Source organism: Ahaetulla prasina, chromosome 7 (genome assembly GCF_028640845.1).
Source record: "Ahaetulla prasina isolate Xishuangbanna chromosome 7, ASM2864084v1, whole genome shotgun sequence".
Classification (NCBI taxonomy): domain Eukaryota; kingdom Metazoa; phylum Chordata; class Lepidosauria; order Squamata; family Colubridae; genus Ahaetulla; species Ahaetulla prasina.
This window is the reverse complement of record NC_080545.1, coordinates 51,390,779-51,462,867: the sequence shown is the minus strand read 5'-3', so window position 1 is coordinate 51,462,867 and position 72,089 is coordinate 51,390,779.

The following is a 72,089-nucleotide window of genomic DNA, read 5'->3' as shown; positions in this document are numbered from 1 at the left end:
TAGACCCTTCATCCTAACGATCCCTGGGTGACCCTCGTGGAGGTCCAACACCCTTTTCCTCAATTTTCTGGGATCACCACTCTATCCCCCATAGCAGGCACCCCTTGAGCCGAAAGTTCCCCGTTTTTACAAATTCTTTAAAACGCTCGCCCGGCGCAGCGGCCACCCTCTTGTACCCAACCAGTACAGTTCTCAAAGTAATGTCGGTATGATGCCGAGCCACCTCCTTAGATGTGACTGGGCCAGAGTCCAGAGAGTCAATTAACAGTATGGGCGTCCCCGGAGTGGGGTCTTCGATCACCCCTGGTAGTGGGCATCTGCTTAATGCGTCCGCATGCCCCAACTCTTTTCCCGGCCGATGCTGCAGTTTGTAGGAATAGGCGGCTAAGAAGATAGTCCATCGGGTCAATCGTGGCGAAAGTGCCACAGGCGTTGGGCGGTCGCCAGCCAGTATCCCTAACAGCGGTCTATGGTCTGTCACAATTTCAAAGTCTCTACCAAAAACATATTCGTGAAACTTTTTTACCCCTGACACAATAGCTAGCGCTTCCTTATCCAACTGGCTATAGTTCCTCTCTGTCGAGGACATCGTTCTGGAGTAGAAGGCTATTGGGGCTTCTGTGCCATTTGGAAACCTGTGGCTGAGCACAGCCCCCACCCGTAAGGGAAGCATCGCAGACTAATACCAATGGCAATGAGCTATGATACTGAATCAGTAAGCTATCGCTCGAGAGTAGGTTTTTTACTGCTTCGAAAGCCCTAGCTTCCGACTTTCCCCAAGACCAAGCAGTATTCTTTCCCAGTAACTTATGTAGCGGCTCGGCAACGGTTGCCTTATTTTTTAAAAAGACCGCGTAAAAATTCACTAGACCCAGGAATGCCTGTAGCTCTGTTTTGTTTTTGGGCGCTGGAGCCTTTCGTATTGCCTTGACCTTGCTTTCAGTGGGGTGAATTCCCTCCTTGTCTATTCTGTAGCCCAAGAACTCTACGGATTCTACCCCTATCTGGCATTTGTTCACTTTAACCTTTAGACCGGCTGACCGGAAAATGCCCAGAACTTTTCTCAAACGCTCCCCCAATTCTTCTAAATTTTCGGCTGATATCAATACATCATCGAAATAGGGGACTACCCCCGGGAGCCCTTGCAGAAGTCGCTCCATTAAATTTTGGAATAGACCAGGTGCCACACTCACCCCAAACTGTAACCGGGTACACTTGAAAGCACCTCTGTGAGTCACAATCGTCTGGGCTTCGGCTGTGTTGGCGTCTACGGGCAGTTGTTGATAGGCTTGAGCCAAATCTAACTTGGCAAAAACGTGTCCTTGCCCCAGCGAGTGCAGCAAGTGTTGCACCACGGGGACCGGGTAAGCGCTTTTCTGCAAGGCTTTGTTTAACGTCGCCTTGTAGTCAGCGCAGATTCTAACTGACCCATCTGGTTTCACTGGGGTGACGATTGGCGTCTCCCACTTTGCGTGATCGACTGGCACCAGAATCCCCTGACTGATGAGCTTGTCTATCTCCTTGTCAATCTTGGGTTTAAGGGCAAAAGGGACTCTCCTTGCCTTTAACCTAATGGGGGCTACCTGGGGGTCTAAATTGAAGGAAATAGGGGTCCCCTTGTACTTGCCCAGGCAGTCCTTGAAGACATCTTCGAACTCGTTCATGAGTGTGTCTTTTAGGTTAAAGTCACTTCTGTAGATGCCAGTCACTCCCATGCCCAATGCACGGAACCAGTCTAGTCCCAACAGACTTGGCAGGGTCCCTTCGACTATCGTGATGGGCAGGGTCTTCTTGTGTGGTCCGTACTCGACGCGGACGGAGGTGGTCCCTCGAACAGGGATGCGATTCCCTTGGTAGTCGTGCACTCGTAGCCGTTGTGTTTGCAGTTTGCGTTTGGCGATTCTCGGCAAAGCTTTTGCAAAAGTGTCCCAGGACATGATTGTGATCGCTGACCCTGTGTCCACTTCTAGTCGGCACGGCACTCCTTCGATTTTCGGTTTAGTGAAGATTTTCTTCTCGACGCGGGTTGCTGCACGGCCTATGATCACGGTCGTTCGATTTGAGTTCGCGCCCTTTTTGTTTTGACCAATCGCGGGTCGCCTTGCCGATCCTGCGCTCTGATTGGTTGGTTTGAATTTTCGGCGGGAAGGTTGGGGTGCTCGACAGACTTGAGCCAGGTGCCCCTTCTTCTCGCACCGCCGACATGTAGCGTCCTTGAACTTGCATCGTTGACGCTGGTGTTGCCCTCCGCAACTTCCGCATTCATCGGTCTTCTTTGCCCCTTCTCTCGGTGAGGCAAACTCCTTCCTCATCCTCGCCGTCTGATTCGGTCTGGATTTCTTCATTGTGGACGGGGTTGATTTCGCTCGCCGTTGGCGTGAGTGGCTTTGTAGGGTTTCCGCCGCTTGGGTGGACATCTCATGAGCTCTGGCCGTCCAGAGCGTTTGCCAGCGTTAGATTGCTTTTGATAGCAGCCGCCTCCATAAGCGAATGTCTCTGACCCCACGGATGAGTTGCTCTAACAGCTCCTCATCCAAGTCTCGGTACCCACAGTCCTTGGAGGCTTTTCGCAGGGCGGCCATGTAATCGCTGATGGATTCGCCTCTTGCTGTCTCGCTCCCCAAATTCAAAACGCCGTACGTATTTGGACGGTGTTGGCGCGAAATGGTTCTTCAATAGATTTTGCAGAGTTTGCCACGATACCGATTGTACCGGCGTTGGCTCTGCCAGGGCTTCCGCAATGTCGATGACCTCAGGACTGCAGTGGCTCAGGAAATATGCCCTTTTGCGGTTGTCTGGAACTCCTTGCAGTTCGTTTGCTTCTAGGAAGCTTTCGAAACGGGTCATGTACGTTCCCCATTTCTCCCTGGCTGGGTCAAACGGCGCGGGCGGAGTGTAGCTGCCATCTCCGCGTTTCTGCCCTGAGTTTGCTGGGTTCGGTTCCTCCGTGCTTCAGCTCGTTCCTGGTGCTCGTTAGCCTCGATATCCCACCTTCGTCGCCAGTGTTAAGTTCGGGAAGTAACGAGGCTGGAGACCAGGGTAGTGACAACAGCTCTTTAATATATGGTGAACCCAGCGACCAGGCTGGGGAAAAACCTCTCCTTATATACAGTTCAACCGGCGGCTTTAACCAATCAGCAACGTGCTTGTTTCCCGCCGAAACCATTTAAAGATACATTACAGTTTAAGATCAGATCTTAAGTTCATCATATTAGAAATATGGTCTACACAGTAGAGAAGATTTTTTTAAAGCTATATAGTCAACAGTAAGACTACTCATTTGTTTAAAATGGCTGCCAAAAACTCGCTCTGTAGATTTATCCCACAGATATAATTCTAATAATAAAACAGCCAATGTATTACATGGCCACTTACAGTATATTAATGATGAATGAGTAAATCCTAATGACCCAAGAAGTAATTAAACATTTAAATCACACTAAATATGAAAAGCACTGGTATAAAATGGATCTTTTCTTTTTAGCAGCTTACTTTAACACCAATAAAATTGGATGTAATGCAGCAAGAACACCCCCATCTGTCTTTTTACAGTCTCTCTCTCTCTCTCAAGAATACACACTAACATTTCCACAGCCACTAGTAAAAGTAATATAAAGCAATATTTCAGGGAGCTTTCCACAAGGAACATGGCAGCAGATTTCAGATATTATCAACTCTAGTTTTCTGGATATAGATGATCATTGAGCATTCAATTTAGGAACCTTCAAATTTGGGGTGCCCTTTATTACTGCTACTACTATTTCTTCTGATGGAATTGAAATGTGAAGAGGTTGTAGAGTGGCTTCAACCCATTTTGGCCCATCATTTTATATATTATCTACCAAATTTTGATCAGTGTGCTGTAAGGCTAAAGGCAGTCTGCCATCTTAGGGTTATTGATAGCTCAACAGAACAAGCCGAGTGCCAATGACTGTGATAAATTTATATATCTATAAAAATACTTTTTTTTCTCTTCTTTTTTACATCTATTCATGATAGAAACAAATGATTCTAAATGTGTTCCTGAGTAGGGACTCGATGGTTGTACAGTCTTCCCCAATTGAGTACCCTTTGATTTGCTGTAATTTTTCCATGTCATAGCAATGTCACCTAAGCATTTATTTTATACTATTTTCTTAACAAATTTTCTTGGCATCTAAAACAGATGCCTCATTTTATGGTTTATGGCTACAATTGTACCTTCTCTGTAATTGCAGCTTTTTTTCACACTCTGCTCATGCATTTAATTTCTTTTTCCATTTTGTGTTCCTCTACGATGTACTCATGCACAATTTACTTTAATTTTTCGTTGCTGTTACTTGTGTACCATCCCTTCATCTTTCATTTATTGGAAAGTATCCACTCCCCCTGCTCTTAGTTTCCAAATATAGTACACTCGGGAATAGCCTCAGATTCTCTATGGTTACCTCCTCTTGCCCACGAGGACAATTAGATAGCTTCATTGTCATGAATATTTGTGGAGTTTGAAACTTCTAAATGCTAAATTCTAAAAACTTCTACTTGTTATTTCTAATGACTAAAGTTGACTGAGATAGGCCAGAGGCAACTGTCTAAAATATCTTGGTGCATTCCAGTGGATCTGAAATATTCCATAATATTGTAAAGTCTTAAGAATAAATGATTTTATTACAAAAATCTACAGTTCTTTAGGCATAATCTAATAAGGATGCGGTGGCTCAGTGGCTAGGATGCTGAGCTTGTCGATCGAAAGGTTGGCAGTTCAGCAGTTCGAATCCCTAGTGCTGCGTAACTGAGTGAGCTCTCATTACTTGTCCCAGCTTCTGCCAACCTAGCAGTTCGAAAGCATGTAAAAAATGCAAGTAGGAAAATAGGGACCACCTTTGGTGGGAAGGTAACAGCATTCCATGCACCTTTGGCATTTAGTGATGCCGGCCACATGACCACGGAGATGTTTTTGGAGTGCTGGCTCTTCGGCTTTGAAATGGAGATGAGCACCGCCCCCTAGAGTCGGGAACGACTAGCACATACGTGCAAGGGGAACCTTTACCTTTACCTTTAGGCATAACCTGTAGTCTAAATCAGAGGTCCCCAACCCCTAGTCTGCAGCCTAGTACCAGGAACCAGGCCACACAAGTGACAGGGGAGCACATGAGCGCATGAAGCTCCATTTGCACAGGCAGTAGGTGTGCCTGCAAAGCCATTCCCTTTCCCTGCTTGCTGCCACCCCCACTGTTGCTGGTCTTTGAGAACCAGAAAGGTTGGGGACTGCTGATTTAAATAACTATTATAATAACTAATTAGATTTCTTGAACTGAGTACATTGTTCAAGCAAGGTGGACCTAAAGAACACAAAGTAGAAAAGGAAATGAACAAAAAAAGTATTGAAAAATGTGCATTTTGGCTAAATATTTATTCCTCTTTTATATGACTAGAGTTCCATGACCAAGATTGATTGATTATGTGCCATTAAGTCATTGTCAACTTTTAGCGTCATTGTAATTTTTTACCATTATAGGACAATACACAAGTAATTAATAATACAGAGTGTAAAGTAATGAGCCACAAGAAGCATATCACATAATACATGATGTTAAAATTAATAACAAGAGGTTGATAACCTGATGGTGCATTGCTGCATGTTTATCTGACAACGTTGCATGATCATGTGCTCTTACATGGCTCAGTGATCCAGAAAAAAAGAACAAGGAAAGAAAAAACATGAATTCTTAAATTTAAAGGAACATCTGATTGATAATACTATATCTCCAGTTTTCTAAGAACTTTTAATGTTACTTATACCCCCACATATGTTTTCCCTGTTTAATTTGCATCCACAACTTCACAAATGGGGCAAATAAAATAGGAACAAAGACACTGATGTAGCATTACTTGGAACTCGGCATCAGAGGTGTTCCATATGGCAATACATTAGCAGAACATGTGTGTATCAGCCAGTGATATCTCCAGACTGTTTTCAAAGGTAGCCTCCATAAAACACATTGCAGTAATTTAATAAGACATTTCTCAGCATGTGAATTACACTTGAGAGATATCTTTGCCAAGGTAGGTTAATTGGTTTATCAGCCTGAACTGATAAAACTCTCCATTTGTAATCATGGGTTTGCCTTGACTTTTTATTTACTATCACTGTTACCACTGCAGAATGCTTTAGCCATACATTTTACTAGTTATTTCTTCTCAGTTTTAAAAATGTTATTTCTGAAATTACTTATTATATATTTCTTTAATAACTCCAACTAGCTTGCAAAACCAACTGCAGTATAAACTATCATAAAATATTATAAAGACTAACAATAGTCAAACACTGAAAATTAAAGCAATAGGCACTGTTATAACCTCAAAAGACATAAATGAATAAATGAAATGAATGAAAATAAAAGCTTAGGTGAATTAGTATATTTTTATCTCTAAATATCTTTGGAAAATTATCTTTTGTTTTAAAGGTGGTTTCTATTGTTTTCTTCCTATGCAAGAGCTTTATAGCTTTCAGTAGCTGGAGATAAAACGTAACATTATTTTAGAGGAGTGTCAAACTCACGGCAGTTAGATCTGGCCTGCAGGGCCGGCCTGGAAATAACAAAGGACCAGCCCGTGGTGCATCTGCCAGCCAAAATGGGCCACAGGGGGGCTGGGTGTGGCCCTCCCGTGACCTGTTTTCAGCTGGCAGAGTGTTGCAGGAGGCCATGGAGGCTGAAAACAGGCAGCAGGAAGGTCATGCATAGCCCTCCTGAGCCCTGTTTTGGCCAGCAGGTGCTGCAGGAGGAGTCCATCCCATCTCCTCCTGCCCCCCTGGTCAGCCCGTGGAGGAGAACTACAGTGCTGATCTGGCCCTCAAAAAAATCCAGTTTGACAACCCTGTTTTAGAGGGCAAGGTCACAAACAGTCAGACTGATGTGGTGGTTAAACCATCAGACTAGAAACCAAAAGGCTGTGAGTTCTAGTCTGCTTTATGCACAAAAAGATCTGGGTGACCTTGGGCCAGTCATTCTCTCTCTCTCTCTCTCTCTCTCTCTCAGTCCTAGGAAGTAGACAATGGTAAATCACTTCTGAAACCTTGCCAGGAAAACTCACCAGGAGTCAACAATGACTTGAAGCCACTCTCCCCCCCCCCCTCACAGCCAGCAATGAGGACAAGTGGCCATGCCATGTAATAGACATGGCTGGAGGAGGGTGGTATCTTTCATTTTCAGACTATGTATATATACCATCTAAAATAATCCTTTGGATTTACATACTTCACCACTATGGTTGTAACGAAGAGTTTTTTAAATATTATTCATTATTTTACCATAAAGAGTAAAATACAAAACACAAAAACAAAGAAACAAAACGAAACAAAAGAATAGAAGAAGAATAGAATTCTTTATTGGCCAAGTGTGATTGGACATACAAGCAATTTGTCTTTGGTGTGTATGCTCTCAGTGTACATAAAAGGAAAAAAAGAAAAAAAATACATTCATCAAAAATCATAAGATACAATACTTAGTTGATAGTCATAGGTTACTAATAACCAATCAAATCTTACTAGGAAACAAACAGAACAATATAAATCGTAAAGATACAAGCAACATGATTATAGTCATAAGTAGGAGGAATAGGTAATAGGAAGGATGAGAAGAATAATATTAATATAGTTTTAGTAAATAGTTTGACAGTCTTGTGGGAAATAGTTATTCAGCAGAGTGATGGCATTCAGGGAAAAACTGTCCTTCTGTCTAGTTATTCTGGTGTGAATCATACATTCTAGCCTAACAACAACAACAAAAATAAAAAAATAGAATAAAAAAAAAGGAAAAAAAGGTGATAAAGACTTTTAATAAAGTTTTGTAAGTCAAAAACTGGCCAACTGGAGGAGGTGGCGCTGATGATAGTGGTGTGTATGTGGGTATGTAGGAATGTGTTTGTTTTGTGTTACAACACATCAACTGAATGTGTCTGAAAAGTGAATTTTAAATAAAAACTGCTTTCATGTTCAAAATATAAAAGACATTGATGTTCCATTTGTGGATCTTTTTTTAAAACCCCATTCCATAATAACATACTTTTTAAAAAAAACAACACACCAAGTAATGCCACAAGGTGGCAGCAGAAAATTATTTTTGCAACAATTTCCAAATGAACTATAAGTAATGTCTCAGCTTTTGCACTTCAGGAACCTTCTGAATCTCCTCTATGCTATTAAACAGAGTAAGAGCAGCAGCCTGCCCACCCCTCAACTCATATTATACTTTTTTCCAAGGCCCTGTAAGTTTGAAGAATGATTTCATCGTTCATTGTTAAATCACTTAGGAATCTGTGGCCAGCTGTATGAAAATGGGATGAGAGAAATCAAGCTTAATTTTGGGACATGCATTCAAGCACTATCCTGGCCACTCCTTGTTTGTTTTCTAAATGCCTTTTTTAAAAAAAATAAGATTGGCCTTTGAGAATATGTAAGAGGTAAGCACTGGATCAAAGGCAGTACTGCATACCCAGGAGCTGTTCAGCAATGGCTACCAAAGCAACAGAGCCAGTGTTACATGCATAGAGCAAATCTCTTCATCCCAAAGACTGAACCTGAATGAAGGTAAAGGCTGCAGCAACACAGGCAAAATCTGTTATTGTGAAAGGAGCACATCTTCCTTAAAATGGTTGTGTTCTGCAATCAAAATTGGAAGGAATTACGTTTTTTAAAAAAACAAACAAAACAAATGCTGTTTCTACTTTTGAGTTTTCTAATGGTGTGTGTGTATATATATATATATATATATATATATATTCATATTCTAAATTTTAAAAAATGCATAGTTTGAGGGCTTTTGGCAATCTTAGAAAAGTCAACTAAATATAAATATATTGCTCTGACTATTTAAAATGTAGCACTTCAAAATGCTTTTAAAACGCCTTAGCATATGTAGGATATTTTGAAAAACACAGTCATTGTCTATTGTAAGCCCTGTTATTTATAAAAAGCTATAAAGAAAATCACAGTTTACATTTACAGAACCTTCTCCTTTTCTTAAAAGTTTATTTTCCAAATGCAACAAAGACAACGCCAAAAAGTTAGCGGTATGGCAGGATCAGTCCTAAAAAGATTGAGCAGCATTAAGAAATATGGGTAGGATGTCCTTCAGCTCTAGCCATCAATGATAGCCTGTAAAATTAAAACGTACCTGTCTGACTGTTATTCACCTTACTTTTACACTGAATGAATTGCTGTCTGCAGCTGCCACATCAAAAAGTATGAGAAAACTTTACCCAAGACTTATGATGGGACAGGGTGGTTTAGTAGAATAGAACAATAGAAATTGGGGTTGAAAGAAAAGGTTTGGTACAATAGAGAATCAAATTTAAATGAAATTTGAAGAACATGAAGGTAATGAGACTTGGTTTCAGATGCAGCAAGAACCATGTCTCATCCCTTGATTTCCAGGCAGTAATGCTGATTGGGTCCAGAGGGATAATTGAAAGGACCATGATGGTGACAGTGAAGAGGAATGATTCAAGTCAGGGGTGAAATCTAAAAATTTTCCCTACTGGTTCTGTGGGCATGGCTTAATTGGTGGGCGTGGCTTGGTGGTCAGATGACTGGGTGGGTGTGGCCAATAACAATAAATAATAAAAATAATAAACAAAGTATACAAAACAATAAGAGGTACCAAAGCCCCGCTTTCATACTTTACACACACACAGCAAAACACAAATGACTCACACACAATGTAAAAGCAGCTGCACTTCACTCAAAATGGCCTCTGCAACAAGCAGGAACCTCACACAGCCATAAAAAGCTCAAAAACCAACTTTCACACTTTACACACACACACAACACAACACAGCTGACTCACACACACACACACACACACACAATGCCACATACAGCTTTGTGAGATTTTGTGTGTTTGTGTAGCTGGAGTGAAACACTACAGAAACACACTGAATCTCAGAAAGCTGCACAAATATTTTATTTTGTTATTTTATTTTATTTATATTTTTTTGATCAGGGGTCTCCAACCTTAGTAACTTTAAGGTTTGTGGACTTCAATTCCCAGAGTTCCTCAGTCAGCAAACCAGGCAGATTGAGTTGCTCTCTGAGGAGATGGATTGCAGGCAGGCAGATTCAGTTGCTAGCTGACGCAACTTATGTAAAGCATGGTTTTGCCAGCCCGAAAGGAGCAGTAATTAGGTAAGTGGGGACGGGGCATTGGGTGGGCATGGGTGGGGGCTATTGTAAGAGACTTTTAAAAATGATTTTAAAAGCCTGTGATGATCAGGCAACTCATCTGGGATTGCCAGAGGAAAAAAAGATTTTAAAAGGCTCCTCTGACGATCCCAGCTGAAGTTCCCTTATTGCAGCCCAGAACCTCCTAAAATAATTGTTTTAACAAGCTCTTCGGCTGAAGAGCTTGTAGAAAACATGTTTTTTAAGGTTCTGGTGATGAGGAACTCAACTGGGATCGCCAGAGGAGCCTTTTAAAACGTTTTTTTAAAAAAACCTCTTCAGGTGAAGAGATTGCTAAAAAAAAGAGTTTAAAGGGTTCTGACGATCCCAGCTGAGCTGTGGGATCATCAAAGGCTTTTTTTTAACTTTGAAAGGCATGTTTTCAGCTGAAGAAAAACTGCTTTTAAAAGTAAAAAAACCCAAACCTCTGATGATGGTGCGGCTCAGCAGGGGCAGGGGCCAGGGATTTTTGCTACTGGTTCTTCGAACCACCAGCCGCCATTGCTACCGGATCAGGCGAGCTGGTCCGAACCGGGAGCATTTCACCCTTGATTCAATCCAAGGAAAGGGACCACTCAATCCATCTTCTTCAAAAGCAGACACCATTACTATTTTTTACGTGTACTGAATGTGTTAATATTAGAGCTCCCATTCTAAAAAAATTGGTGGGGCAAGGAATCAAGCAGGCATCCTGGCATCCTAAGAGTCACATTGGACATTAATTTTTCTTGTGTAAATGCCTGTCACTGAATACTTAACACTGGATTATACAATATTTCTAAAAAAGCATTCACATACTGTATATCTGGGGAGGTTTCCCAAAATCTGGTTTAATCTGATCTATCCCCATTGGCTTTTTTTATTGCTGTTTTGAACAGTTTCATGTTAAAGAATGAACTCTGCAAGTAGCAGGAATGCTTTTACATACATTTCCATGTAACTTAGGCCTGTGATATATTCAGACTTAAAGTAACAAAGAGAAGGAAGAACAGAAAAGGGGTTTATCTAGAAAACTTTCTCAGCTGATACTAATGCAGTTTTAAACCATGATGCTCAAATGGTTTCTTTTTGCTTTCTTTCTTTCTGCTAAACTGCTAAACTTTCTGCTAAATAATCCATTAGGTTCAAAGTATTGCCAGGCTGTGTACATAATAGAGGGCTCACAATGCTTTGGACTACAGTTTCAAATAAACCAAGCAAAGCATCAGAGACATTTATTATTTTTAAAAAATATTTAAAATATTTTAGATTTAGCCCCACATTCTATTTAGGATATACTCAACACTCTGCAATTGTTGTTAATCGCTGACCTCCATTCACAATTAAGTTAACTAAATTAAAGGGAATTTCACAGAGATATGACAGTATCTTGACTTGTATATCTGATTGAAAGCATCCAGTCCTACCAGTAAACCAATATGAGAAATCTTTAAATTGGCTGATCCAGAGCTTTGCCTGGGAAGAAAAGGACAATCATAAACTTGTAGAACTTATCCTAACAGAGTAAAAAGAACATTTTATTTTTATGCTTCTATCCTATGTTAAACATTTCAGCAATTTAAAATATGAAATAAAATAAATAAAAACATTTCAGCAATTTTAAATTTCCTGAACATACTTGTTGCCTTGCCTAGACTTTTTTCACATTGAACTGAATCAGGATTATCAGACAAAGCTAAATTTATTTGGTTTTACTATATAGTTTACTATATATTTGCTATATATTTGCTATATATTTACTATATATTTGGTTTGCTGTAGGATAACTTTCCCATCCAGTGCATTAAAAATCCAACCAGAAATTTTGGTCAATTGATTCTTAGGATAGGAAAGCACTTAGACTAATAGGTTTACTTCCACAGAAGGTGGGGGGAACGTTTGGTATCCCAGTGATAAAAACAGCCACGCAGTTCTTTGAGGGCAGAGTAATATTGCTTTCTCCAAAACTGTTTTGCTGCACAGTCAAGAACATTTTTCAGGTGACTGTTGTTTTGGAAAGTGCCACCTGAATGCCATGAACCTAGGAGAGTATTTGAATTCTAACTCAAAATACCATGTGTTTCATTTTGTACCTTATTTGTAGTCATACATTTTTATTAGCTAGATTAGGGAATTAGCACTTGCTAGCAAACTGTAAATTAGGGATTTCAAAATGAGATCAGTGTAGGCAATTAATTCAGTGCAACTCTCTAGAATAATTCTGTTTACACTCTGAAGTACTCAGGTGCAAACCCCTAAAGTCAGCAATGCACATTTTGTTTGTATCATACGATTTCTAAAACGTTATTTACCGAAAAAGGTCGTGATGTGATTTATGCCCAGTGAATTAAAATGCATGCACCTACAGATGAACAACATTAACTGCTATGGAATTTGAGTCTCTGCAATCTCTTAATGATTGTATGAACTATCAAACCTCACTCTACATCAGCCCTTTTGTCGCTGCTAATGAAACTTAAAAAAATCCTACATTATTAAACGATCACAGTAATTAAACAAAACTCTAAACTGTTTGAATATTTATATTTAATATGATTATGTGCCTTTTTAAAAGTTTATTCTTAGAAATAATTGACTGCTTATGCAACATTAGAATAATAATATCATGAGAGTGAAGAAGATCTTAAGGTCCAAACTCAGTGGAGGAAATACCATTCAGGCATCAATACCTAGGTAATTGCAGTCATTGGGCACAATGGCTCAGTGGTTAAAGACACTGAACTTAGCTAGAAAGCTGACAGCCCAGGTTTGAGACACTAGCACCATGTGATGTGGGGAATGCCGGTTACTTGCTGCAGCTTCTGTCAACCTAGCAGTTTGAAAGCATAAAAATGTGAGTAGATGAATAGATACTTCTTTGGTGGAGAGGTAACAGCAGTCCATGTGTCTTGGCATATAGTCATGCTAGCCACATGACCATGGAAGTGTCTTCAAACAATGCTACCTTCCTTGACTAAGAAATGGAAATCAGCACCACCCCCTAGAGCTGGACATGACTGGACAAAAGAAACTTTATCTTTTTAATTCCAGTTATTAAGATACACATCTGGAAGGGGACTAGTTCCAAGCAGAACTAAAAGCCCTGGATAAGAAGACCATAAAAATAATGACAATGAATCATGCCCTTCATCTACCTAATGATGTTGGAAAGACTGTATTTACCAAGCAGCATAGCTAGGTGTGGAATGTTGCCAGTACACCAGGCAGTTGGAAGGAAAAAGGGGCATTGGAAAAATATCTGAAGAATAGTGAAGAAATGTACTGAAACTAGTACACTATGATATGTTTGCTGCTTTGGATTATTTGTACAAATAATAAAGATGGCATACAAATAAATAAATAAAAATAAAGAATAAAAATACTGCAAAGAAAAATTGAAATCACCACAAAATAGACAAAATAATAGAAAATGAAGAAGCTAAAGTGCTATGGAAGATAAGCATCTGCCATATATAACACTCAGATTTAACAACTGCCAGTAGGAAAGACAAGACAGTCTATATACAGTAGTTGATATTTCAGTACTTGGAATAGAGAAAGAAATTACAAAATATAAAAACTTGCAAATAAAAATAGAAAGACTAGAAAGAATAGAAAGGTGCTGCATCATCTGCAAAGTAATGGAATAAATCATCAACCAATCCATTACCCTCCACTAGAAACAAACAACCTACTCTCTAATAAACAATTTGGTTTCAGAAAAAAATTATCCTGTAATCTACAACTTCTACACTGGAAAACATATGGGCTACAAATCTAGATCAGGGCAAAGCAATATATACAATTTACATAGACTTCTGTAAAGCCTTTGATTCAGTAGTACATGACAAACTACTTCTAAAACTAAAATCCTGCGGCATCTCCGGACCCCTCCATAATTGGATAACTGTGTTTCTGTCAAACAGGCAACAAGTGGTCAAAATAGACAGCACCCTATCAAATCCTGCACCTGTTAATAGCGGTGTCCCCCAAGACAGAGTTCTAGGACCAACAGTTCTAGGGCGTGCATAAGAGCACAAACGTGCCTACCGTTCCTGTCCTATTGTTTCTTCCCCTATATATATGTGTGTTTATAGTACCTTGTTTCTCCTCATATATATGTTTATATATTATATAATCCTCTATGTTATACTTGTATATATTGTTACGACGAATAAATAAATAAATAAATAAATAAAAACACTCTTCATATTATACATAAATGACCTTTGTGATCATATTATAAGTAACTGCGTTCTCTTCGCCGACAATGTTAAACTATTTAACACTACCAACAATGCTGCTACCCTTCAAAAAGACATTGACTTTGTGTCAGAATGGTCAAAAAATTGGCAACTCCAAATCTCAACCAACAAATGCTCTGTCTTACACATTGGCAAAAAGAATCAGAACACAAAATACATGCTGAAGGAAATGACCTTGTAGATGACCCTCACTCTGTCAAGGACCTTGGAGTACTCATATCAAATGATCTAAGTGCCAAAACCCACTGTAACAACATCACCAAAAAGGCATTAAAAGTTGTAAACCTACTCTTGCGTAGTTTCTTCTCCGGTAAGATTACACTACTAACCAGAGCATACAAAACATTTGCTAGACCAATTCTCGAATACAGCTCGCCTGTCTGGAACCCACACCTCATTTCAGACATTAATACAATTGAGCGTGTCCAGAAATATTTTACAAGAAGGGTCCTCCACTCCTCTGCTCACAACAAAATACCTTATGCCACCAGACTTGAAATTCTGCGTTTAGAAAATTTAGAATTATGCCACCTTCGGTGTCGTGTCCCACTCCTCCGCTGACGGCCGGCTCAGGGAAATCTGAATCAGGCTTGCCTCTGCAGCTCTGCCCAAAGTCCTAGCAAAGTCCTCAGAGCAGGCAGGAGACCAGAAAGTGACTTCAGCAAGATAAGTTCGACTTTGCCTGACTCAGAGACTGCCAGAAAGCAGATCCTTTATATAGGCCATGGGGTGTGGCTCCATGACTCAGCACTCATTAAGGCCTGCCCCTCCCTTCCTTCTGTTGCCTCCGCCTATCCAGTCTTCTGATGCGAGGGTCACTCCAATCAGCAGCTGTTGGAAATAAACTTTCCTCAGGCTCACATGCTGTGGAGGAGGGGGAGGGGTCTAGCTGCTCCGTTTGCCTGGGCAGGGAGCCAGGGCTGGGGCCGGGGGGTGCTCCCTCCTCTGCAGCCTGCTTGGACATGGAGCCAGGGCTGGGACTGGGAGGTGCCCCCTCCTCTTCAGCTTGTCTGGGCATGGAGCCAGGACTGGGAACGGGAGGATACATTCCTCCGTGTTCGGGAGCAGATAAGAAGGCCCCGGCTGCTGTGAGAGCGGGCAAGACACAACATTTGGTATGACCTGAGCATAGTACACAAAATTATCTGCTATAACATCCTACCTGTCAATGAATACTTCAGCTTCAACCGCAATAATACACAAGCACACAATAGTTACAAACCTAAGGTAAACGGCTCCAATCTCGATTTTTTATTTTATTTTATTTGCATTTATATCCCGCCCTTCTCCGAAGACTCAAGGCGGCTTACACTAAGTTAAGCAATAGTCTTCATCCATTTGTATATTATATACAAAGTCAATTTATTTCCCCCAACAATCTGGGTCCTCATTTTACCTACCTTATAAAGGATGGAAGGCTAAGTCAACCTTGGGCCTGGTGGGACTTGAACCTGCAGTAATTGCAAGCAGCTGTGTTAATAACAGACTGTCTTAGCAGTCTGAGCCACCAGAGGCCCTTGTAGAATTGCAGAAGATATGACTTCAGTAACAGAGTTGTTAATGCCTGGAATGCACTACCAGACTCTGTGGTCTCATCCCAAAATCCCCAAAACTTTAACCTAAAACTGGCTACTGTTGACCTCACCTCCTTCCTAAGAGGTCTGTAAGTGGCGCGCATAAGAGCACCAGCATGCCTACCGTCCCTGTCCTAATGTTCCCTTTAATTGTATTCATTTTATGTATTCAATTCATGCTTATACTTATTTATATTATTTAATATGTATTTGACTAAATAAATAAATAAATAAATAAATAAATAAATAAATAAATAAATAAAAAAAATAAAAAAAATAAAATAAAGACTGTAGCAAAACAAATCAAAGATAGTACCAATAGTAATATATGAATAGCTGAAAGATTGAAAACATTCCTGAATGAATTTATATATTTAGACCATTTATTCCTGCCAAATAGACAAATTAAAAAGAACATGAGAATAATTTTGAATACATTGAAATATTATGAAGCACATTTGGAAAAACAAATGGCGCTAATGTTTCTTGACATGCAGAAAGCATTTGACAATGTAAAGTGGTGATTCATGATATCGCAGCTAAAATATATGGAGTTTGGGGAAAATTTATCAATATGATCAAGGCAACATACACTAAACAGACTGCAAAAGTGTTTGTGAATGGAGACATAACAGAGAATATTAATATTAAAAGAAACATAGGACAAGGATGCCCATTGTCCTCATTATTTATTTTAACTCTGGAAGTTAAATAGAAACTTCCATCAAGATATATAAATAAAAGACATGGAGATAAAAAAAGAAAAATACAAACTACAAACTTTTGCAGATAATTTGGTTTTCATTATAGAGGAACTGCAAGAAATGGGATCCAAACTAATAAAGAAAATAGAAGACTATGGTGATGTTGCCAGATTGAAAGTAAACAAAGAGAAAACTAAAATCCCAGTTAAGAATCTTACAAAGGAACAGAAAAAAGGTTTAATGAAAAAGATAGACATTCAGATAGTAAAAAAAGTAAAATATTTGGGAATCCACCTATCAGCGGGATGCATAACCATAAAAGAAGACAATTACTTAAAATTAACACAGCAAATCAACCTGGATCTGGAAAAGTAAAAAAATATGCAATTATTACTGTAAGGAAGAATAGCCACTATTAAAATGAATATCTTACCGAGACTGTTATACCTCTTCTAAACAATCCCAATAAAGCTAGAAAGGAAATATTTCTAGGAACTAAATAGAATGGTAACCAAATATATATGGCAAGGTAGAAAGGCAAGAATTAGGCTGAAATTAATGCAAGACTCTACCAATAGAGGAGGTTTTGGACTGCCAAATTGGGAATTATATTATCAAGCAGCTGCCCTTACTTGGATAAGGGAATGAATAACTCTGAGACATAGATGATTATTTGTAGTGGAGGGACACGATTTAAACTGTGGTGGCCTGCCTTTCTATGGTACGAGAAATACAAAACATAACAATACTTTCAGGGACATTACATTAGAAATGCTCTGCTCTCAGTATGGGCAAAAATCAAAGAAAAACACTATTTGAAAATACTAGTCTGGCTCTCCATGATGGAGGCCCTAACATACCCAAATGTGATGGGGAATTGAAAAACAAACAGGAATTGAATAGCCAAGGGATAAATTTAGCATGGTGGCCGCGTGTACAGATACAACTTAGATATTATAAAGATGTTAAAATATATAGTTTTTATAAGGAACCAACAGAATTGGATCAAATCTTAATAGGACCAGAGGAGAAACTGATTAAAAAATTCTATAATTATTTATTGACTATTAGAATGGAAGAGGAACCATGGGCTAAAAAATTTGGGTATTCTATAGAACTGGGCAAATGGCAAAAGTTGTGGGACAGAAACTGTAAATTGACACTGTCCACTGCATATAAAGAAAACCTGTACAAAATATTTTATAGATGGCACTTCCCTCCAGCAACATTAGCTAGAATGTTTAAGAATATGTCTGCTAAGTGTTGGAAGTGCAACTGGGCTCGTATTACCACATGTGGTGGACATATCCGAAAGCAAGAAAATACTGGACTAAAAATAAACACCTGGCTAGAAAAAATGAGAAAGGAACATATAGATTTAAAACCAGAAATATTTCTGTTGGGCATCACACCAGACAAATACAGTAAAAGAAATGCAGAGTTAATAATTCATGTGTTAACAGTGGCCAGAATTATATTCGGACAACATTGGAAGGGTGAGGAGATCCCCACAGAAAAAAAGATAATAATAAAAATTTTAGAACGTGCAGAAATGAATAAGCTAACATTTGAAATTAAAGAAAAGGAAGGCACTGAATATTTTGAGGTATGGGATCTGTTTTATCAATGGTTAAATAAGGGAAACAGAAATTAGAACTTCTAAAATTACAAGATATAGAATTTTATTATTAGAGTTTATTTATTTATTTATTTATTTATTTATTATTTAGATTTTTATACCGCCCTTCTCCCGAAGGACTCAAGGCGGTGTACAGCCAAATTCAAACAGAACAATATACAAATTAAAACCATAGTTAAAATAACGTATTCTATAAATGGCCGAAAATTAAAACCGTCAAATTTGACCCATAAATAAAATACACCAGTTAAAATTATTAAAATTTAAAAAATTTAAAAATTTAGAATATTAAAAATTAAGCCAATTAAGAGTTGATTACTGTAACTTATTAATTTTGAGTAATTTTGATTAGTATTAACAATTAATATGTATTAATATTATGAGGAAAAAACATGTAGTTCTGAGATTACTATTAGAGAATACTATTATTATTACTATGATGAATATTACGCAAAAGAATTGTAACCGGGCAACACACTGACTATATGGATTTTGAACATGCTGCTCTTTCTATTTATATTAATAAAAAAAAGTAATATATGACTTGGGTGCAATCGCAAAATATCTGGAGTATCACTTGAATACTATCGGCATTAAAAAATCACCATTGGTCAACTGCGAAAGGCAGCTTTATTTAGAATATCTTACATCCTGAAATGATACCTTTAACACCATCAAACATCATCTGCCTATCCTTGGGAAGGGCTCCATCTGACTGACTGTGAGACCAACCCTAATAATAATACATTTTTATAGGGTGATCTGATAAATATCTTTATATCATCTTACTTTCATTAATTTCAATTATACATACTTATTTGAATAGAGCATAATCTGGCAGCAGTTGTGAACTATATGGAATGGTAGAAACTAAGAATATTGAAAGGATATTGAAAATAATTTCTTCAAACTGGGTTAATAAAAAACTGAAAATATAGGCAGCATAATTCAGTGTATGCTATTTTAAAAAACAGCTTTAGAAATATGCTAATTGTGTCTTTTGAACTTTGGGAATTAATGGAATAAAGTCTTGAGGTATTTATGAACAGTTTAATGAAACTTTGAATATGAAAAACAAACAATTAAAATCAAAACAGACAAATCCCATGAAAAGGTTTATTACTTAAGGGGTTGCAATATAGCTTCTTTCAAAATTCTTCTGTGGCTTGAATGTACAATAACAATACAGTGTGGCCAAGGTTGATGATATTGGTATATACTATTTTTTTTCAATCCAGCTTGTATGGCTGGGTACGTTTCCTGATTTCCAAAAGCCATATAGAAAGATTTCTCCCTTGAAAATTCACTTGAAAACCTCTTAAGCTTTAGCTGAACTGTGGGGAGCCAGGCAGGGTACAAACCAGGGAAAGATTTTTCTGAAAAGAAAAATAGTACAGTCACATACAGCTCTTGATCATTTCATAATTAAGAGAAATATCTCTCTCTCTCTCTCTCTCTCTCTCTCTCTCTCTCTCTCTCTCTCTCTCTCATCTATATCTAAAATATTCCCTTCTCACTTTTATGTGTTATAAGGGTCTTCCTCAGTCTTAGGTCCAGTCAGAGGCCTGGGAGTTTGAGGATTCTGCACAGAATCTTAGCTTAGGAGTCATTGCTCCAAGTGCTCCTACTAGAAAGATGGTGATTGGGATCACTTTGGCCTTTACCCTCCATGTCCTTTCTAGTTTGTCCTTCAGGCCCTAGTATTTCTCCAGCTTCTCACAATCTTTCTCCCTGATGTTGCTGTCACTTGGCACTGCTACATCTACCACCTTGAATCTTGGGTGACTGCTCTATCTATGAGCAACTGGTATTTTGATTCTCTGGTATTGTTCCCTTCTAAGCCTGGCTCATATACTCGGCCCATACGGTTCTATAGTTTGGCAGCGATGATACCTCATAGGACTTTCCATGTTGTGGGATAAGTTATGGGCCAGTACTTGGATGGTTTTGTTTCCATTGTGGATTTTTTTTTTTAGGTTTAGCACTGTGCTTGAGTTAGTCAGTCTGGGTGAGGGCCTGTAAGAAGCAGCAAGTTCATCTGTGCTGCTAAGAATTCGTGCACTGCTGTTAGTTTCTTTAGTAAGTGTGAATAATATCTGGGCCAGGTGCTATCCAGCTCTATTGGATGTCTACTACTGTGATGGTGATTGGTTCCTGGTCTGGGAGATGGTGGTGGGCCTGCATCCACTTTGCTCTGGTGTTATGTATCTAATCTTTCTCCCATGTGTTCTTCCAGTACTGCTGCTATTGACTCTGCTGTTACTGTGTTATTGCACTATACTTCATAACATAACATAACATAACATAACATAACATAACATAACATAACATAACATAACATAACATAACATAACATAACATAACATAACATAACATAACATAACATAACATAACATAACATAACATAACATAACATAACATAACATAACATAACATAACAATAGATTTGGAAGGGACCTTGGAGGTCTTCTAGTTTAACCCCCTGCCCAGGCAGGAAATCCTACACCATTTCAGACAAATGGCTATCCAATGTTTTCTTAAAAATTTCCAGTGTTGGAGCATTCACAACTTCTGCAGGCAAGTTGTTCCACTTATTGATTGCTCTAACTGTCAGGAAATTTCTCCTTTGTTCTAAGTTGCTTCTCTCCTTGATTAGTTTCCACCCATTGCTTCTTGTCCTGCCTTCAGGTGCTTTGGAGAATAGCTTGACTCCCTCTTCTTTGTGGCAGCCTCTGAGATATTGGAACACTGCTATCATGTCTCCCCTAGTCCTTCCTTTCATTAAACTAGACATACCTAGTTCCTGCAACCGTTCTTCATACGTTTTAGCCTCCAGTCCCCTAATCATCTTTGTTGCTCTGCTCTGCACTCTTTCTAGAGTCTCCACATCTTTTTTACATCGTGGTGACCAAAACTGGATGCAATATTCCAAGTGTGGCCTTACCAAGGCATTATAAAGTGGCACTAACACTTCACGTGAACTTGATTCTATCCCTCTGTTTATGCAGCCCAGAACTGTGTTGGCTTTTTTGGCAGCTGCTGCACACTGCTAGCTCATATCTAAATGATTGTCCACTAGGACTCCAAGATCCCTCTCACAGTTACTACTATCGAGCAAGGTACCACATATACGGTACCTGTGCATTTTGGGGTTTTTGCCTAAATGTAGAACCTTACTTTTTTCACTGTTGAATTTCATTTTGTTAGATAGCGCCCAATGTTCTTGTACTTGTACTTGGGAGTACAAGTTGGATGGTTCTTTGGAGAATAGGGTATTTATCTTCCTGGCCTCTTCTTCTATAATATATCTCCTTAGTCTGGTAACCAGTGCTGTAGCCCTTTGTTTAGCAATCTCTAGGGCTTCAGATGGAGTCAGGTCCTGATATTTTTTAGTAGCCTAGTCTTATCCTTAATCTTTACATCCTTCTGTAATTCTACCAGCTGATTAACCTTTTTCTAATTGTCTTGACCTTTACTGAGCCTTGGTAACTGAATTTGGGGATGACTCTAGCTGGTTTATTCAAGATCTTATACTTCATATCAGGTGCTGCGCTCTGTAATTGAGGATGTGACAGTAACATTACAGCTTCAGGTGTTGTGCGCATATCTAATTGTTCTTCAGTTCTTCTTGAGTCTAGGGTGAAATGTATAGGTAGTCGGCTTCAAGTTGTAAAAGCAGCTTTCTCTACATTGAAGTGTTGGGTAACTAGCTGTTTCTTAATGTGGATTTACATTTTCTGTCCATCCATTAGTTCCCTCATATGTTTCATATATCCTCTCTCATTAGGTATAGTGTTGTAGTAGCATTCCATCAATTCTAGGTTATCTTGTCTTGTCCCTCTATGGTTTTTCCAGTAGTTCATTTATCATCAGATTGTCCTGGTTCCCCAACATCTGACATGGACTTTGTTAATGTGGGCAGTTTCTGATCTGGTATGATTGTTGTGCTGTAGTGGTAGAGAAGGGAGACTTTGGACATATAAAACAATTCTGGAATATTGCACACACATATAATAATTTTGGAGATACTGTCATTAATATCCAATCCAAACCTTGAATGAAGTACTGATGAACTTCATTCTTGACATTTGTTGAGAAAATAGTAAAACTTGTACTGGCCAAGGGCAATATCAGAAAAGATAACACATGCTTACTTAAATATTAACCCATAAAGGTATGTAGGGTATTTTCTGCTTTTGCATTTCCCACTATCAACATAAGCATGGTTGAAAACTGCAGCTTACTTATTAAAAGAAAGAAACCATCAATCTAGCTATGTAGCTTCTCTTTTTTGATTCAGAAATATGCAGCTACAACAGAATCTTTTTGTGGAATTTCACTATCTTTTCTCATTCAAGAAGAAATTTCTAGTCTCTGTATTGTAGAATGTTCACAATAGGTATATACAATTTTGTGAACAGTTAAAACCACACTAGGTGTATGAAGATCACATTAGAGAAGAGAAAGAAATTTGCATTTATAATTGTTCTGATCTAATTCAAGTTGCTACAAAAGAAAGTAATTTTCATTAATTTCTTCATCACCTGAACCTCTCATGTTTTCCCCAAAGAGTAGATGAATATTTTCCTCCTGAAGGAGGAAAAATAGATTCACAAATCTTTTTTCATGCCAATCTATTGCTGGAAGCTTATATTGCATCTTCCATACGTCTGTGTCTGATGCCATTGGCCTCCTGAATATGAAATTTAAATGCACTTAAACTATAAGCTTATTTACATTACCTTGGAGTGAGTTTAGTTGAGCATACAGAATTTATTTCCACATATGAGGTTGCTATTTGTCACTTTGCCAAAACAGATTATCACTCTAATAAAAGCACGGCATATCTTGAATAGCTCAAATATTGCTGCAATGTTTGGTTCAGTTGCACTTGTCAACAGAATCAAACAACCACCACCCAGTTCAATTTAACTTAATGTTTGCTGGTATGACACACAATAAAAGTACTCTCAAAGATGCATAAAAAGGAAATAACTCTCAAAAAAATATAATGGAGATCAGTTAACTTTGTTCAGTGTAGAAGTTAAATCTAAATCTGTGTCCAATTGTACTTATTTTCCAATGTATGGTACACAGCAGAGGTCACCAACCTTTCGGACCTCAGGGACCACTAAATTAGTAATTTTAAATCCCGTGGACCACTAATATGATTTAAAAAAAGATAAATAGTATTTAGTGCAATATAAAAAATGCAAATAATTTTTCTGTGGACCACCAAAATTTTCTTGTAGACCACCAGAGGTCTGCAGACCACTGGCTGGTGACCACTGGTACACAGGACCACCACTGTAGGTAAAAGCTTAGCTTTTAATCCCTCATTCCCCATGAAGTTAATTTACATGTATTTGGAGTTTTTGTTCTTAGGGCAAATAACAGAGCAGGGCAATAAAAGCAAAAGTCATGCAGTTGACCAACTTCATCCTTATGTTATTATGTGGTGAAAATAACTCTTTATCCAATTAAGGTTTTTTAAAAAACCTAAAATAAATAGTTCTACTTTTTTTAAAATGAGTATCTTCCAAATAAGCTACTAAATAGGTTACATTTTTGATAGTAAAAAAATATATGCAAAAATGATTAGGCAATCCAGACAGTAATTGATGGGGTGCAGCTTGAGAAATAAATTCACATGAAGGGATGGGCTCCTGAAGAACAAAACTGATAATGTGCCAGGAAACCTCTGGTTCTTCCAAATACATGCTCAATGTACCATGTCTGAAAGCAAAGATTTGACAGCAGGCAATCTGAACTAGCAGATGTGCTTACAATTTGGAATCAGCTTTCACATTCAGTATTTGTGTACAAGAAACTTTTAAAAATGAGGATGGTGAAGGAAACACATGTTATTTGGTCAATTGAAAAAAATATAAGGGATAGATAAGAAAATACAGAAATGGTATGCTTAAAAAAAAATGCAGCTGCTTCAAGATCTTACAGACAACTGTTTTTTTTCAGTGAGACCGGTCTATCAGGAAAACCTGATCTACCCAAATGTGGGATGGAGGATACTACTTCGCTTGTTACAGATGTCTACAACATTAGCATTTATGTGTTCTGAAACATTTTTTGTATGTTGTATTGAAATATGTCAAGAGTCTAGTTTTTACCAATAGGCCTATGGCAAATAAGGTTTACTTGGACAAGGAGATTTAAACCATTTGAAGCAATCTGACTGATTTTGCTGGCCATCTACTTACCTTCAGCACCAGATGGTAAAAGACTGTCTGGTTGGGTTTGGGAATGAAGTCACCTAACCTGGCTCCATCTGCTGCCCTGAGCTCCTGGCTAACATGTCCTGGGGAAGATATGCTGGCCAAGGACTGAGATCAATAGCTATCAAAGCATCACAAATCTCTATTTAGTAATAGGGCTCTATATTTGTAGCAACTTTTTCCCAGACCTAAATTTTATTTTGTTTTAGGTCCTGTGCAGGTGTAATGTGCCACTGGTGGCATCTTGATATTTTATCACTCAATGAATGTTTTCCTTATTTTATTTAATACTGGCTAATAATTACACTTTAAATAGAGGCAATGTGAAGAGTAAGGAAAAAAAATGGTACCTCTAACCAAACTGAATAAAGGTGTATCTCATGGATAAAACAAAACAAAAACACTTAGTGTGGTACTTTGTATTCAACAGATTATTCAACAGAAGCCCAATTATTAGAATTATATATGCATTGTTAGCAGGGCAAATATACATCCCAGATGTGCTGAAGAAATATGTTGCTACTGAAGTCTTAGCCCTAGTAAAGATCTGTTGGGAAAGTGGATGAAATGATGAGATGGAGACTGTATTTTTTTGGTCCCATGCTGTGTTCCATTCACCTAAGATTCATGAGGATGACTTTTGGTAATAGAAAATGGATTATGTGCATTTGAGGCTAGATCAATCCTATCCATGTGCCTTTTGACCCCTTTGAACAAAACTTAAAAGGTTATTGATGAGTGGCTTACCTTCAGAGAAATAATGTTTTCAACAAACTTATATGTGTGTATGTGAGTTCTTATTTGGTTCTTATAATTTGTTGGGGTTTTTTGTTGTTGTTTCTGCTGGTTTTTAATCCTACATTTGCCATTCAGAATTCCAATTATGACATGGCTGACTATATAGATTACTATAATAATGGTATATTATATGTATAATTGATAGAATTAATGAAGAACACTTTTCAACCTTTAGACACTACGTACATTTTGTACGTATTTAATAGCTCATTTTTTAAAAAACAACAACTAAAGTCTCTTTTAAACTTTAATTTTTATTTATACTTTTATACTAGGGTACATTTTAAAATCGCAAACCACCCAGAGTCACGTAACTGAGATATGCAGTGTAGAAATGTGCTAAATAAATAAATACATACATACATACATACATACATACATACATACATACATTTCAACAATTTTAATTTGGAGATTAAATTAATAATGCATAAATGCAAATTAAATTAAACCCTTGTCACAACTATCTATCTTACTTTTTCAAATGCCACTCACAGCCAGGTGAATTTCAGGATGTTTATGCTATATTTTCCATACTGATTTTTCATAGTGATTTGCTAGCATCTCTGTAATTGTCTGAACTTTAAAACACCTTTTCTTTTTATCCAATAGTTCTTTAGATGTTTTCTTGAGAGAAATGATTTTTCTGAAATGTGATTTTATATATGCTTGCATTCTTATTTTGACAATGTTTGTCCTGCTTTGTTGTTCTTAATTAGTCAAGACACTTGCTTTATAAATGAAGCTTTCTTGCCTTTAATAGCAGATTGAATAAGCTGAAATATGTGGCATTTTATATTGCAGCCAGATTGCCTATGTTTGCAATTTGACCACATGCATGGCAGTTTATGTGAGAAAAGTGTTGTCCTTATGTCATAGGGTATAATACATATATGCATTTAAACTTTGAAATGCTGTACAGGAAACCCTCATTTCATGATTACAATTGACAATGGTCAATGGCAAGTCATTAAGCAGAACAATCAGTAAGTGAAATTGTGAGTTTCCTTTGCTGACCTGACTTGTGAAGATCGTAAATGTGAGGATTGGTCACAAAGTTATTTTTTGATCACCAGTGTAACTGCTAATGGTTGATAAATGAGGCAGTTGCTATTGGAGGCCTGTCTGTATTTCAGTTTAACAAAAGAAGTTTTGGTATATAATTCTTAGGGATTCCTAGAGCTTTACTATTTTTCTTTTGTCTGATAAGCTTTTCTCCTGTCTTTTGGGGAAGAAAGGGAGAATGTTTCTCTACTTATGTGCAAGGTGTTGATTTTTGCTTTGAAGGGAGAAAAAAAACACCCCTAAATATGATAATAGCTGGAAGCTTGTAGAAAAGTTGTATACCTTCACTTCCTTGCAATAGGAAGAACATTTGAAGACAAGCTAATTGGATGTATAATTGCCTGCAGGTGTTTTCTTACATGACAATATTGTTTTTGAAAATTAAGACACTTGTCTTATCACATATTAAAAGTGTCTACTATAAATATAAATATAAATGTTACGGGTCTAATACCTGTAAAGAAGAAAAGTTGAGCATGGTGATTCTGTTAATTAAAGCCAAGTATACTGTGGAGCTTTAAGTGATGTTCATTTAAAGAAAAACAACCTATTGTCCTTAATTAAGATAGATGATTATGTATGCATAAACTGATTCATACCTGTAACTGCATGTGAGAGAGAGAGAAATATATTTTTCAGATCATTTGCTGATTGTTACAAATTGTTTTGGAAGTCATGAGAAGATGTTCCTGGAAAGCAGAGTATAATGTAAGATACGGTGTAGCATTTTTTCTCCTAGCCATAATTATCATCATTCTTAAGAAAATTCCATTGCATCCCAGAATTTCCTCTCAGTGAAAGCAATAATGTCTAGGAAATAATTTGTAGGTTACTTTCTTTACTTCAGTACCTACCTTTGCTGTTTGTGCCTGGAGCACTAGAGGTATGGATAAGCCATTTCATGGTTATATTATTTGTTTACTACAGTTTTTTCCTGGGTGCTATTTGTGTTAGAATTTTTTTATATTGTTTTTATTCTGTTTTTAAGCATTGTTGGCTGCTCATTCATATAACTGAGATGCCCAATTGAATACACATTCAATTAATCAATTAAATAAATAAACATATTGAGTACATAGATTTTTATTCTGCTGTTTTTTCCAGCTCATCAACACTTCATATGAAGCATTCCTATCCTCATTTTTTTTCTACAAAAAGCAAACTTGTGAGATAGGTTAGGCTGAACAATAATACTTGATCCAAAGTCACCCATTGATTTTGCCCAGTTTCTACCAGGTGGGCTTATATCTCTGTCTCCTTAGTTCTAGTTCATCATCTTGACTAATGTAACAGACGGGTTCTAGAAATACTATTAAGGTTGGTGGGACAATAAGTTGCTGGTTAGACTTGCCTATAAAAAAAGATCTCCATTGGCAAAATTGAATGACTATGCAGACATGAGAATTGGGCAGAGCAGGTTGATTGTAAGAGTCTTGCATTTCCAAACAGTGCAATTGAGTTGTTTTTTTGTGGCTTGTCCCTGAGTTGCTATTTTCAGACTTTTCCAGGCAAGTCAATGTGTCTTTGTGGTTGCATAGTTGCCACTCTTCATGGGTAATAAGTGTTTTATTTTAAATATTTGCTATAAAGTCAAAGTCAGTGAAGGATAGAGGCACTTGGAATTCATGCCTTGCAGGTGTCTTCTTCCTTTTCCTTGCTATCTTCCTTTTCTGCTTCCTGTCAAAGATTGTGTGAACATCAGCATGTAACTCTCTTGAAACAATGCATTTTTGCAAATTATATGGACCATTTCTTCAGCCAGGATTTGCATTATTTTCCAGTATTACGTTTCTCTCAAATCTTTTCTTATATAATCGATTTTAATATGAATTAACAATGTCCACAGATTTCTACTTCATCAGCTAAAATGCAATAAACAATGTGAAAGACAGAAAGACTGACAATTTTATCAATCAGAGGATTTTGAATGCCTTAAATCATAGCTTTGATTTTGTTAGTAACTTAGAGTTGCCAATAATAGTTAAGAGCTTAAAAATAACTGTGTACATGCAAAATGTTCATTTTTAAAAAAACCAAGAATAGCTATAGTTGCTGAATTTAGCCTACTCTTTTAATTTAGATGTTCCTTCAGTTCATTTTTTTAAAAAAAAGAATGTACTAAATCATAAATGAGTTGGAAAGAACTTGCAATTTAAAACACATACATGCACACAGAAGAAGGAAACCAAAGCTGCCCGATTAATCTATCTCCCACAGTGATGCATTTAAGCGCATCATTGGGCTCCTATGAGGTGACTGTAATGATATGGATGATGCTTCATCAAGATTTTGTCCCATATAATCCCAAGATGATTGTAAACTCACGGCTATCTGGCTCATGATGAATACATGAGTCCTTTCCTTTTGGGAGAAAACAGTATTGTTGTGCAGCTGGTTTACCCATATGTCTCTGGCTTTTAATGATAACCAGAAAGCCAGTCTGAAGTACTTCTTAATTCTAAAGATAAGGTGTGATATTTTTTGTCGTCCTGACCTACCCATACTGGGTTTACTGTGGTTCCACCATTAACACATAGATTCTGGTTGTTTGAACAGTTTAATAGTTTCACAGCTATGCTGAAGAAGTGCCTAAAGGTTTGCTTATTTTTTAATGTGAAATGGGAAACAGCAACAACATTGGATGGGCAAGACTATCCTCTTTGCAACATCTGAACCTCATCTTGCCCTCAGTCTTACGCAGATTCTTTGCTTCTTCTGAATCATGCACAGCATGTTGTCATATTCTAATTATCAGAATGCTTATCCTTTTAATGGCTGTTTAACAAACATTGAATTGTTTGAAACAAATCATTTTAAAAAATGAGGCATTTTTCTACTTAGCAGGGTGAATGTTATATTTGGATTGCAAAGCTGATTTGTGTATTACCAGCACTGGTGTAATCCTTAGGAATAAGTATTAAATACCTACTTTGTCTCTTTAAAATATATATTACTTTTAGATTGTAATCTGAAAATCCTTTGATATCCCAAATCTCATAATGACCTGGTGGATTAGTCTCAATTCAGTTCAACTCTCTTATCTTTCAATAATCTTTAATTTGTTTTATAATTAGGGATAAGTAGTGGTATTATGATGCTACTTACAAATGGTGCTAACAATGCTTATTTTATTTTCCATATTATCTATTAAAAATTCAGATTATTTTGTGAGCTAATAAATCATTTCACAACTTTTTATTTATTTTTTTTATTTTAAGAAAATCATTCAGATTCAGGCTGACATAACACAGAATCCCATGAATCTCCTTTCCAGGCTTGTTCTGAATTGATGACCCGCAAACCATTGCAGCATCTGTCTTGCCAGTTTGTGCAGCATACGTTGTGACCAATGTGCATTGGAACAGAAAATGAGAAGTGCAGGGTCAGGCTGGGGTGAGGGAGAAGGAATATTTTCAGATTAGATCCCAAGTCATTAATTAACATTGCATCCTTGTACAAATCTACGCAGAAAAAATGTGAGCAGAACTTACACTCAAGTAGGTTACTATTGTTTTGCATTCTTGTTGCATCATAAAGACAAGGAAATCAAGACAGCGGAATGTGAGACTAACATTCTCACATATCCCTAGGAACACTATGGATAGTTATCTTCATTTTGATCAGAACTAAATTCCTTTAGAGATGATATCTATTATTGCTTCTTTTGTAGTCAAGGGGGTGACTAAGAGAAGAACAGAAAGTAAGAACTTGTTCATTTATTCAATTTTATAATGGAACTTCTTCCACTTAAATTCCATCTATAGCTGCAAAAAGAGCAAAGTTGTAAAATCTATAACATGTCTTAGTCATAAGCCCAAGGAAGATGCTATGAAAATGCAAAGACATTCTCTTTACAATCTGTCCAAAGAATTTACATAGGTGGTTATAGTCTCTAGAAAACTTTACTGCAACTTGATCTTTGCACTGTTTGGGCCATTTAGATATTTATTTATTTATTTATTTTTATTTGTCACAACAGTATATATAAGCATAAGCATGAAATGACTATACGATATATAAGCATATATATAAGCATAAATATGTAATAACTATATTAATTGGATATAATGAAAGGAAACATTAGGACAGGAATGGTAGGCACGCTTGTGTTCTTATGCACGCCCCTTACAGACCTCTTAAGAATGAGGTGAGGTCAATAGTAGACAGTTTTTGGTTAAAGCTTTGGGGATTTTGGGAAGAGACCATAGTCTGGTAGTGTATTCCAAGTATTAACAACTCTGTTACTGAAGTCATATTTTCTGCAATCAAGATTGGAGCGGTTCACATTAAACTTAAATCTATTGTGTGCTCGTGTATTGTTGTGATTGAAGCTGAAGTAGTCTTTAACAGGAAGGACATTGTAACAGATGATTCTATGAGTTAAACTCAGGTCATGTCGAAGGCAGCGTAGTTCTAAATTTTCTAAATCCAGGATTTCAAGTCTGGTGGCATAAGGTATTTTGTTGTATTCAGAGGAGTGGAGAACTCTTCTTGTAAAATATTTCTGGACACGCTCAGTTGTATTGATGTCCGAAATAAGGTGTGGGTTCCAGACAGGTGAGCTGTATTCAAGAATTGGTCTAGCAAATGTTTTATATGCTCTGGTTAGTAGTGTAGTGTTTTTGGAGAAGAAGCTACGCAAGATTAGGTTTACAACTCTTAAGGCCTTTTTTGCGATGTAGATATTAATTCATTAATAAGATGTATATAATATAAGATAAGATGTAGATATTAATAACATGTAGATAAGATGTAGATATTAATTCATTAAAGAAATGTCTTGGGAGAAGAGAGGTTAATGCGATCTGATACTTATATCAAAATGACCAAAAATGTATGGTGATCTCATGCCATAAGTTTTACCCCTTTCGTATATGTGTGCATCATAATGATGTAGGTACAAAAGGAATTGATTTTGTATAGCACTGGAACAACGTTGAGACCATCATTTGCCCTCCTGCAGACGTGTTTGTCAGGAAATAGTGTAACCCTGAGTTGGGAGCAATGAGCTTTGTGAATTGTATATAGGATTATATGTATACAGGTGTACACATACAAAAGCCTCTTTCCTCCAGGCTTTTGCAGTTATACACAGACACTGTGTGACAAAATAATGGTAGAGGGAAAACAGAAAGTATGAATTTTTATTTGAGAAATGAAAGGTGCTTGCCACCAGGTTTTAACTTCAGAAAATTTAACTACATTGTAACAACCTACATGCAACCCTGTTCTCATTTATCTGGGAAATCCAAATCAAATTCAGAAGGCATACTATCATTTTTTCCACAATATGTAAAACACTGGTTTTCATTGGTAACTCTTTAGTTAGCAAACCATTTTTTTTTAAATTAAAGGCTCCACAACAACCTGAAATAGAAAAATCTAAGATGATTATAGCAATGATGTCACATCAAGGACAATCAGGGATTCAAAAAAGTAAAGAAATTACCGTCAGTCTAAGGGAGAGGCGACAAATGTAGCCAAAAGGCAGCTAAGGTTTAGATGACTAAGTAACTTGGTTCCAATTTGGCTTTGAACATAGTGACGTTCTCTGAAGAGTGTATCAGTGGTGGGTTGCTACCAGTTTGCCCCAGATTGGGTGAACCCATAGCAGCAGCAGGAGGCTCTGCCCACTCGCATGGACGTCTTTATGCATGCAAGGGAACTGGTAGTGGCCGAAATTGAAATCCACTACTGGAGTGCATTCTCACATCCCCATAAGTATGATGCAGACATATACCAGGAACAGGAAGGAGAGCGCCATTAGCACTATCTAGCAAGTTTCACATATGAGGTGATGGTTCATGCTGTGTCTTGCACCTGGGGTTTACTCAACCCCAGATGGCCAATTCAGGTTGCTGCCTTTGTGCCAGTTGCTAACACTGCCCTCAGTGACAATTTTGACTTGGAGTGCAGGAAAGCCTGGACACTGGGCTTCCACAGAGATGTCTGAATGCAATAGCCGAGTGATTCTTCCGAAAGTACTTTATTAACATAGGCTCCTACATGTGGGACTATTTTCAAGGAGCAGTAGATCCACAAAACCCAGTGCAAGGGCTCCTGAGAGAGGATTAACCTTTGCTTCTATGCTGGCTGGAAAATTCTGGGAGCTGAAGTCCATAAGTCTTTAAGTTGCCAAATTTGGAGACCCCGGACTAATCCAATAGCCCAACTGACAGATCACAGGTGCAGTACTCTTCTATGGCTGCAACCTGTTAGCCAGGCAGTTTAACAGGTATCAAAGCCACCTGTTCTAAGCACCCACTTATACATACCAGCATTCCCATTTTAAAGAAAGTGACAGATGACTGTTGGTATGTGATACAGTACATGGTATGTGGGAAAATGAAGCTAGTGGAATCCATTCATTTTCTTCTTACATTAAAACACAAAGGACATTGCCAGTTACAGGTCTTAACTGAAACAGAATTGGGATCATCATTGGGGACAGTGCAATTTATGCTGCATACATTACCGCCAACTCTCATATTGAAGAAAGGCACTTTAATACAACTCTCTGGCTCTATCTTAAAAGACTCTTACATGAAGGTGACATATTGAAGGGCAGCACTTTTGTAATCTTCAGCTTTCTTCTTGTCTTAGTTGCCTTATCTGTCTGTCTGTCTGTCTGTCTGTCTGTCTGTCTGTCTGTCTGTCTGTCTGTCTGTCTGTCTGTCTGTCTGTCTATCTATCTATCTATCTATCTATCTATCTATCTATCTATCTATCTATCTATCTATCTATCTATCTATCTCCCATCTCACTATCAGAGAACTATGCTACTTTGTACTCATAGATCTGGGGATTGTAATTTCAGAATGTGTAGGGAATAAAGAGCTTGGATATTCTTCTTGTCAGAGAAAAAGAGAAAATAGACCTGTCATCCCTTAAAGCTTCCTCTGAGGTATGGAGTTCTTGGTGCTCTCTTAGCTTGATCGTTTGCTTGCAGATTTTCTTTATCTGGCTAGGTAACATCCTCATTGCTAGTGAATGTGGGGTTTGCTCCAGTGGTGAAATGCAATTTTTTTTGCTACAGTTTCTGTGGGCGTGGCTTGGTGGGCATGGCTTGGTAGGGGATCATGTGACTAGGTGGGCCTGGCCAACCTTTTTTTTTATTTTTTAAAGCATTTTTACTACCTATTCGCCCAAACCTGAAGAAAAAAATTGCTTTAAAAAAAATTGCTTTAAAAAAGTAAAAAAAAAGGTTCCAATGACCACAGCTGTGCCATGCAATTCTCAGAACCTTTTTTTTTTTTACTTTTTTAAAGCATTTTTTTATTACCGGTTCACCCAAATCGGTAGTTTTTATCACTACCGGTTCACCCAAACTGGAGCAAGCTGTAGCATTTCACCCCTGGTTTGCTCCTTGTTTATATACAGTAGCCTGCTGCAAGCTAGATTCTAATGTTGGTGGGGTGTATGGTTTTTTTTAAAATCAGTTTCCTGATTAAGTTATTGTTTTTGCTTCAATAAGAACAGCCAAGCTCCAAAAGTACCAAGGACTCATTGGTTCAACCCTGAACTACATTTATTCTCTACTATTGAAATTCTTCTGAGGAAAATTAGGCTTGACTAATCATGTTATTCCTGGTCAAAATAAAACATCTGTTAACATATGATTTTGGTCTATATGCTTGAGATGTCAGGTATAGGGCAACAAGCTTAGGCTCTGCAATTGGAAAGTGTCTTTAGTCTATAATTGGTTTACACTTTCCTTGCCATGAGATAGGATAGTAATTCCTGTTTTACAGAGATGGGTGGGAGAAAGCTAACTAGGGACCTGGTTTTAAAGATTGTTTTATTACCAATTTTAAGCTGCTTTATAAATCCATAGTAGAAAAGGGTCAATTCATCTAATTAGATAAATAATACAATGAGTTCGTTTTTAAAAAAAAATACAAAGGAGTTAAGTGTACACTGAATCTGCATGTGTGCAAAACAGACATGTTATATAGTCGTACGAATTCAGCATTTTATTTTCACAGATCAATACATCTTACTGGTTTGACAACAGATACCTTTACATCTGATGAATTGATTTTAAGAGAATAAAATTAGATATCAGGATTTATGGGTATCCTGAGGACTACTTTGCATATCTCTGAATTTATGCACTGCAGTAAAGCAATACAAAGAACAGTTTCCTTCTATAGGTTATCAAGCGTTTTCTACAGGGAATCGGGGAATCAGGGAAGATTCCTCTGGGTCAAAAGAAAAAGCCGTAAATCTGAAGTTTTATGAGAAAAGCATGAAGGTGGTTGAACAGATATATGGAATATCTTATGATATCAGGATACCTTGTGGCACTTCTGTCTACGTTTTGTTCTACAAATTCATAGCTCATTATTTAACAAAATGACCAATGGTTGGTTGTTTCACAGGTTGGGGTGAGGGTTTTTTGACAAATTTATCTTCAGCCCATCGTTTCTGCCCCACGCTATTCAATCTGGTTTAAGCAGGTGATTTAAAGTTCTATTTATCACTCCTGTGACCAATTTGTCAGCTCTTCCCTTGGCTGCATCTGAGTCATTCTTTTCTTTGGAGACAATTTCTACATATGTCAAATTAAAAACAAACAGTAATGAAAGACTTTTGCAAGTATTACAGAGTCACTCAATTCATGAACATGGCAATAATTTAGCCCTGCGAAGTTGCAAGTGATATTTACATATGGAAAGCTTATAATATATTCATTGTGTAACATGGGAGCAAGCAAATTGTGGGCCTAGGAGAACTTAGAGTCTTGCACCTAATTTCTTGCAGCTTCATTCTAAATTCAAAAGCAGTTAATCAGCTCAGACTTTTGACAAAAATAATTTGTCTCTTAACAGACAGCCACAAGTAAAAGGAGAGACAGAGAAAATGAGATTGCATTAGAATGGGTGAATAAATGAAAGTTTCAGCAACATTCCATCACCAGCATGCTTCCAAATAACCAGTTTCAGGTAACAATGGTGGAAAAGAGCTGTGTCCGTCTCCTGCTTGAGAGCAACGGAGAGGCGTCTTTTAGGTTACTGTATGAAAGAAATGTTTGGCCCTATCCTGATCCAGCAAACTATTTTTACCGTCCGTATTTCTTCATTGTAATGCAGCCTCCTAGCTTGCCTGGCACTAAGTGGTCAACTCTGGGCAAACTCTAAAAAGGTTATGCAGACTTGGCAATAATCTTGGAGAAAGAAATCACGAGGAAGTGTGTCTATTGTTGGCGGCCTGAGCATTTTTTGTTTAAAAAGTGAACTGCTTTATCATGTTGCAAAATGACTGAAATCTGATAAAATCTAACATTCATCCAATACTTCAATATTATTAGAATAGCTTGGGGAATCAAAGAACAATGCATTCTGAGAATAATGAATAATTTATAAGTACAATAACTGTAAAATACTTATCTATAAATACATTGATACAAGCTCCAGTGACAACATAATTAATGAGGCGCATGGCACTTTGGCTGAGGATGTCACCATTGCACCAGTGAATAATTATAACGTGCTCCATTTTCCTGTTACATTTCTTGGCCTTACATAACATATTCATTGTATGAATAACTTTAAAAAAAAACAACTTGTGTCCTCTTTTCTTGAATCTTCCACCAGTCCTGATTCAATCTGTTTTGCCTCAGGGTGCGCTTCCCCCCCCTTACCTCAGAAATTAGCAACTTGCCTGTCTGACTAATTTAATCTACTTCCACGTGTACTTTCCGCTAAACAGATTTGTTGGCTATTCCCCCTGCCATTTCTTTATGAGTCAGCTTCCAATCTGAATTAAAAATGGAAGTTAAAAAATAATGTTTGGAAGCAATAAGAAACAACAGGGTTAATCAAATCAGGATGAGCTGTAAAATAATAAAAATAAATAAAGCTGGGACCGCAGCCAGCATTCCCTAAATAACAATTGGAGAGCCCCAAAGGGTCTTAGAACAGGAACTGATTTAGCCAACTGCCTGAAGATATAAAGGGAGGGTGTGCAGCATAAACTGAATTGTTTTATTTTTTCCTCCTATAAGCTATTTTTTTACAACAGTGGCAAAGACTTAAATTAAGCAGTCCTCTGTTGTACAAGAATTGTCCAGTGAAAATACAGTTTTCTGCTAAAAGACATATTGGTTGTTTCTTGTTTACCAACTGCCTTCATTGTGAAAACAAAGGAAAAATTGCTTTAAAAAACTTTCCTCCAAGTCTTGCTCTGTTGTATATTTCAAGTTCACTAGTGTTCTAGTCACATACATGCTTCGTATTTTTGCACACTCTTTCTTTAGTAGCAATTTCTCACTTCACTGCTAGCAGGAGACAATGCTAATGTACTTGTATCTCTTTGTAATTATTCCTGATTGATATTGGTTATTATAAAAATGTATTCTTTTTCTTGTTTCAGATGAAAGCCACAATCAAATACAAAGGATAGAATTGGTTTTCTTCATGACTGACAGGATATTGCAGTTCTCAAACTTTAATTTTCCCAGGACCTATTTCATCCCTCAGTGAGTGAGGAGTCACTTCCTTTTCTTCTATTTTAATTGAGAATCACAGTACTTTCCATTTGGAATCACCTGAGACTTCCTTAATTAGCAAAATTTGTGTAGCTAGGAATGGTACAATCAGCCTAATTCCAACTGAGAATGTTTGATTTGCCTATTATCAAAAAATGTTCAGTTTTAAAAGCCCATTAAATGAAAAAGTACCAAAAATAAAAACGGTAAAAATCCCATCACCTAACCAAACAAGTTTTCTAAAAATGGTAACCATATAGATGATTTTGGATAATTTCCAGTTTAAGTAACTAGACTAACTTTTAGTTGTTGCTGCTATCTATACTTAAAACCTTGCTCTAATACCTACATAACATTTTCAGGAGTGAAATTAAAAAGCCAAAAGGAGTTACCTCTCATTTGGTCCAGATATATATATATCTCAGTGGTGGGTTCCACTTACCTTCACTACTGGTTCTCACGCCCACGTGCACAGCACTTCTGCACATGCACAGTGTTAAGGGTAATCTGGGTTCACAACCAAGATTGTGGACTGTTGAGCAGAGTACCCTACACATGAAAACGACTGAGATTGGTTGTATACAATAACAGTCACTTGCAGACAAACTGGGGTTTGACATTCCTTTACTTTTAGGGAAAAGGCAAAGTCATAGTCCAAAAACAATTTCAGGTCACACACATATAAAGTCAGTCAGTCAGTCTTCTTACCAATGTAGACTTGTACAACAAACAAGCAAGGTCTTCTTTCAGTTCAGCAAAACACAGTTCAATACACAACAGTCAGTATCTTGAGGAATCAGTAACTAGCCATGATCAAGCAACGATCATAAAGTTCACATATCCAGTTGCAGCATGTCATTAGGTTACAATGCTGTAGCGTCTCTGTAGATTCCGCAACAAGCTATAATTTAATAGTCCTTTTATACATTGGCTACAGAGCTCAACCAATCAGGATGATTGCATGATGCAGTGCAGCCGTAAAGCCTTTCTATAAACATACATAGTTAGTTTATATATTGCCTGGCCAACTAGTTAGGCAAATAATAATTTCCTGACACACAGACCATCCGTTTGCGGGAACCAGGGCGAACCGGTAGAAACCCACCATATACACATAGTATGATATGGTATGGTATGGTATGGTATGGTATGGTATGGTATGGTATGGTTTGGCATGGCATGGCATGGCATGGCATGGCATGGCAATGCCAATGCCAATGCCAATGCCAATGCCATGCCAATGCCAATGCCAATGCCAATGCCAATGCCAATGCCATGCCATGCCAATGCCATGCCATGCCATGGCATATTATATTATATTATATTTCAAATGTAACTATAACCTATTTTAGCAAGTAACTTTAGGAGACCAACAGCACTTCATTACATTTTAAAGAATCAGTTATATGTTAAAAGTAGTTTAATGTAGCTGTTATCATTGTAGCTCAACAGCAGTAGGACAGGAAAGATATATTTATTTATTTATTTATTTTGTCACAACAATATACATAAGCATCACACAAAATGGTTATATAGTATATAAACATATATATGAGGAAATATGAGGAAGTATAAGCATATATATATAAGAATAATTATAAAAAAATAGGACAGGAATGGTAGGCAGGTTTGTGCTCTTATGCATGCCCCTTATAGTCCTCTTAGGAATGGGGTGAGGTCAATAGTAGAAAGTTTTTTATATACACCATATATATATACACCATATATATACACCATAATAGAATTTATAAGGGGCCTTAAAACAGAATATATTTATTGTCCTTTTTAAAATAAATTAACCTATGATTCAGATTCAGTATTGGGCAGGTTGATGGATTCAGTATTGGATAGGTTCTGGGACTTCTGAAGGTTCAAAGGTCAAACTCACAGTCTTTTGCATATTTAAGAGCCTTGACGTGCAGGCCCATTTTATGATATGTTTGGGAATTGCACAAACACTGATACTTCTTAGAAATAAGTCCTTGTGTACTCAGTTAAGCTTATTTTCAGTAGAATATATGACATTGCAGACAAACATTATAACCCTATAGAGACTGGAATAAATTTCATCAGATGCTTAGGTTGAAAGAAAAAAAAATCTGGAAACTAGAATGTTAGGGTCATTCTAATTTCAAGGTATGATTCTTCTTGGAGAATCATAGGATCTTACATTAAAAAGGAACTATTTAAGTCAGCAATTCCAACATACTCTTTGCAGATAGCTAATTAAAGCATATACAATATAGTAGTAACCAGCTGTATTGTTCAGAAGCTTTCTTAGCACCTTCATCTAGGATTTGGCATCTTTCAATTTAAATCCATTATTCTGTTTCTTATCGTTAAGAAGAATAACATGCAGATTTTGGCCTCCTCTGCATTAGTATATAGTACTTCAACAATGAAAAAAATGATAGAATATGTATCACAAAAGGAAAACCAGGTTTTCATAATTATGATCCAATGTCATTTGGAAGTGCATGTTGTAGCTTTTGTGTCATTGAGTCACAATACTTACCATTAAGTCTTCCGAATGACATCCTTTCATTATTTTGAATAGTGCTTCATATCCCTCTTTAGTCTCTTCATTTCAAGGCTACAATTCTAAGTTTCTGTAATATTATTTTCTGTTCTTTGTTTCCTATGTCCTTCTCTAAAGTTGATCCTATTTGTATGAAAGCTTCTTAAAGAGTAATGCCCGAAACATAAATCAGTACTGTAAGTGGGGTCTAATTAACACAAAATAAATGAAATGGTTACTTTTATATTTTAGGAATTATACTTCTATTAGGTCTCCTATTAAACTGAGATTCCTGAGTTTCTTAACCAGTTTATGCAAGCATTCTGTTGGATTTTTTCCAATCTCTATGCAATTTTTGTCTAAATAACACCCATGTTAATATGATGCCTAAGGGTTTAAATGATTCAGTTTCCAACTCTTCCCTTAGAAATCTAATTAAAAAATAATAACATGATCAACATGATTGTAAATAGAATTACAATATACTACTAGCATTTTTCAAACAGGTCTTCATAAAACAAATGGTTAAAACAAATCAAAACTTTAGCATGATTTCCAGAATGACAATAACTCTTATTCACTGACTGCAATTTTTTCTCAGTACAGAGGTCACTGCCAGATGAACACACACTCTTTGGGACTAAGTAAGTACTACAGCAAATTAGACCTTACTCTTTTGCCATTCACTGATAAATTCCTTGCTCTTCACCTTCACTTAATATTAAGCTTGTGAGATAGATCAGATTGGAAACAAGGTCAGATGAGCAAATTCTACTTTTTCATATAAAATTACATGAAGACTCAAAGTACATTTATTTTTTATTTATTTATTTATTTTACATAAATTTCTCCCCATCTGCTTTGCAGCTCATGAAACTAATGACATTCTGAGCCATTTGCCCTGCCTACATTCCTGCTGCAAAGGAATATGCCTTTTATCTGACCATCCCTTAATTAGGTCTCTTTGCTCTGCCAAAAAGGCCAATCCCACATACCATTACAACTGAAAGGGATGGGAAAAACACTTTTCAGGGTCAGCCATTCCTCTTTTGTCCTTCTATTCTCTTTGATCCTCTTGTCTTTTTTGCTTTTTGATGTTTTTATGTCTCTTCTGCTTTATCTGTTTTTTTTCTCATCTTGTCTCTTTCCTTTCATGATTCCTTTGGCCTCCATGATCTCATCTTCCACTCCCCTTAACACCCTGATCTCCTCTTCTCCCAAAGTCTATCATCAAATCTCCTGTTTGCCCTCACCATCCTCTGATCTTCTCTGCAGCTGTCTTAGACCAGTGGTTCTCAACCTTTATAGTGCTGCGACCCCTTTAATACAATTCCCCACGATGTGGCGACCCCTGCAGCTGCAGAAGGGGGGGGGGAAAAGTGGCAAACTGTTGTTTTGAATTTATCGCTCCTGAAGCCGTATTGGCTAGTGATCTAAACTGCTTGCGATTGCCTTGAAGACGGAGGCATTAGTTTTAGTTTTTTAGTTTTAGTTTTATTTAGATTTTTATACCGCCCTTCTCCTGAAGGACTCAGGGCGGTGTACAGCCAAGTAATAAAACCATACAATATACACATTAAAACAAAAAACTTAAAACCAAACATAATTATATAAATGGCCGAAATTTAAAACAGTCAATTTTAAAACCCTAAAATTCATACATAGCCCCAATAAAATTTAATAAAACTTTTAAGCCAGTCCCGCTTGAATAAATAAATGTGTTTTCAGCTCACGGCGAAAGGTCTGAAGATCAGGCAATTGGCGTAAACCAGGGGGAAGTTCGTTCCAAAGAGTAGGAGCTCCAACAGAGAAGGCCCTACCCCTGGGGGCTGCCAGCCGACTCCTCCCCTATTAAGTTTATCGCACCTGAAGCCAGATTAGGCTAGTGATTGGGAGTGATTGCAGCTGGCTTGAGAGGGAGACATCAGAGCAAAGATTTCTCTCTTTTTTAATTCATTGCGCCTGAAGCCGAATTCAGATAGCGATTTGAAGAGCCTGCAGCTGGCTTGTGGAGTCAACCATTGGAGCACGATTCTTCAACTCGCAAGTATACTTTCCATATTTCCGATGGTCTTAGGTGACCCCTGGCAAATCGTCATTCGACCCCCAATGGGGTTGCGACCCACAGGTTGAGAACCGCTGTCTTAGACCCTTCTCTTCCCAGCATTCTGGTAATGGTCTGCTGCTGGGTGGGGGAGGGAGCCATCCTTTGCCTTTGATTGCCTATCCTCTTTTCCTAATTAGCTAAGTAACACACTTCCGTGTTTCCTAAAACACCTGAAAGGGACTTCAGTGGATGCTGCATAAAATTGGATGCACCTTTGTTGTAGTCATATCTTACTATTGACTCATATTCCATTTGCAATTAACTATTTTTCCATTTTTTTGTGTTAAATTTATATTTACCAACAAAGAAATAAAGTGAGAATAGTACAGATCTATTTCAAGCTATTTTGCTCTCATCAGCCAGCCATACCCTTCTGGGATCAAACCTAAGCTACTTTCATATTAGGTATATGTATTAACCTCTCCTGGCTTTGTCAGGGCTCTTAATCACGGCAACCTGGTCTACCCAAATATGGGACGGAAGCTCCTGGATTGGGGCTGAAAGGCAAAAATAAAAGTGGAAGCAGTATGCTCTGTCCCATATTTGGGAAGACGAGGTTGCAAATTCGAGTGCATTGATCTGGCCCACGGGTCCTCTCTGGAAACAGCAAAGGAACAGCCTGCGGTGTCTCTGCCAGGGAAAATGGAGCTTAGGAGGACCGTGTGGCCATCCTGTGTGGCCATCACGACGGTCTCCTGAAGCCCTCTGACAGTGAAAATGGAGCTCAGGGGGACACTCATGCCCCCCCATTTCATTTTCACTGCAGAGGGCTGCAGGAGGCTGTTGTGGCTGAAAATGGGGCCACTGGAGGCTGCACGCACCCCCTGGGCTCTGCTTTTACTGGCAGAGAGCTAGCAAAACTAACTTGAAAACAAAACAAAAGGATGTTCAGCATTGATATTGCATTTCAGCATGCAAGATGGGACAGGAAAGGAGAAAGGGAAAGAAGAAAGAAAAAGATGGGAAGATGGGAAGAAAGCAAGGAAGGAAAAATAAGGAAATAAGGAAAATAAAGAAAAAATAAGGAAAGAGGAGAAGGAAGAAGAAAGGAGAATGAACATACAGTACATTGCATAATCTGCCTAACATTATTCTTCATCTGTCTCCCTTTTATAAATCCAGATTGATCATTATGAATTCTTCGCTGCAGAATCAACATTAATCTATTAACTATTATTTTAACAAAAATCTTATAATCATTATTTAAAAGTGAAATTGGTCTATAATTCCCAGGTTTAGAACAATCCTGTTCTTCTTTTGGTATCAATGAAATAAAAGAGGTTCCCCTCCTAGTTGTATCTGATTAAATAATTCCTTAAGTGGACCTAACATCTCATCCTGTAAATTCCTATAATAACTAACTGTGAGCCCATCCGTACCAGGAGTTTTCCCCATTTTTAATTGTTTAATTACCAAAATAATTTCTTCAGAGGTTATAGGCCGATTCAGTTCTTCCGTTTGTTCTAAAGTTTATTTATTTTATTTATTTTATTCAATTTCTATACCGCCCTTCTCCCGAAGGACTCAGGGCGGTGTACAGCCAAGTAAAAAATCACAATATCAATATTAAAAGAAATTAAAACAAGCATATTATAAAATGGCCAAATTTAAAACGAATTAAAATATTAAAATATAAATAACCCAATAAAATTTTAACCCAATAAAATTTTAAGCCAGTCCCGCTTGAATAAATAAGTGCGTTTTCAGCTCACGGCGAAAGGTCCGAAGATCAGGTACTTGACGTAAACCAGGGGGAAGCTCATTCCAGAGCGTGGGAGCTCCCACAGAGAAGGCCCTACTCCTGGGGGCCAGCCGACATTGTTTGGCGGACGGCACCCTGAGAAGGCCCTCTCTGTGAGAGCGTACGGGTCGGTGGGAGGCAAACGGTAACAGCAGGCGGTCCCGTAAGTACCCGGGTCCTAAGCCATGGAGCGCTTTAAAGGTGGTGACCAAAATCTTAAAGCGCACCCGGAAGACCACAGGAAGCCAGTGCAGACTGCGCAGGAGTGGTGTTACATGGGAGCAACGAGTTGCTCCCACTATTACCCGCGCAGCTGCATTCTGGACTAACTGCAGCCTCCGGGTGCACTTCAAGGGCAGCCCCATGTAGAGAGCATTGCAATAATCCAGGCGGAAGTTACGAGGGCATGAGTGACCGTGCATAAGGCATCCCGGTCAAGGAAGGCGCAACTGGCGCACTGCGAACTTGGTGGAAGGCCCTCTTGGAGACGGCCGCCAAATGATCGCCAAATGACAGCCGCCCATCCAAGAGGACTCCCAAGTTGCGCACCCTCTCCGTTGGGGCCAATAACTGCTTCACAGCCAGCTGCAGCTGCAGCTGACTGAACCGGGTGCCGCATCCACAGCCACTCCGTCTTGGAGGATTGAGCTTGAGTCTGTTTCTCCCCATCCAGACCCGCACGGCTTCCAAACACGGGACAGCACTTGACAACCGTTGGGGTGGTCCGGGGTGGAAAAGTACAGCTGCATATCGTCAGCGTACAGATGATAACTCACCCCAAAACCACTGATGACCTCGCCCAGCGGCTTCATATAGATGTTGAACAGGAGGGGCGATAGAATCGACCCCTGAGGCACCCCACAAGTGAGGCGCCTCGCGGTCGACCTCTGCCCCCCTGTCAACACCGTCTGCGACCGGTCGGAGAGATAGGAGGAGAACCACCGATAAACGGTGCCTCCCACTCCCAATCCCTCCAACCGGCGCAGCAGGATACCATGATCGATGGTATCGAAAGCCGCTGAGAGATCTAATAGGACCAAGGCAGAGGAACATCCCCTGTCCCTGGCCCTCCAGAGGTCATCCACCAACGCGACCAAAGCTGTCTCCGTGCTGTGACCGGACCAGAAGCCGGACTGGAACGGGTCTAGATAGACAGCAAGTTAAATTTTTAACCTTATATTCCTTCAGATAATTATCAATATCCCTATTCAATATATTTATCTTTACTTTTACTTTTTTTTTACTTTTGCCCGTACACCGCCCTGAGTCCTTCGGGAGAAGGGCGGTATAAAAATCAAATAAATAATAATAAATAATAATAATATTCATGGAATATTCATGGAACATTGAAAATGAAGGTGCCTTGGGTCATTGTTTCAGAGATATTTTCTGATGTAGAAATAGGATGACCACTGGTGGGCAAAAATAATAATTAAAAAATCAGTAGGAGTGGGGGTGACTTCTGACTTCCTCTTAGTTTTTCCATTCTGTTTTGTTATGGGAAGCAGCAGTCGCCCAGCAGCCGAGCAGGAGCCAGTAGCATTGAAACATCCTCAATTTCCCCCAAGTTCACTCCCTCCAGGACAATGGGTCTTGAATTTTGTAAATTAGCCCATATAAGGTACCTTGGTTCAAATATTGCTGCCCAATGATTTATTTATTATTTATTTACTTATGATCAGAGGTGGGTTTCAGTATGTTCTGACTAGTTCTGGAGAACTGGTAGCGGAAATTTTGAGTAGTTTGGAGAACTGGTAGTAAAAATTTTGACTGGCCCCACCCCCATCTATTCTCTGCCTCCCAATTCCCAGCTAATCAGGAGGAAATGGGGATTTTGCAGTATCCTTCCCCTGGAGTGGGGTGGGAATGCAGATTTTACAGTATCCTTCCCCTGGAGTGGGGTGGGAATGGAGATTTTACAGTATCCTTCCCCTGCCACAGCCACCAAGCCACGGCCACCAAGCCATGCCACAGCCACCAATCTACACCCACAGAACCGGTAGTAAAATTTTTTGAAACCCACCACTGCTTATGATGCACCGTTTTGCCCAGTTAAAGGTCATGAAAGAAGGTTTCTTAGTAATATAAAAATAGATTGATGGAGAATTCAAAAAGAGATTTTGTTTGTATGATTAAATTTATTCATATTTATTGTATTACAAATTAAAATAGAAGTATTTGTAGGATATTTATTTAGTGAATAATGTAAAAATATTAACAAATAAAATATTTTTCATGGAATAACCAATTTTTAAGAGGCCAAAAGATTAATGAAGAGTGACATTATTTTACATTCTTGCAAATATCTTCAATATTTAACAAGCAAATTTTATTTCATGGATCCCTGAAAAGATCTTGAGGGACTTCCAAAGGTTCTTTAGACCAAGGATCTCCAACCTTGGCAACTTTAAGACTTGTGGACCTCAACTCCCAGAGTTCCTCAGCCAGCTTTGCTGTTGAAGTCCACAAGTCTTAAAGTTGCCAAGGTTGGAGACCCCTGCCTTAGACCTGATTTAAAAAAAACCCTACTTTAAAGTCATTCAAAGTAAAATTGAATTAGGGTAGCACAGGGCTTTTGATTATAAGGAACAAATGTGGTTCTGATGTAGAAACAGAGTTCCTACAGAGGAACACACACAGTTCCTTTTGCAAAATCTTAAAGCAGCTGCAACTTTTCTTAGGATCACATGACTTTCTTTCTTCTGTCATGGCAAAAGTAGTGTTTTGCTTAATGATCTAGTTAGTGCTACATATATGTCCATAAACACTCTTCAGCATTGCACAAGCTTAATAAGGTTTCCTAACCAGTTTAAAATCCATTTCAGGTTTCAAATGGATACTTAATTTCACTAAAACTTACTCCTTTAGTGTTCTTTATAATTTTATTGTAGAAAACAGGAAGCCTTTTTATTGAAGACTGAAAAAAAATTGGAATTTAACCTCTGATCAATCTAGATTGAGATATAAAAATCAAATCAGGTTTGGATCACTAGGAGATCCGAGGGTTGATGATAGGTGAAGAAGACGGAAAAATATCCAAGAAGAAGGTAATGGAAATCATTTTTTCATTGTTGCCTAGAAAACTACATGATGAACCTATCTACTCAGATGATGATGCCGTGTTTCTTAATATATAAATGTCAATTTAGAAGTGTCATGGAGTTTAAGTATGACTTAGGATCCAAATTTTCATTTTTAAAGGAACATAAAGAATGAAGTAATTTACTTACAGTATCTGAGCAGTTCCTTATATGGCCTATCATTCTTATTCTTGAATATTTGATACCAAAGTAGAACATTAATTCATCAACATACTTCATGAATTATTCATTGAAATATCTAAGGAAATCCTGTGTGGAGCATTTTAAGAATGTGCTGTAGGAGTTTCACAACATGCTGCTAAATCTGTCTGTGCTTGTCTGTTTAATATAAAATCACTTCTTTTGTTATACTTTCAAAATGTCAGTCACTGAAAACCTAAGGGGAAAAAAACGGAGAAAGAAACAATTTTCAGTTTTTAATGTTGCAATGATTGTGATCTCACTCTCTTCTTCCCACACATATCTATTCTCTTCATCTAAATAGGCTTTAAATTTGAAATTTCAACCACAATAAAATCAGAATTAAACACAGATACATTTTTCTACGTCATCTGCATTTGCTGATATTTAGGCATGTTCTTGTCAAATTGTTCTTGCTAATCAGTGCTTAATTATCTTCAAGATGGATGGGGGTGTTTAGTTTAAAAAAATTAGTTCTGAATGTAAAATTTCCTAAAGTTCTTGTACCAGTAAATCAACTCAGTAACTTGAACGTTAATAAGTTGTGTCATATGATAAAATTTGAAATTCTCAACAATACACTAATGTTAGGTGTTATTAATCCTGATAGATTATTCTGCCATGGTTTTGTATAATGCAACTGAATTAAAATGCAAAGCTACAATTTATACTGTGTAAACCATAGAGAAATTCTGAAAAACATATAGAAAATGGAACTTTTTTTTTTTAGAGCAACTTGGTGTCATGTTTGGTTTACTGGATGTAAATAAAACTGGAACAAAATAATGCCTTTTGTATGTGCTGATAAAAATGCGTAACATTGTTTTAAATGTCCTTAAACTAAAAAGAGACACCATTTACCACTTTGTTTCTGAGCACAATAGGGTTTGGGCATGAGGGCAGTGCAATGTACATCAATTCTTCTGCTAAATCAAGGATTAGCAGAATATAATTTCATGTAAATGTGAGGAAAGTTTATCCAATCTATACAATCATTTGCTTTCCTTAAAACTCTCTTATGAATGCATTAGGAAGAGATAGTTTTGTAAATGGAAAGTGTAAATGGTGAGCATCTTTGTTGAAACTGGTGTTTTTAATGTATTCATAAATGATTTAGAGCAAGGGTCTAAAGTTGCCAGCCTTGGCAACTTTAAGACTTGTGGACTTCAACTCCCTTTCATATTTAAGGGGAGAGAAATATTTCAAAACTGGCTGAGGAACTCTAGGAGTTGAAGTCCACAAGTCTTAAAGTTGCCAAGGTTGGAGACCCCTGATTTAGAGTTAGTGATCAGGTAACACTGAATTATAGGGTGGCTGAAAGAAAATAGATAGAATAGAATAGAATAGAATAGAATTTTATTGGCCAAGTGTGATTGGACACACAAGGAATTTGTCTTGGTGCATATGCTCTCAGTGTACATAAAAGAAAAGATACGTTCATCAAGGTACAACATTTACAACACAATTGATGATCAATATATCAATATAAATCATAAGGATTGCCAGCAACAAGTTATAGTCATACAGTCATAAGTGGAAAGAGATTGGTGATGGGAACTATGAAACAATTAATAGTAGTGCAGATTCAGTAAATAGTCTGACAGTGTTGAGGGAATTATTTGTTTAGCAGAGTGATGGCCTTCGGGAAAAAACTGTTCTTGTGTCTAGTTGTTCTGGTGTGCAGTGCTCTATAGCGTCGTTTTGAGAGTAGGAGTTGAAACAGTTTATGTCCAGGATGCGAGGGATCTGCAAATATTTTCACGGCCCTCTTCTTGATTCGTGCAGTATACAGGTCCTCAATGGAAGGCAAGTTGGTAGCAATTATTTTTTCTGCAGTTCTAATTGTCCTCTGAAGTCTGTGTTTTTCTTGTTGGGTTGCAGAACCGAACCAGACAGTTATAGAGGTGCAAATGACAGACTCAATAATTCCTCTGTAGAATTGGATCAGCAGCTCCTTGGGCAGTTTGAGCTTACTGAGTTGGCGCAGAAAGAACATTCTTTGTTGTCCTTTTTAATGATGTTTTGATGTTAGCTGTCCATTTGAGATCTTGCGATATGATAGAACCCAGAAATTTGAAGGTTTCTACTGTTGATACTGTGTTGTCAAGTATTGTGAGAGGTGGAAGTATGGAAGGGTTTTTCCTAAAGTCTACCACCATTTCTACGGTTTTGAGTGTGTTCAGTTCCAGATTGTTTTGGTTGCACCACAAGGCTAGTCGTTCGACCTCTCGTCTATATGCGGATTCGTCATTGTCTCGAATGAGACCAATCACTGTTGTGTCATCTGCGAACTTCAGTAGCTTAACAAATGGATCATTGGAGATGCAGTCATTGGTATACAGAGAGAAGAGAAGTGGGGAGAGCACACAGCCCCTGTGCTAATTGTACAGGTATTTGATGTGATCTTGCTTAGCTTCACCTGCTGCTTCCTGTTTGTTAGGAAGCTTGTGATCCACTTACAAGTCTGTTCCGGTACCTGTAGCTGGTTTAGCTTAGTTAGAAGAATGTCTGGAATGATGGTATTGAATGCTGAACTAAAGTCTACAAAAAGGACCCTTGCATAGGTCTTTGGAGACTCAAGATGTTGTAGGATGTAGTGCAGAGCCATATTAACAGCATCATCTGTTGATCTATTTGCTCGGTATGCAAATTGCAAGGGGTCTAAGAGCGGATTCGTGATGGTTTTCAGGTAGGAAAGCACTAGCCTTTCAAAGGTTTTCATGACTACAGATGTTAGAGCAACTGGTCTGTAGTCAGTCAGTTCCTTGATGGTGGGCTTCTTCGGCACTGGGATGATGGTAGAGCGTTTGAAGCAAGAAGGAACATAGCACATCTCTAGTGATTTATTGAAAATATGGGTGAAGATGGGGGCCAATTGGTCAGCACAGACTTTTAAGCAAGAAGGAGTTATCTTGTCTGGGCCTGGAGCTTTTCCTGGCTTTTGTCTGTGAAATAGGTCCTGCACTTTCCTTTTCCTTTTCACTTTCTTTTCTAGATCCACAAGGAACATTCATATGGGAGATATGGTTCAAAGTAAACAAAACTTTCTAGTAGACTCTTGACTATCTAAAAATAAGAAATCAGTCTATTTGGTTTAGAAACAGTCTAAAGCACCTGACGGTAGAACAAGAAGCAATGGATGGCAACTAATCAAGGAGAGAAGCAACTTAGAACTAAGGAGAAATTTCCTGACAGTTAGAACAATTAATCAGTGGAACAACTTGCCTGCAGAAGTTGTAAATGCTCCAACACTGGAAATTTTTAAGAAAATGTTGGTTAACCATTTGTTTGAAATGGTGTAGGGTTTCCTGCCTGGGCAGGGGGTTGGACTAGAAGACCTCCAAGGTCCCTTCCAACTCTGTTATTATTATTATTATTAAAGTTAAACAGAAATTGATACTCAGTTACAGGTAATCTTCAAATAATGAACATTTGTTCAGTGTTCAAAATTTTGATGGTGCAGAACAAATGATACTTATGAATGATTTTCATAGTTTTGGCTGCTGTAATGTCCCTGCAATCACATGACTATAATTTGGACACTTGGCAACCAGCTTGCAATGATGATGTCAAAGGGACCTGCAGTCATGTGATTTTTGATGTTCCCTGCTGGCTTCCAACAAACAAAGCCAATGGGGAAGCCAGGAGGAACTTGGAAGACGCAGACCTCACTTAACTAGTCACATGATCTTCACATGCATTATAACATACAGTAGTACCTTGCCTCTTCACATGCTTTAACAACAGCAATCAGGACTTCCAGAATTACAATTGCTAAGCAGTGCGGTCATGTGATATCATGTTCTATGACTGCATCACTTAAGCAGGGGTGAAATTCAGCAGGTTCTGGAGAACCAGTAGTGGAAATTTTGAGTAGTTCAGAGAACCAACAAATACCACCTCTGGCTGGCCCCAGAGTGGGGTGGGAATGGAGATTTTGCAATATCCTTCCCCTGCCATGCCCACCAAGCCACACCAGGCCCGCCAAGTCATGCCCACAGAACCGATAGTAAAAAAATTTGAATTTCACCATTGCACTTAAGTAATGGTAATTCTGGTCCCAATTGCTATTGTAAGATGAGGACTACCTGTATAGATCAACATCCATTTTTTCAGAACTCAAATAATGTATTAAATGCATCATATTGAAAACAAATATAAAATATTTATTATTAGAGAAAAGTTCCAACCAAAATGTATACAGTTGGTGGGATTTAAGTGCCTTTACCTTTCCTATTTTCTTTTTTAAAAAAAAACTACCTGAGATTGAGAAACAGAATCAAACAAGAATAAGGCAGGAAAATTACAGAGTGGGAAGAAACAAATTTAACAATTTATTTTTGCTTATTTCTTATGGTGGCATAGACACATTTGGAAAGAAACTGTGGGTGTGTAGTGAAAGGTCAACCCAACATGCAAAATGAGAATGCCCAGCTGCAATATTATCTTTAGTAAAAAAATATTTAAATTCATTAGTAAAAGATATGACCTATTGTACAACTACTAATATCATAATAGACACCTGGAACAAGAGTGCAGCTGAGGCTGTGGACTGGATTGTGCCTAAGTGACCTCTCCTCTCTTAGGGATCCCAAATTTCTCCCTAGTTTACAGAGGAGCTAAAGGAGGTGAAGCAGGAAAAGAGGGACCTAGAGTGCCACTGGCAGATGACAAGGAGTGAACCCAATCAAACATGAATTAGAGGCACTATTTACCACAGGGGGTACAGTGGTGCAGCAGCTTAAAGACTCTGGATTTGTCTGTCAGAGATGGTCTCCACATAAATGGTTCCAGCTCATGGCCCTGCGTGGTGGAGCGAGCTCCTCTCCATTTGCCCTAGCTCCTGCCTATCTAGCAGTTGAAAAGCATGTAGAAATGGAAGTAGCTAAATAGGTACCACTCTGGTGGGAAAACCTAGCAGTGTTCTGTGAGGAACCGAGAGCTGGCACTGGACCTGCCTGGATGTGAGGCAAGGTCAGCAAAAGAAAACCCAGATGGCTTGACATTCTTCAAATGCTGCTAGTCAGCTAGTGCAATGCTAGTTTGCCTCTTGTGGTGTACTGTGGATAGTTGATGAACATGCATGAACAATATGAACTAACAATCTTAGGCTGTCAGAAGTAGTTTGTGGTAAAAAGCATTGTAGAGTTATGTCATGCCATATGCTAATATGTCTTATTTCAACTGTGGATAACCATCCAACAGCACTACACTTACATGAGGTTGCCCTTGAAGAGCATTTAGAAGCTTCATCTGGTACAGAATGTGGTGGTATGGGCACTTAATGGCACTATTATTCTGTATATGTAACCCTGCTGTTCCATGAGATTCTCTGGTTATCAGTTTGCTACTGGGCACAATTCAAGGTGCTAGTAGTCACTTTTAACTATAGAGTGCTGAATTACTTATAGGATTGTCTGTTTGTTTCTACCCATCCTATCTTACCCAGCAGGAGACACTTATTGTGGGTACCATCTGTAATGGGGCAATAGAGTTACAACAAAGACAACAATCAGATTTTAAAAATGTGAGTTTGAGGCAGAAATATAATTTGAGAAAGTGTCTCAGCCTTGACTGTCCCTGATTCCCTAAGGGAAGTGTATTCAGACTTGGCAAGATTCTGTTACTATAATCTTATAATAAAAGTAGTATTTTATCATTCATAATTTTGCTCTCCTTACGAAATGGCTGGCATCATTGGCTAAGGTCTGTTGGCTGGCAGGGCACCTTCTCACTGGAATATCATCTCTCCTGAGATTAGTCCCTTCCTGCTTGCCTTTCATAAGGCCTTAAAGGCAGGGGTGGGTTTCACTTACCTTTGCTACCAGTTTGCTCGTGCGCCACTTCTGCGCATGCACAGAGCATATTTGATGATGTCTGAGCAGGTGGGTGGAGCGAACCGGTAGCAACCGGTAGCAACCCACCACTGCTTAAAGGCCTGTTTCGATTGAGCCTGGGCCCCGGGTGTGTGACAGAGCCTGTTTCCTGGGTATGAGGAGGGCTATATATTTGTGCATTGCCCAGAGTCATGAACTCTTAGTCATGTAAGATGGGTGGCCATATAAATTGAATATATAAATAATAGTGTAATGAAGCTCCCTAATATAGCCATGGGTTCATGCCCCAGCTTGAAAAAGCCATTGGAAGACTAGAAATGGTAAAGAACTGGTTAATCCTAATTGGCAGGACTCTCGTCAAAAATAATATGTCCACACAAGAGTTTTCTAATTTTATGGTGAAAATGAAAAGCTCATTATACAGAAGAGTTTTATTATACAGAAGAGTTCCCTAATTTTACTGTGAAAGTGGGAAATTCATTATACAGAATAGAAACTGTATTTGCATATTTGAAATATTTCTCTCCCCTTAAATATGAAAGGGGCAACCTCATCAGCCTCTCATCAATTTACTGATTACACAGAGTTCTGGATCAAAGAAGATTTAAAATAGTTTAGTTTTTGGCATTATTATGTAGCTATATAGCACGGATTCCTTACATTTCATAATTATATAAATTAAACTAAATTCACCAATAATGATATAGTCCATTCTTATATGGAGTCTTTCTCTTAACAGGGACATCCCAATGTTTACAGGTACTGTATATAAAACATTTTTCTGAAAAGAGTGATGAGTTCCTAAAACATCCATAAAAGCACTACTAAGAATGATGCCATTTCAGGAAGTCAGTTCGTTGACGGTCAAAGTACAGGAGAAATAGTATTGAAAGAGAGGAAGATACTTGGAGAAGGGCAAGAAGATTCTTAGATTTGGCTATGAATCAATTGTATGTCATCTTTTTTAAAATTCTCTTTTGTTGTACTTTTACCCATGTTTCAGCAAAAAAAAAAAAGAAAGGAAAAAAAAAAGGGGGGATGAGATAATTCCATGATATTGCTATCAAATAGCACTGAGTGGCTTTTCCTTAATGTATACTTTGAATCAGGATTTCTCGAACTGTGAGGTGTACCTTCATTGAGGAAGTGCAGACTAGTTCCAGGGGAGGTGCGGAGATACATTTTAGTTACATTGTTACAATAAACCCATCTCTCCCCAAGGTTCATTGTATTGTTTCCATGGTTCATTTGAGTTTATTTTGGCATTTTTGGATTTTTAGAGTGAAGGCAACTCAACATGGACTTTGTAGTGTCAACAGCATGGACTTTATAGTATTGTTGCACTTGAGAAATAACACTGGTTTTCCTGTATTTTGTATTTTATTTTTTTAAAATAATGTTGACAAACATTGCAGACTGGAATGTAGAAAGCTTTTTATTTTACTACAAATGCATTGATTGATTCTGTGTAACATTGCCAAACTGCAAGATAAACTATATTTGGTCTCCAGATCTGGATAGGGTAGGAGCGTGTTTGTAGTTTCTCTTCTGATAAGATAGACAAATCTTTAATATTGATTGACATCTGGTTTGTCTCTTTGGGGATGCTAACTAATATTATGACTTTTTTTCCTCATTAGCATTCTACATTTTATGCCAACAGATTCCATGAAGTTCATTTAAATGAATATATGTGAGATACAAATATGTAACATGTTTAACTTCAAGTAGCTGATTTCCTATGCAAAGCAAAGGATACTTTTGTCTTGTCTAATCAACTTTCATTTTTTATTTTCGTTTGTTGTATTAACTATACAAGAGAATGTTTGGGGAGGTCCTAGATTCTTCTCTTTTTTTTTTTTTGCATTTATATCCCGCCCTTCTCTGAAGACTCAGGGTGGCTTACATTATGTCAAGCAATAGTCTTCATCCATTTGTATATTAAATACAAAGTCAACTTATTGCCCCCAACAATCTGGGTCCTCATTTTACCTACCTTATAAAGGATGGAAGGCTGAGTCAACCTTGGCCTGGTGGGACTTGAACCTGCAATATTGCAAGCAGTTGATGTTAATAATAGGCTGCATTAGCCTGTTGCGCCACCAGAGGTCCTTTGAATGAAAGGATTCATTTTTATCAGAGCATTTTGAATATATTGTACTTTAAATGAGAAATAAAATAATACTAAAATACAAAAAATGAGAAATCTTCAGTTTTGATGTTAACGTTGTTGTTGGACTCGAGAAATGTCTAGAATGAACCATTGACTCTAGCCATTTCTCTCCCTTCCAGCTAGCTGGCAAAAGCAGAAGGGGAAATACACACATGCATGCACACAAATACATATATAGATGGAGATTCTATGCTCCACTAACCTCCATCTATCAGAAAAATCCCCATAAGGCTATGGCTAGTTGAACACAAATAGAACAGTTAGCCAGCTTCCAAGCTAGCTCAGGTTCGTGGAGTTAAAAAGTGAATATAATGTGTTTGGAATGAAGGACCTTGGTATTCATGGATTTTGTTTTGCATTTTTTAACTCACATGTTGGCATGGTTGATGTTTTTCTGTTTCATTTGATAGAAAATCAAATAACTACAATGAAGCATTGAGCTGCCAAGGCTGTGTGAGTAGTCTTGATTTATTCTAAGAAAATGATGCTTTCCAAATCAAGAAGCCTATCTCTTTTGGTTATTGAGTAGTCCCAATTCCCTTTTGGAACTGTTTGAGGCATAAGCGTTGGCTGTATCTAATGCAATATCAAGTAATGCTTACTTTCAACATCTTCCCAAGCAGAATACCTACTGTCTGAATCAGTTGTCTGCAGCAGTTCAGAAACTAGATGTACAGTTGTGTTCCTCTTGAGAATGTTCTCCTCACATACTTATTTTCATATTTTCTATATATTTTCATGGCAGATTGTGATTTTTGGAAGATAAATGACTTTCCATTTATGTAGAGCTGCAAAACTAGTTTGCATTAAGAAACAAACAAAAAGACTTTTCTTATCATAATAGGAAAATTTAAACCTTAAACTGTCTACCGTGGACCTTTTATGTTTCTTAAGAGGTCCTAAGGGGGTCTGCATAAGCGCACCAGTGTGCATCCCTATCCTACTTTCCCCATTTATATGTAATATTCTATGTGTTTATGGCTGTGTTTTGCCTATTTTTTTGTGTGTGTCTATGTCTATATTGTTACTTGTTTCCTTATACTTGTTGACAAATCATCATCATCATCATCATCATCATCATCATCATCATTGAAGAATGTCTTAATTTCAAGAATACCTTGAAAAATATCTTGACATTCTGTGATCTTGTGATTTATTGTTCTTCAATCACTAAGTCATGTCTGACTTTTTGTCACTCCATTGACTATAGCATGCCAGACACACCTACCCTCTACTGTCTCCTGGAATTTGCCCAAATTTATGTTCATTGTGTCAATGACACTATCTAACCATCTCCTTTTCTTTTTGTCTTTGATCGTTCCCAACATCAAAGTCTTTCTAAACAAGTGTTCTCTTCTCATTAAATGACCAAAGAATTGAGCTTTAGCCTCAATATATGCCCTTCCAAAGAACAATTGGGTTAATTTCTTTTAGGATTGACTGATTTGATCTCCTTGCAGTCCAAGGAAATATCAAGAGTCTTGTCCAGCACCATAATTTGAAAACATCAATTATTTGGTGCTAAGCCTTCCTTATGTCCATACCTTACTACTGGGAAAACCATAGCTTTGACTATACATGTTGTGATTATGTTGATGTTTAATGTTCTATTATCCATTGATCTATTCAATGTATTTTTTTCCATATTTTATTCTTGTGCTTTTCTATATACATGCAAGAAGCCCAATGTTTAAAAGCAACATAAGGTTATGGCAGCTTTCTGTAACAAAGAGGGGCAAAGCATGTGCCATTCATTACAAGTTGACTGAACAAAAAGAATGGCCTTTTTCTAAGTAAAGTATATGTTTGATGTAGATACCATGTTTCTCCAAAAAGAAGGCAGGATCTTATTTTTTTTTGACACCTGAAAAAACTGCTAGGCCTTCTTTTTGGAGGGTCCTAATTATTGACTCACCTTGTGGCAGTGGCATTGACAGCCCACACAGCAGGAACCTGCTGCTGGCCCACTTCTTCTGTGGCCACTTGCCACCGCTCGCACGCATCATCCCAGCCTCTGTTTTGCCTTCAGATGCTTGCCAGGAGGCACCTGCAGCCAATAACAGAGCTCTATTATTGGCTGAAGATGCCTTCCAGCAGGCATCTGAAGATGAAATAGAGGCCAGGGTGATGTGTGCGAGTGATGGCAAGCGGCCACAGGAGAAGCGACCTCAGAAGAGGGCAAGACAGGTGGGGTGTACAAGGTCTGGTAAGTAGGGCAGTTCCACCCTCCCATTCCCATCCTAGCTTATTTTTTACCTGTGTACCTCACCCCACCCCCTGCACCCTAGGGTGGGGATTGTCTTAATTAGGGCTAATTTGATGGGTGGGGCTTAATTTGATCACATGCACTCATAGGGCTTCTTTTCAAGGTGGGTCTTCTTTTTGGAGAAACATGGTAGAATGCTTCAATTTTTAAAGCAAAGCTTATGCAAAATCATCTGATAAGAAAGCTTCAAAATGTAAAGAAAAAGACAAAGAGGGTCAAAACTGTCAGCTTTGGTCACAAAAATGTTGTTAGCATATCAATTGCAACCTAATATATTGTTTATAACTGAACATCTTACAAACCTGACATGAACTTGGCAGTCTTGCAAAGACTCATTTTTCTTGCCAACAAGATGTCTTTTGCGGCCTAAATTCTTCACAGCCTGCTGTGATAAGAGGGTTGTGGAAATTGATGACTGTTAGACTGCTGCCCTGAAACCTTTAATTTCATGCTCTTTTTCTGTGCTGAGTTTTGGTTCCAGTTGGCTTCTGCCTTGGAAGCTACAACACCCTGCTGGGTTAAATGTGATGGACAATCTCTATGAAAACCAATCTGTTATTTTGACAGTAGGTTTGGCAGAAGTCAAAACCACCTCTTCCCCAAACAAATCTGAGCATAGGCAAGAGGGAAAGAGAAGGAGGGGGAGAAGGAAAGCGTTTTAGAAAGATCGGTGATTCTGTATTTTATTGGTTGTGTACTGGATTTTATTTAATTCTTCCTATATATACTTTGCCTAAGGTAGCATTTCTGATCCCTGATAATAACACTGATTTTAATGTTCAAAGCTGCACTACTGTGAATCTAATTTAAACACACTATCTTATTCAATATTGATTCCAATTAGTATCCCATAAAAGAAGACAACATGGTTCCATATTCATATAAGATAACTTTTTTTCCAGGGCAAAATTATGCCAATGGATGAATGTATTATTATTATTAAGCAACAGTACTAGAATACATATGCCACAATTGCTTCTTGGTAAAATTTAAATATTGCAATAAATGTGCCCATTGCTAGTCATAGGATGTTTGAAATTAGTGCTTCCTGCTTTAAAAAATAAATAAATAAATCCATTTCAGATGCTATATATTTCATGGACCTTTATAAAAACATGTGTAACATATTGTGATGAAGTGTTGTTGTTCTCTTCCCAGAAGGTAGGGAGGTACATTCGGGGGGGAATAAGAGGTCAAATTACCGTCCCTGTCCTAATGTTCCCTTTATTGTATTCATTTCATGTATTCAATTCATGCTTATACTTATATATATTATTTAATATGTAGTCAACAAAATAAATAAATATAAATAAATAAATAATAAATAAATAGTTTGTGTGAGAGGAAGAGGAAAATAACAGTCAATTAACAATATGCTTGGAAGAATCACCAAGTGTCTTTCCTGGTTTTTGGGCCTAAAACGTATTAGCTGAACAAGCAGTACTTTCCATTTTGATCAACTTTTTTCTTTGTGACACTGAGGTCTTTCTCACTGAACTATGATTCTGCATATAGTGTTGTTAAAAAGAGATGGCAACTTATCTATATTTATATAAAAAAGGTCTACAGAAGGCCTCTCAATAAATCTATTTATTAAACACAGCGACATGTTATACATAGTTTTATTAATATTTGTGTGTGATCTCTTATGATGTGACACTTCTCTTAGTAGTGCCATAGAATTCTTGTTCGGTAAGTAAGAAAACCAAAGTTGCCTTTTATGGGAATTCCATGGACACAATTATGGAGGTCAAATGTCATAATTATTCTTATCACTTACTATGCTTTTTAAATTTTAAATTGTATAAAAGATATGTTAATATTTAAAATATTAATGCTCAATGCATTTCATGAAAAGTGATCAGTAAATGTCTTAAATAAATAAGCCTAGATACTTAATCATACTGTTTCTATTTCCCAAAGATTCTAGAATATGTCCATAGTTCAATTTTTATGAAATTTCCTTGCTCCTCAATGCCTTCCTTGTTTGTAAACAGAAAATATATCTGCTGTAGCAGCTCTGGGCAATTAACAGTATATAAAACAATTTTTTAAAAAAGCTCTTCCACAATAAACATATATATTCAACCCCAAATCCATATTATTAAACTGTAGTTAAGAATATAGGGAAGTTCTGTTTATTTTAATTTGGTTTGTTTGTATAAATACATTAGTTAATTATTTGCATTTAGATGCAAATTAACGTAAAGGAGATTATATTGATGTGCCACCAGTACCAAAATCAACGATCAGAAATGTAAAATTGGTTAAAGAGTGTCTTTTAATGATTTTTAGCTGCATCTTTCGCATGTGACAGTGATTAATTTTGTAACCACTTTCTAAGATTGTGTGATGGTTCTGCAGCAAAGAAATACACAGAAAGAAATAGATGCAGAGACAGAAAATATATGATATATGGCAATAGATTATACTGAATGTAGAAAATTTTATCCTTTATCTCTTTGTACCTTCATGTACTACTTAATGAGTTTTTGAATCATGATGAAAAGCTGTCAACATTGGTCAATACGCCACTAAGTTTTTCCACTTTGAACATACATTTACAGGAAGCAAAGTGTTGATTAATATTCTCAGTGTTGGGGTGGTGATTTTATTTTTCTAATTTCAGATGAGAACTGGAACACACTTATATGTTTACAATTTCTCTAAACAACTTGAAATTGTTTTTAACATACAGTTCTCAGAATACACAAAGCCCTGTTACAACCTGCTACATAACTACATATATACCAGTGGTGGGATTCAGCCAGTTCAGGCTGGTTCAGATGAACCAGTAGTTAAATTGTTGTCTGGCTCCACCACCCCCCTTCCAGGAGTCCCCACACGCCCCATTTTGGCTCCCAGGTAAGTGCAGAGAGGCCTATTAGGCCCAAAACAGGGTGCGGGTGTGTGTGTGGCGTGCCCTTCCGCAGCCCGTTTTCACTCCCAGGAGGCTGCGGGGAGGCCTACTAGGCCCAAAACATCACACCCCCTGGCCACACCCACCAAGACCACGCCCACCCAGTGGATCATTAGGGCAGAGAACCGGTTGTTAAATTATTTGAATCCCTCCACTCTTATATACCTTTGTCATTTAGTATAGTAGAGGAGACAAACCTCAGGACACAGAAGGTCTTTTTCTCCCATGTGAGATTTGCTTTGGCTTTTATATGGGTACTTCCTTTTCTTTTTTGGTTAGCAGTTTGGTGATGGAAGTTTGCATTTGGAGTTAATATTGAAGCTCTATATTCTTGGTTGCCAGAATTCTATTTATACTGTTGTGTCCTGCGTCTCAGCCAATCCGAGCACCACTCAGTCTGATTGGTTGAGACGCAAGCAACAGGAGAAGCGGGAAGCCGGGAGCATTGTGATTGGCTCCCCATCTGACAGTTCGCAAAGTTGTTCTAAGTAGGTGTTCTGCTGAGAGGAAGAGATTCATTCCTGTCAGAGTTTTGTTAGTTAGTTCGTGCCTGTTAGAGAGCGTTCCTAGATTAAAGAATAGTTGTTGATTCAACGCGTCTCCGTGTTTATTGAACTTAACACTGGCGACGAGGTTTGTGCATTACCGAACGTCATGTAGCTGTTTCGTTTGTCGTCATGTCGACCCTGATGCCTACCTTCGCTCCGTTCGTCCCCTCCACTGACTCCTGGGACGCCTACCTAGAGAGGTTCAACTGCTTCCTGCAGGCGAACGACTTGTCTGACATCTCCAGCACTCGAAAGCGTGGCTATTTCTTAAGCTCTTGTGGCAGCGAGGTTTTCAACATCGCACGAGCCCTTGCAGCACCTCAACCAGTATGTGAATTGTCCTAGGAGGTTTTGATTGATAAACTCCGGGGACACTATGCTCCGGCGCCCTCCCGGATCGCCCGCCGCCACGCTTTTCGCCGTTGTATACAATCAGATACTGATACTATTAATGATTTCATATCCTCCCTGAGGACTGCTGCTTTACACTGCGAGTTTTGTGACCTCGAGGACATGTTGCTAGACCAATTGGTCTATGGAGTCAAGGATTTAAAGCTCCAACGCCGCCTCCTTGCTCGGAAGGACTTAACACTCCAACTGGCCATAGATGAAGCGAAAGCGGCCAAAATGACCGAAAAGTCTGCTGCAGAACTCCACCAGTTCCGAACAGGAACGGTGGATGGGAGCCGTCCAGTTTCAATCCATTTCGGGGACTCTGCCCGGGGAAGCTCGTCGGAAGATGAAGCTGAGGTGAGGCGCCTCAAGCTTACACCCAAACGGACAGGCTTCCCTGAGGGCAAGCGTTCCCAACCACAATGCCTGGGCTGCGGCGGTGATCACTCGAGGGATGAGTGCAAGTTCAAGTCCGCTGTTTGTCGTCATTGTGGAAAGCACGGACACCTGGCCAGGGTTTGCCGGGCTACTCTGCCGGTCCAGGATGTTGGCCGCAGTCCGGTCAAATCACGGGGACAGTTCAAGACGCCTGCGCCTCGTCATAGGGAGTATTCCACCGTGGCCCATTTTGAAGATGATGTCCCTGTCAGGCTTCTGCGTCGTCGTCTGACAAGATCTATGTCATCGTGAACTTGGAGGGGGCACCGTGCACTATGGAGGTGGACATGGGGTCGTCCCGGTCACTTATCGCATGGTCTACTTTGAAGCGGCTTCTGCCGAGTGTCTCCAAGGCCAGCCTGCAACTCTGCGCTGTCACATTACGGGACTACCAGGGGGGGGCTATTCCAACAGTGGGGGTTGGCAAGTTCTGGGTGGCATATCATGGCTTCAATGACCACCTCCCACTGATTGTTGTTAAGGGCAACTGGCCTTGCCTTTTGTAGCTCGACTGGTTCACCGCCTTGGGTCTTCATGTTGCCGGGGTCCACAGTACACGCCTGGATGTCCCCTCCATGCTGGCTGCCGAATTCGCAGATGTTTTTGACGAGAGCCTGAGTAAATATCGGGGGTCCCTCATTTCCCTGAACTTGGATCCCCAGGTAGCGCCCATACGACTCAAACTGAGACGGGTTCCCCTTGTGTTGAGACCGAAGGTGGAAGAGCAGCTTGACCGTTTAATAGCCCAAGGGGTTTTAGTTCCGATAGATCACGCGAAATGGGAAACCCCTATTGTCATTCCCCTTAAGCCGGATGGATCCGTGATGATCTGTGCCGACTATAAGGGGACTATTAATAAGGCCCTGCAGGCAAACCCCTACCCGGTGCCGGTAGTCCAGCACCTCCTCCACTCCCTGGGCAAGGGCCGCATTTTCGCTAAATTAGACATGGCCCAGGCTTATCAACAGCTCCCGGTGGATGACGAAATGGCATTGGCCCAAACGATCGTCACCCACCGGGGAGCTTTTAAATGCACGAGACTTCAATTCGGAGTCAGTGTAGCTCCAGGAATATTCCAGGGTATCATGGAGCGCCTGCTCCATGGGATCCCGGGGGTGGTCCCTTACTTTGATGATGTAATAGTCTCGGCTAGGGATATGCCAAAGCTTGTCACCAAAGTAAGGGCGGTGCTAACCCGTTTCCGTCAGGCAGGGTTGAAATTGAAGAGAGAAAAGTGCAGAATTGGGGTGCCACGGGTGGAATTCCTGGGATTTTTAGTGGATGCCCATGGCATCCACCCCACTCCCTCCAAAATAGCTGCAATCCAAAATGCCCCAACCACCACCTGCAAAGCAGAGCTCCAGTCGTTCCTGGGGCTTCTTAATTTTTATGCGGTGTTTCTGCCCCACAAAGCGACTGTGGCAGAAACGCTACACCGCTTATTGGACGCAGACGCACCCTGGGTATGCTGTCAAGCGCCTCCTCACCTCATCCGCTGTCTTAGTACAGTATGACGAGACCTTGCCTCTCTCACTAACATGTGACGCTTCGCCTTGTGGTGTTGGCGCTGTTCTCAGCCATGTCCTCCCCAATGGGATTGAAGCCCCATAGCTTTCTACTCACGCACCCTATCCCAGCTGAACGGAATTATAGTCAGCTGGATAGGGAGGCCCTCGCCTTGGTAGCTGGAATCAAGCGATTCCACGACTACCTCTATGGTCGCTGTTTTTCCGTGGTCACTGACCATAAGCCCCTTCTAGGCTTACTGGCCAGTGACCGACCCACCCCTCAAATTCTCTCCCCGAGGATGTCTCGTTGGGCCGAATTTCTAGCAGCCTATTTGTACTGTTTGGTACATAGGCCGGGCAAAGAAATTGGCCATGCCAATGCCCTCAGTCGCTGTCCACTCCCCGCCCACATTAGGGATCTGGCCCCCTCAATGCCCATTCTCCTGATTGAGGAGTCAGATTGCCCAGTAGCGGCTTCAGACATATGCCGGGAGTCTGGAAAGGACCCCGTAATGTCCCAAGTCATTGACTGGGTTCAGAGGGGTTGGTCCCAGGGGACAGTTGCGCCTGAATTCCTGCCATACGTCCACAGACGTGGCGAACTGTCCACCCAGTCAGGATGCCTGCTCTGGGGACATAGGGTGGTAGTTCCCCCTACTCTACGGCCCCAAATATTGTCATGTCTCCATGTGGCCCACCCCGGTATTGGGCGCATGAAGGCCCTGGGGCGAAGCTATGTTTGGTGGCCAAATTTAGACCGGGAGATAGAATCCTGGGTGGGACAGTGTCGCCTTTGTCAATCCTCCCGAGCAGCGCCCCCTGCGGCGCCAGTCTGGGACTGGGAGACACCCAGAGGCCCTTGGGTACGGATCCACGCGAATCTCGCCGACCCTTTCCAGGGACGGACCTTCCTCGTAGTGGTCGACGCGTACTCCAAATGGGTTGAGTTAGTCCTAACGCCGTCGACCACTGCCGACTCCATTATCAAGGTCCTGGACAAACTATTTTCCACCCATGGGCTGCCTGATGTGCTGGTCACTGACAACGGACCTGAATTTTCCGCAGCTGCCTTCCAGCTGTTTTTAGCCAGGCTTGGCATCCGCCATGCCCCCACGGCTCCGTTCCACCCGGCGGCAAACGGCCTTGCAGAACGGGCCATAAGATCGGCAAAAGAAGCTTTGGGCCGTTTGGGGGGGGCTGACTGGCAACAAAAAATCAATCAATATCTGTTGGCCCAGCACAGCACTCCGTGCAGTGTAACTAAACTAACCCCCACTGTTAATTGTAATTGTTAATGGGGCGACGCCTTCGTACCGTCCTGGACAGGTTGCACCCCACGTACGGTTCCGACAGGGTCCCTGCCCACGAGGGTTGGGCCCAGGTTTTCGGTATTGGGGACTTAGTATATGCACAAAATTTTGGGGATGTTCCGCGCTGGCTACCCGGACACATAATACAACTGTCTGGGCCCTATTCTTATAGGGTCCTCCTCGAGGATGGACGAATCTGGCGGCGCCACATTAACCAATTAAGGCGTCGCCTGGCCACCGGTGAAGACGACCACCAGCGTTCCACTCTTCGCCAAGAAACACGCCTCAGCCTGGAAGAACCACCACCCAGGCAGACCCCGGATGCCACCACAACAAGCCAACAACGACAACAACAACAAGACTCATCGCAAGACCCTCCTACCCCTGCCACTCCTTTGAACATTCCACCTAGGCCGCCGGCAAACCAGGGCCAACCGATCTCAACCGACAACAATCACTCGCAATTCCACGCATTTCCCTCTCATCCACGGCCTGAAGCGCTCTCGTCGGTTCCCTTACCTGTGACTCCAGAAATTCCGGTCATCGAGCCCTCCGCTGTTGCTCCTGCTGTTCCACGAGTGGCCGCCCCCATGCCATCCACGGCCACTCCGTACCACGAACTCCGGCGCTCAGGGCGGAGTCGACGACGCCCCGCTTATTTGGCCGACTACGACTGCACGATCCGGGGGGTGAGGGGTGTTGTGTCCTGCGTCTCAGCCAATCTGAGCACCGCTCAGTCTGATTGGTTGAGACGCAAGCAACAGGAGAAGCGGGAAGCCGGGAGCATTGTGATTGACTCCCCATCTGACAGTTCGCAAAGTTGTTCTAAGTAGGTATTCTGCTGAGAGGAAGAGATTCATTCCTGTCAGAGTTTCGTTAGTTAGTTCATGCCTGTTAGAGAGCATTCCTAGATTAAAGAATAATTGTTGATTCAACGCGTCTCCGTGTTTATTGAACTCAACACATACCCTAACTACCTTGTTAGTATCTTTCATTTTATTGAAAAATTAGGGATGAACCCCATCATCAAAGTTAAACTTGAATCATGATTCAATGATCCAGAAATTATCCCAGTTCAATTCTGGTCAGTTTGGAGATTACAGAGTACAATTGTATAACCAAAATTTTCACACATAGTAGATATTTTTGATTGATTGTAGTTTACCAAATTTTTGTATTTTAAGCACTAGTAAATACCATAAATCTCTTTTTTGAGAACAAGAGGAGGATATGTGCAGAAATTAAATAAACAACTAAATTCCAAAACAAAACAAAACATATATAATACTTTTGTGAGAGGGTAAAGGAAGAAGCAAACTATTTTGAATGCAAACTAAAGTAGACCATACTAGATAAAGTAGAAAAAAATCGGTTAGACAGCACCACCACCAGATGGATTCGCAACTGGGTGACCAACTGCACTCAACGTGTAGTCCTCAATGGAACTACATCCACATGGAGGGAAGTATGCAGTGGAGTATCCCAAGGCTCTGTTTTAGGCTTAGTACTTTTCAACATCTTCATCAATGACTTGGACAAGGGGATAGATGGGGAACTCATCAAATTTGCAGATGACACCAAGCTGGCAGGAATAGCCAACACTCCAGAAGATAGGCTTAAAATACAGAAGGATCTTGACAGACTTGGACATTGGGCGCTAATTAAAAAAATGAAATTCAACAGTGAAAAAAGTAAGGTTCTACATTTAGGCAAAAAAACCCAAAATGCACAGGTACCGTCCATGGCTTATGGCCCAGGTACTTACGGGACCGCCTGCTGTTACCACATGCCTGCCACCGACCCGTGCGCTCTCACAGGGTCTTCTCAGGGTGCCGTCCGCCAAGCAGTGTCGGCTGGCGGCCCCCAGGGGAAGGGCCTTCTCTGTGGGAGCACCTACTCTCTGGAACGAACTTCCCCCCGGTTTACGCCAATTGCCCGACCTTCGGACCTTTCGCCGGGAACTGAAAACTTATTTATTTATCCAAGCGGGACTGGCCTGAATTTTAAATTTTTAAATTTTAAATTTTTAAATTTTAATATTTTATTGGGTATTTTATATGGTCAATTGGACGGTTTTAATTTCAGCCTTTATTGAATAAGTTTTTTAATTGTTATTTTAGTGTGTATATTAATTGTTTTAATGTAGGCTGTACACCGCCCTGAGTCCTTCGGGAGAAGGGCGGTATAAAAGTTTAATTAAATAAATAAATAAATAAATAAATAAATAAATAAATATGTGGAACCTCGCTCAATAGTAGTAACTGTGAGACGGATCTTGGAGTCCTAGTGGACAACCATTTAAATATGAGCCAGCAGTGTGCAGCAGGTGCCAAAAAAGCCAACACAATTCTGGGCTGCATAAACAGAGGGATAGAATCAAGATCACGTGAAGTGTTAATACCACTTTATAATGCCTTGGTAAGGCCACACTTGGAATATTGCATTCAGTTTTGGTCGCCACGATGTAAAAAAGATGTTGAGACTCTAGAAAGAGAAGAGCAACAAAGGTGATTAGGGGACTGGAGGCTAAAACATATGAAGAACAGTTGCAGGAACTGGGTATGTCTAGTTTAATGAAAAGAAGGACTAGGGGAGACATGATAGCAGTGTTCCAATATCTCAGGGGTTGCCACAAAGAAGAGGGAGTTAAGCTATTCTCCAAAGCACCTGAAGGCAGGACAAGAAGCAATGGGTGGAAACTAATCAAGTAGAGAAGCAACTTAGAACTAAGGAGAAATTTCCTGACAGTTAGAGCAATCAATAAGTGGAACAACTTGCCTGCAGAAGTTGTGAATGCTCCAACACTGGAATTTTTTAAGAAAATGTTGGATAGGCATTTGTCTGAAATAATGTAGAGTTTCCTGCCTGGGCAGGGGGTTGGACTAGAAGACCTCCGAGGTCCCTTCTAACTCTGTTATTATGTTAAGATTATGTTAAATTGAAATGGGCAGTGAAGAGTTAAAAATCATATAATACCAAAACTAATGAAATCTGAAGCCTTTCTTATAGGTTTTGTGGATAAATAGATATACAAATAGTTTGGGATCTTATTTCTTTTCATGGTGACTGCTGCAAGGATTGTTTATGCCAAATATTGGAAAGAAAGAGGGGCACCGACTATTGAGAATGGCTTTTAAAACTGACTGAATTGGCAAAGATGGCAAGCTTAACCACATTGATTAGGGACAATAGATTAAATAGATTAAAGACTAGTTTTGTTTTTGGGTTACCTGTTAACTTTTAAGTGAATAGAAGGTGAGTCAACTTTATAGAGGGATAACAGATTTCCACATTGGTAACATCTTTTTATGTAACAGTATTTTTAGAAAGTACAGATGGTAAAATAATCACTAATTGTAGATCTGTTATGCAAGGGGGAGAGGAAACTTTTCAGATATCCAAGATATATTTTTCTGCATTCAGTCAGGGTGGATATTTATTTTGATTGTTAATGTTAAGAGTATACCTGTTATTTGTTCTACCCACATTTTTATTATCACTTTTTGTTTGGTTTTATTTGTAGTTGATGCATTTTTCTGTTTATACTGTATTTATAAATAAAAAAGTATTAAAGCATATAAATGGAAAAAACAACCTTTTACATGACAAATGTTCATCAAACAGGCAATACACATTTTGGGCAAAAAATGCTCACTTTATTGATTCCCCTAGTATTTGGCTACAATGACTATTTGGTGGCTTATGAATTCTCCTGCAGGAGAATGAAATATATAAAAATACACATTCCATGATTCTCTTCATTTATGTCTTCATCTTAGTATTTCCCTCTTGCATAAAAATAAAGCATATTACAGTCTCTGTCACAAGGAAAGTACAATCTAAAACTTGCCACAGGAAGAACAAGAAATAGAAGTTGGAAAAATCAGAATACCTGGCTATTGAATGGAAGCCACACTACACTTAATGGGATTTGCTTCAAGTAGAAATAGAATTCAGCTATTAATGCTGTAGTGAAAAGATGATGTTATCCATTCAGTCTTGTCCGACTCATGGCAATTCTATGGGCCAGGTTTCTCCACGTCTCCTGATCTTGCACTACTTTGTAGTGCAGTAACAATTAACTATGTTGTTTAATGGCACGAATAAGGTAATAGCAATCCTACCCAAGCTTGGGCAGTATGAATAAGAATGGGACAACATTGGAAACAACAGAAAAGCAAAAAAGTCTCCCTTGAGTTGCCATTCTTTTTTGCAGTATGAAACTGTAGGTCACAGTTTTTCTAGTTTCAATTTTAAGGGATATTTTTCTTTTAAAGGAAGTCTATTTAGCATGATAGATCCATTTATTTGAGAAGAGTTTCATGATCTGCTAAAGGATTAAATTAAAATGAAATGATGCATCTATTTGCTGTTCTGCAGGTAGATTTTTGACATAAATATAAATGTGAACAGGTTTCAGAATTTATATTAACAATATTTTAAAATTTAATACACTCTAGGACAGCTGAAAGTTAAATTCTACATAGAAACATCACAGTATCTGGATGTTTATATGTGATGTCTGGACAGGTTCTTAGGAGCAAATTGTGTACGTATCAACAACTGGTGGGAAGAGAGAGAAGATTGAGGACTTTACTATACAAATAAGTAGAACTTTGCATCCACTAATGTCAGAGAGGACAATGGTAATATTTCCTGTAAGTGTGTCAACATTTATATCCAGATGAATTTTTAACTCAGAGGATCAGAATGTCACATGCCTATAGACAAGGGTTTCAAATGGAACAAAAAGACACATTTGCTGTTGACCTCTGTTTACACCATTAAGCCAGAGAGATAAGAAAAAGACAGAATGATTGCTCAGCACCTTAAAATGCATTTTAAGATTATTCCAGCTTCACTCAATAATAAAATATTCATATTATAATGCAATATAAAGCGGAGAGTTCTGACAAAATGTGATTCACTGGAGAAGGAAATGGCAAACCACTCCAGTATCTTTGCCATGAAAACCCCATGGACAGTACAAAAAGGAAAAAAGATATGACGCCGGAAGATGAGCCCCTCAGGTCGGAAGGTGTCCAATATGCTATTGAGGAAGAGCGGAGGGCCATACTAGTAGGGCCAGAAAGAATGAAGCGACTGGGCCAAAGCCAAAAGGAAGTTCAGCTGTGGATATATCTGGTGGTGAAAGGAAAATCTGATGCTGTAAAGATTTTTTCTCCATAGGAACCTGGAATGTAAGATCCATGAATCAAGGCAAGCTGGAGGAGGACAGAACACATGGTCAAACAAGAGATGACAAGACTGAACATCGACATCTTAGGAATCAGCGAACTAAAGTGGATAGGAATGGGCGAATTTAATTCAGATGACCATCAGGTATACTACTGTGGGCAAGAATCCCTCAGAAGAAATGGAGTAGCCTTCATAATCAATAAAAGAGTAGGAAAAGCAATGCTGGGATACAATCCCCAAAATGACAGAATGATCTCAGTTCAAATCCAAGCCAAACCATTCAATATCACAGTAGTTCAAGTCTATGCCCCAACCACTGGTGCTGAAGAGGATGAAATTGACCGGTTCTATGAAGCGCTATAGCACCTGATAGAATTAACACCAAAAAATGATGTCCTTATCATCATGGGAGATTGGAATGCTAAAATAGGAAGCCAAAAGATTACCAGAATAACAGGGAAGTTTGGCCTTGGAGTACAAAATGAAGCAGGGCACAGGCTGATAGAATTCTGTCAAGATATTACGATAGTCATAGCAAACACTCTTTTCCAACAACCTAAGAGACTCTACACATGGACATAACCAGATGGTCAACACAGAAATCAGATTGACTATGTGCTCTGCAGCCAAAGATGGAGAAGCTCTATACACTCAGTAAAAACAAGACCAGGAGCTGACAGTGGCTCAGATCATGAGCTTCTCATTGCAAAATTTAGGCTTAATTGAAGAAAGTAGGGAAAAGCACTAGCCCACTCAGGTATGAACTAAATCATATCCCTGATGAATATACAGTAGAAGTGACAAATAGATTTAAGGAATTAGATCTGATAGACAGAGTGCCTGAAGAACTATGGACAGAGGTTCTCAACATTGTACAAGAGGTAGCAACTAAATGGTATGGCAAACCATTCCAAAGAAAAAGAAATGCAAGAAAGCAAAATGGCTGTCTGAGGAAGCTTTGCAAATAGCTGAGGAAAGAAGAGAAGCAAAAGGCAAGGGAGAAAGAGAAAGATACACCCAGTTAAATGCAGAATTCCAGAGAATAACTAGAAGAGATAAGAATGCATTCTTAAATGAACAGTGCAAAGAAATAGAAGAAAACAATAGAATAGGGAGGACCAGAGATCTCTTCAAGAAAATTGGAGATATGAAGGGAATGTTTCATGCAAAGATGGGCATGATAAAGGACCAGAATGGCAGGGATCTAACAGAGGCAGAAGAGATTAAGAAGAGGTGGCAAAATTACAATGAAGAAATTGTACAAGAATGAGCTTAACATCCTCTGGACCTTCTCTTACACATGGCTGCCGAGAACGAGGCCGGGTAGGCTGGCGGTGGATTCGGAGGCCATGTTCTGAGGCTCGGAGGTGGGGCGATGAGTCGGCGTTTTCTAGCCGGCCGTTTTTCGGCCGATTCGTCTCGCTGGCGGGCCTCTAGCCTTGGATTCGTCTTCCGGCCCTCTTCTGACTATCGACTTCGGACTTTGGGGGTTTCAGCCTCTGCAACTTGGATGAGAGCGGAGGTATTACATCTACCCTTACTACTGCCATCTGCCTCTTGTGCCACGGTTTGTTGGCTTTCTCCCTGCTGCCGGATTGTGGACTTGGCAGCCTTCATATCCTCCAGCCTCTCGGAGAAGTTTAGCCTTTTATATGGGCCTGGCCTCTTGGGGGGATAAGGCTGGAGAGACCTGGCCTCTGGGGTGGTTAGGATTTATTCCTGGCCATGTCTGGAGGGGGTTGTTGGAGGTTTGCGGGGAGATGATGGAGGCATTCCGGAGCGGTTCCCCTGTAACCAGTCTGTGGTTGTGACTGTGATAACATCATCCATGCCCCCCTCGGCCTTTTTGGGACTTCTATGGCCGTTTTTGGTCCTATTAGGACTTTTTGGGGGAGACAATGGGACTTATTTGGGGACAGAGGAAGACGGAGGAGGATGTGGCCAAGGACTGGAGTGCCATCTCCCCTCACCCCCGGTTCCAGGATGCTTGGACTATACACCCGACAGAATACCACCTAGACTGTCATTTGGTGCCTATCGCTGTTCCATTCTGCGTCCGTCCTCATTCTGGACTAGTACCATCTGCTACCACCTGCCATTCGGAGATGGAGCTTTTGTTTTTGCCGATTCTTAGTCTCAGCTGCTACGCACTATACTTATGATGAACTCTTGCGCCTGCGAGGTGCCCCCGCCTCGCAGGAATGGCCCTCCTCACTACCGAGGGCCGGCCTCCATGACGGGTCTTGGGACCCACAGAGGTGGCATGCGAAAAAGAAGAGCTTGTGGGGTTTTTTAGAGAGGGAACTTTTAAGGGGTGGGAGGGTAAGGGCGGGCAATGGGGGTAACCCGTCGGGTAAGGAGCCAGTCTCTGCACATGCTCGCGGCGGTCTTTCTTTATCAGGTTCGGAGGTTATGGGGGTGGAGGGTGTTCCTATTGATGAGGGTGGTTCTATTGACACGGTAAGTGGGAGAGGCAGATATGGCGGAAGCGAGGGTCATACAAGTTTCGGGAGCGTGCTCGATGTCTGAAAGCGATCACGCTCCGACCCTGGACTTCTCCCGTTCCCCGGATGGTCAGGATCCTCAGAGCCCGGGCCTTCGGTTGATGTTGTGCAATGCTCGGTCCGTGGTGAACAAAGCCCCCCTTGTTTGTGATCTTATTCAGGGGGGTTCCGCGGACCTTATAGGCATTACGGAGACCTGGTTGGGCACGGAAGGGGGTGTGCCCCTCGTTGAGATGTGCCCGCCGGGTTTCCGTGCATTCCATCAACCGAGGGCCCAGGGTAGGGGTGGTGGGGTGGCGGTTGTGATTTGAGAGTCTAGAGCCGAGGAGACCACTGTGCCTCAGATTGCGGGTGCGAATCCTCTTTGTGAGATGGGGTCATAGGTGTCAGATGGGTTTG